The 72,089-nt window shown below is 34.0% G+C and overlaps 2 protein-coding genes across 2 annotated transcripts in view; one reads left to right on the top strand and one right to left on the bottom strand.

Annotated features, from left to right (window-relative positions):
• Positions 1-1,627, top strand: part of LOC110724058 (zinc finger MYM-type protein 1-like) — a 2,476-nt gene extending 849 nt beyond the window's left edge. Inside the window, exon 2 of the mRNA XM_021903455.1 lies at positions 1-1,627. This exon is cut by the window's left edge and continues 88 nt beyond it. Within this exon, the coding sequence (XP_021759147.1) occupies positions 32-1,627 (1,596 nt within the window). The 5' untranslated portion in view covers positions 1-31.
• A 10,108-nt stretch (positions 1,628-11,735) lies between these two features.
• Positions 11,736-36,339, bottom strand: LOC110724188 (twinkle homolog protein, chloroplastic/mitochondrial-like). Its single transcript, XM_021903588.1, has 22 exons — positions 36,234-36,339; positions 35,714-35,957; positions 35,144-35,268; positions 33,716-33,771; positions 33,561-33,618; positions 33,225-33,332; positions 32,044-32,127; positions 31,238-31,318; positions 30,859-30,924; positions 30,675-30,791; positions 27,749-27,796; positions 27,570-27,655; positions 27,428-27,488; positions 25,118-25,300; positions 22,802-22,933; positions 19,662-19,723; positions 16,637-16,720; positions 15,661-15,792; positions 14,182-14,278; positions 13,980-14,114; positions 13,818-13,885; positions 11,736-12,286 (listed from the first exon to the last, which is right to left on the bottom strand). Exons 2-22 carry the CDS (start codon positions 35,946-35,948, stop codon positions 12,244-12,246), a joined length of 2,061 nt encoding a protein of 686 aa, XP_021759280.1. The 5' UTR covers positions 35,949-35,957; positions 36,234-36,339; the 3' UTR covers positions 11,736-12,243.
• Between the last annotated feature and the right edge of the window lie 35,750 nt (positions 36,340-72,089).

Genomic DNA, 72,089 nt, shown 5'->3' with positions numbered 1-72,089 from the left:
CCTAGTTCAAGGGATCCTCCAATAGAAGAACATGTGTCTCCTAATGATGATGAGGTTCTTATTGCTGCAACAATTCCACCACCTGAGAACACAGGTCCAAGTGTTCCAAATACTACTGTTGACTCCGATGATACTCGCATTTATGATGTTGATCTTCTTCCACATGACCCTGGAAAAAAGAATTCCAATTATGGAGTATCCTCCTAATGATCGAGATGCCGTAAGGAGAGGCTATATTACAAAGAAACGTTGTGATCCACGCACACATAATTTTCCTCAAAGAAAAGTTGGAGGTATGCGCCGTTTTAATGTTACTTGGTTTGATAAATATGAGTGGCTTGAATATAGTGTTGAGAAAGATGCGGCTTTTTGTTTTGTGTGCTATTTGTTCACTGATAAAGTTGATTATTCTTTGGCTGTTAATGATTCCTTTATTAAAGGGGGATTTAGAGGATGGAATAAGACTGGTAGATTTGATGTTCATGTGGGTGGTATTGGTAGTTTCCATAATCAGGCTAATGAGAAATATAGTATGTTTATCAACCCAAAGACATCAGTTGCTGAATCTCTTTGCACTTATTCTAAGGAAGCTAAACTACAATACAAATCTCGCTTGACTTATTCATTGAAATGTATTAGATTTCTTTTAAATCAAGGTTTAGCTTGTCGTGGGCATAATGAAAGTGAAGAATCTTGGAATAGGGGTAATTTTCTTGCACTCTTAACATGGTTTTCAGAAAATAATAGTGAGGTAGCAAAGGTTGTTCTAGGTAATGCCCCGGGAAATAATCGAATGACTAGTCCTTCAATTCAAAAAGAACTTATTAATTGTTGTGCCAAAGAAACCACTAGACTTCTTATTGATGATATTGGGGATGACTATTTTAGAATAATGGCTGATGAATCAAGTGATGTATCTCAAAAGGAACAAATGGCCCTTTGCTTGCGTTATGTCAATAATAAAGGGAAGATAAATGAGAGGTTTCTTGGAATTGTACATGTTAAGGATACTACTGCTTTGTCACTAAAGAGTGCAATTGAGTCTTTGCTTATGGAATATTCATTGAGTTTGTCTAGAGTTCGTGGACAAGGTTATGACGGTGCTAGTAATATGAGGGGGAAGATAAATGGTCTCAAGACTTTGATCATGAATGAAACAAAACAAGCCTATTATATTCATTGTTTTGCTCACCAACTTCAATTAACCCTTGTTGATGTTGCTAAGGATAATGATGATTGTATTTGGTTGTTTGATCAACTTGCTATTTTGTTGAATATTATTGGTGTTTCTTGTAAGCGAAGGGAAATGATAAGAGAAATACAATCTCAACATATTCTACAAGCATTAGAACTAGGAGAAATTGAAAGTGGGCAAGGTTTAAACCAAGAACATGGCTTAGGTAGGCCTGGTGATACTAGGTGGGGATCACATTACAAAACTGTTTCAAATGTTACCGCATCGTATGCTACTATTGTTAAAGTTCTTGAGAAGATTGGATCAAATAAGATTTATAAGGATGATCGCGTGAAGGCTATCACTGTCATGTCTACATTTGAATCATTTGAATTTGTATTTATGATACATTTGATGTCCGAAATATTTGGGATTACTGATAAATTGTGTTAAGCTCTGCAAAAGGGGGACCAAGATATTGTTAATGCCATGACATATGTTAAATTGACTAAGGAGGGATTACAACAAATGAGGGACCATGGGTGGGAAGACTTTTTACATCTTGTGGTTTGTTTTTGTGTTAAACATGATGTAGAAGTTCCTACTATGGATGATATGTATGTTCCTCGTGGAAGGTCAAGACGCTTCTTTGCCAAAGTTTCAAATCTTCATCGATTTCGGGTAGAAATATTTATAAGTGTCATTGATTTACAACTCCAAGAGCTCAATAGTAGATTTGATGAAGAAAATATGGAGTTACTTATTTGTGTGTCATGCTTAAACCCGATCAATTCATTTGCGGCATTTGATATGCAAAAGTTGTTGAGACTTGCTGAGTTATATCCCAAAGAGTTTCCAACTAATGATATGACGATGACTGCACTTCGTCATGAGCTTCAATTTTATATTAATGATGTGCGCCAAGATGCAAGGTTTGGAGACTTGAAGGGTATTCATGAGATTTCTATGATGCTTGTTGAAACAAATAAGCATACTACTTACAACTTAGTTTACTTGCTTATAAGACTAGCATTGATCCTTCCGGTTGCAACTGCAAGCGTGGAACGAGTGTTTTCCACAATGACATACGTAAAAAATAAGTTGCGAAATAGTATGGGTGATCAACTATTGAATGATAATTTAGTCACTTTTCTTGAAAGAGATTTATTTTCAAGAGTTAGTGATGATGATGTATTGGAACGCTTCCAAAGTATGAAGACTCGAAGAATGCTTATGTAGTCTTTTTTTTTTTTTCATTTTTCTATGTGTAATCTATTTGTAATCCATAGTTTGAACTTATTTATGTACTGAATATTTAATTATTGTATTTTTATTCCTTTGTTAATTATGATTTCAAATTTCGGAAGTTTCGAACCCACACTTCGAAAATTCTGGTGACGCTACTGCGTTGACTCCATCACGACTTCACTTTCTAAATTAGGCACACAGTCCAGGCAATTTATGAAAAGAGATTTGGAGTCTTAGGGAACCATTTTAAAAGGTTTGATTAACGCGTCAAAACTTCTAATATGAGTAGAGGGGTCGTTTCGGGTGTGTGTCGGGGGTTTAATTAGGTCGAATCGAATCGGGTCGATTTAAAATTTGAGTGATATTGAGTACTAAATTATTATGTCTGTATAGGTTGTAATTTAAATTGGGTATTTATGGATCAGTCGATAAGATTAATTTTTGAAACCTCTTAATGTGAGTGCTCAATTTGGGTTGACAATTTGATTTTACGTCAACTTAAATGGTTTATTTGGACAACAAGTTAGTGTGGGTCAATTTTTAAACTAGAGAGTCGAATTGGCTCAATCGTATTTTGAATTGTTTCAAATTAGGTCGAGTTCTAACCAAGGAAGGCCATATTATATTTTGGTTGAAATTAAGGTGAAACTAATGTGGTTTAAAACCGAACCAAACTGCGAACCAAACCAAATTAGAAATGTGGTGCGGGTTTTTTTTTTCTAATATGGTTCGATGCGGTTTGAGAAATACCAAAACCAAATTAATATGGTTTGGTTTTGGTTGTTTGAAAAACCAAAACCGAAATCCAAACCGAATTATGGTCCATATCCAAATTATAGCCTAATCCAAAACTAATTTCTACCCTACATATATAAAACCAAGAAATAGTAAAACTTGTGTTTTTTTATGTCTTATAAAGTCAACTAATGTGGGCGGTGTTGGAGTGAATGAAAATTTAGATGGAGCAAAAAGGATTTCGGCGTGGTTCGGTATTCTATTGAAAAATCGAATTTAAAATGGTGTGGTTTGGTTCGGTTTCAATAGTAATATGGTGTGGTGTAGTTTGAAAAATACCAAAATCGAATTAATGTGGTTTGGTTTCGGTTTGGGCTATAAATCACACCGCAAATCGAACTTTCACCCTAGTTGAAATGGCGGGTTGTAAAAGAGTTTAACTAGGTTAACACATGTTTTGATTCATATTAGACCAGAGTTCTTAAATTGCCTCATAATATTTAATTGAGAACCACTAATATTAAGATCAATATGTTTATATGTTGCTATTTTAAAACAAGGTTGTTATATTAATAATAAAAAATAGGAAAAATTGACATTTACTACCAGCGAAAGCACCCCGTGTCATATTTACTACCGGTTTTAAAAAATATTTTAAATTACTACCACACAAATTCCCTAACTGTATATATTGCTACCACTTAACAGAATCCGTTAAGGTTCCGTTAAGTGGGTCCCATATTTCATTTAAATAATAAATTAAATTATTAAAAAAAAAACTTTTTTAAAAAAAAAATTCCCAAACACCTCCCTCCCTCCTTGTCACGGCGTCATCCGCCCTTCCCCCTCCCCTTGCTGGCACCCAAACGCTTCCCCAAAGCCGACGAACCCCAACCCTGCATTTCCCCGAAGCCGACGAACCTCACCCCTTCATTTCCCCTCCTGCCAACCACCCCTAACCCCGTGCCCAATGCACCACCTGAATCCCTTCGCGAGGCACTGCCCTTCTCCCCTAGCCCCTAAACGGCTAAACCACGATCCTCTTTCCCTCACACGAAACCTTAGAAAAACCTCCCAATCGCTCCTCTCCAGCCCTGAAACCTAGCGGCAGTGGATCCGGAGGAGGAACAATTTGGGGGATTTAATTTCAATTTCAAGGGTTGAGAACGATTTGGGGGTTTAGGGTTGAAGATGGGTTTTTCTAGGGTTTCGTGGAAGGAAAGGGGTTTCGGGTAGGGGATTGTAGTTTAGGGGCGAGGAGAGTTGGTCGCCGGCGAGGGGAGTGTGCTGGCCGGTAAGGGGAATGGGGTGGCAGCGCGATTTCGGCCATTGGGGGGCAGCGATGATGGGGAAAGGGAGGTGGCAGTGAGGTGGTTGGGGATGAAGGGGTTGCTGGACGGAGGTTGGGCCCACTGACGGAAACATTAACGGCAAAAGTCATTCGGTAGTGAAATATAAAGTTAGGGAATTTGTGTGGTAGTAATTTGTTTATTTATTTTTTAAACAGGCAGTAAATGTGACACGGGGTGCTTTCGCTGGTAGCAAATGTCAATTTTTCCTAAAAAATAATTAAAAAAAAAAGTCAATATACTTTTTTTTTTAATATTTTTTTTACAACAATAAAAGGAATTTCATTAATAAGATATAGTTAAACACCCAAACAACACTTAAATAATTCCTAAAAAAATCAAGAAAATTCTAACATGAGTATATAACACCTTTAAACTAAATATATTACATAATTGATCAACAATCGTTAATAAAAAACTTCATGTGAAGCAATATATTTGTGAGTTAATAGTAATTCACCTTAAAATTCACTCATGTGTAGTCGTGTGAGTGAAAATACTCATGTGGCCAGTCATTTGGATTCTTTTAAAGATTTTATATGAAACCCTATATCTTCAATTATTCTTATAGATCTTCAATTATTCTAGCCATGCAAATAGAAAATGAAAGTAAATAAATACAAAAGAAAAATCATTATCTGAAGGATAAGATCCATTTAAAATCTTCATTGTTACCGCGTTGAATTATTTTTTGCAACCATTGACTTTCTTCTCCAACAGCTTAACAATAGGTTTCATGTGACGACTACTGACATTCTTTTGTGTTTGGCTTCTTTGAGTCCCACTAACTCATTTCAGGCTTTTGACAAGCAAAAATTGCTCAAACTTGCGCTGTTCTACTATATCCAAATGATTTTTTTAATAGTGATATTGGGACACTTGATTATCAACTTGGGTCTTACATTGTTGATAAGTACTTTAAGAAAGAATTTTGTCAATTGAAGGGAATTGGTGACCATCCTAGTAAGGTAGTGGAAGTTGGGAAACATGTTGTATATCCATTATTGAAACTAGCACTAACCTACCAATTGCATCAGCAAGTGTTGAAGAGCTTTTTCTTCTATGAATTATGTCAACAAACTTCGAAATAATATGGGTGATCAATAGTTAAAGGATTGTTTGGTGACATTTATAGAAGATGAAATATTTGGTATTGTTGATACTGAAGATATTTTGCAATATTTTCAGAAAATAAAACTTTGTCAAGGACACATGTCAAAAAAGAAAAAAAAAAGTATTTTTTAAAAGGAAAAAAATATAAATTACCACACTTAAATCACCTAAAATTAAGTTTACCACACTTATTTTTTTCTTTATTTAAAATAACCAGCCCTAAAAATTAAAAATTAAAAAAAAAAAAATTTGAAATCACTACCCTACACCTAAATCCGACCAATTTTCTGGAAAAAAAATTAAAAATTGACCCAACTCTGGAACAAAGTGATATTATTTTTTTGGGGTTTTCTAAGCTCTACGCCTATACCCCCAAATTTCTTCGTTTTCTAAGTTGTGTCCATGCTTTTTCAAACGTCTAAGATGTGCCCTCAACCTCACTAATTTTTATTAACATAATTTTGTTTTTTAATTTTTTTTCTTATTTTTATTTTTTTTAAAGTGTTATACCAATTAGAACGGGACATGTGTCAAATTAATAACACCACGACCTCATTGTTGATAAAATAACTTAACTTTTGTTAACGGGTATGGTTGTCAAAGAGACAAAGAGCATAGTTGATAAAATATCGTGAGGTGGAAGACACAACTTATAACTTTGAAAAAGCATGGATACAACTTAAAAATTTAATAACTTGGGGGGCATAGCTTAGAAAAACCCTCTTTTTTTCCTTTAAATTTTAGGGTTGGTTATTTAAAATAAAGAAATTAAAAGGTGGTGCTTCTGAAATCAAGGATGGAGACCGTAATACGAAATATTTTCACTATAAAGCCTCGCAACGAAGGAAAAGAAATGAAATTCACGGTCTCTTGGATGAGAATGGAGAGTGGTGCACGGAGGAGGAAAAAGTTGAAAAAATTGTGGAAAATTTCTATTCTAACCTCTTCTCTTCTACAGGTCCTTCCTTAGATGAATGTGAGCAGGTTCTTGAAGCCGTTTCCCCTTCAATAAGCACGGCTGACAATGAGGCCCTCTTGCGGCTGTACAGTAAAGACAAAGTTTTTGCCTCTTTTTGTACTATGCACCCTTGCAAGGCTCCAGAGGACCTGATGGTTTACACGCCATATTTTTCCAAAAATTTTGGCATGTGGTTGGCAATGCTGTTTTCGAAAAAGTTTCTCAAATTCTTGCTGGGAACTCTTCTCAGAGTCGGGTGAATCACACGAACATAACTCTCATTCCCAAGGTTAACTCTCCCACTTCCATGTCGGAATTCCGACCGATTGCTCTCTGCAATGTACTCTGTAAAATTGCTTCGAAGGTGATTGTGATGAGATTAAAAGAAATTTTGCCAAATGTGATCTCGGAGAACCAAAGCGCTTTTGTTCCGGGAAGACTGATTACAGATAATGCCATGATTGCTATGGAGCTTTTCCATACTATGAAGAAGAGAAGTACGAGCAGAAAGGGGGTTATTTCCCTAAAACTTGACATGAGCAAGGCGTATGATAGAGTTGAGTGGTTTTTTCTGGAAAAATTACTTCTGAAAATGGGGTTTGCAGAGGAGTGGGTTCGGGTCGTGATGAGTTGTGTTAATTCTGTGTCTTACTCATTTATTATTAACAGGAATGTGTGTGGCAAGGTCATTCCTTCCCGTGGTCTTCGACAGGGTGATCCGCTTTCTCCTTATCTCTTTATAATTATTGCGGATGCTTTTTCGGCTCTTATCAAGAAGGCCACGGATCATAGGCTTGTTCATGGTGCGAGTGCTAGTAGAATTGGGCCGAAGATCTCACACCTCTTCTTTGCAGATGATATTCTTCTCTTTGCTAGGGCAAACTGAGTGGAATTCTCACAGATAGTTGATATTCTCAACATATATGAAGCAGCTTCCGGTCAGAAAATTAACTATGAGAAGTCGGAGGTCTCTTTTAGCAAAGGTGTTTGTGCGTCGAAACAAGAAGAGTTGAGACAATTTCTGGGAATGAGATTAGTGTCTGAGCATAAGAAGTACCTAGGAATTCCTACCATTTTGGGGAGATTGAAGAGAATGATTTTTGCCGCTTTGAAGGACAGGATTTGGAAGAAGCTAAATGGGTGGAAGGAGAAATTGATGTCACGTGCCGCCAAAGAAGTCCTAGTAAAATTGGTCATACAAGCCATCCCCACTTACCTTATGGGAGTATACAAAATTCCTATAAGTGTAATCGATGAAATCAAGTCTATGGTTGCAAAATTTTGGTGGGGTCACACTGAAAATCGACGCAAAATTCATTGGCTCAGTTGGGACCGATTATGCACACCAAAGTGTCTCGGAGGCCTTGGTTTCCGGGACATGGCAATGTTCAATGATGCGTCACTCGGCAAACAAGCATGGCGCCTCATATCAGCCCCGAACTCGCTTCTAAGCCGTGTCATGAAAGGTAAATATTACCCCAACTGTGATTTCTTGGAGGCTTCTCTTGGTTTAAAGGGTAGCTATGCATGGCGAAGCATATGGAGTGCCAAAGCGCTAGTAAAAGAGGGACTTATATGGAGGGTGGGTAATGGAAAGTCAATTGACATCTATTCGGCTCCCTGGGTGGCAGATGAATATGGGAAATTTATTGTATCTCCTAGAGTTGGCAACCTTTCTCTTGTGAGTGATCTCATTGATGAGGAGAATGAAAACTGGAATTATGAAGTTCTGGCAGCCAATTTTGAGGAACGAGATAGAGAGTGCATCATGCGCATTCCCATCAGCCTCCAAGGGAAACTAGATCAGCTAACCTGGGCCTTTTCTAATGATGGGGTATACTCTGTCAGAACGGCTTATCGATCTCCTTGGTAAGTCCTGCAATCTGAATGATTTCCATGAGGCTTGGGGTTTGATTTGGGGTCTTGAAACCATCCCCAAAATAAAGCAGTTTCTCTGGAGAGCGTGCACCAGATCCCTTCCCACGAGAGAGCTACTTCACTATAGACATATGGCTGAACAAAACTCGTGCCCGTGGTGCCCTTCGATGTGCGAATCAATGAATCATGCTTTTTTCTCTTGCTACGCTGTAAAGGATTTGTGGAGGGAATTGGACTGCGATATGCTTGTTCCTTCTGACCCGAATGAACACTTCGTTCAAAGTGATGCTCGTGCGTTGGCAGAAAATCGATCCAAAAAAATGCCTGAGAGGTGCTGTATTGTTGTGGTTTATATGGAGTAGGCGTAACGATAAAATTTTCAATAATAAGGAAGTGCCTCACTTGATAATCAAAGACCGTGTGCAAAAAATTATAGATGATTGCCTCAAGTACATCACAAAGATTTATGGTGGAGTCGGGGTTAGAAGAAGAAGCAGCCCGAAAACTTGGAGCCCCCCCCCCCCCCTGCTGGCTTTATCAAAGTCAACTGTGATGCAAGTTTGCGTGAAGAAGGGTGGGTTGGCTTAGGTGCAGTGGCAAGAAATGAAAATGGTGAAGTCTTGTTTGCGGGTGTTCGCAGAGCTAGGAGCAGCTGGTCCCCTGTGGTGGCAGAAGGAAGAGCCATTCTGTTTGGCCTCAAATTAGCTCGAAGGTATGGAATAAGGAATTTGGTGGTGGAATCGGATTGCCAAATAGTCACTAATCAACTCTCAAAGGCTGTCACTTTTCTCTCGGATTTGGACACGGTTTTGGATGACATTATATTCTCTTGTAAGCACTTTGAATTTATTTCTTGGTTACATGTTCGTAGAGATGGGAATGTCGTTGCTCATCATTTAGCTAGGTTAGTTCCGTTTGGTTTTGAGCAAGTTTGGGAGAATCACTGTCCCCCCGAAATTGCACCTTATGTACTCATGGACAATTTGTCCAAATCTTGATTAATGGAACTTCTAACTTTCTCTTAAAAAAAAAAGAAATTAAAAGGTGGTAAATCAATTTTAGGTGATTTGAGGAGTGATAAGTTACAATTTTCCTTTTAAAAATTTGGTTAGATTAATTGATAATCAAACTTTTATCTATAAAATTTAAATTATATATATATGAGTACATGAGTAAAACTAGACCTGGCAAATGGGTCATTCGGGTCGGGTATGGGTTGGGTCAATTCGGGTCGGGTCAAGTTCGGGTCAAAAGATTATCGGGTCAAGTTCGGGTTGGGTCGGGTCATTTCGGGTTTCGGGTTGATTTCGGGACGACTGATAAACGGGTCGGGTTGGGTCGGGTATCGGGTCAACAGTTCGGGTCGAGTTCGGGTCGGGTCAAGTTTGGGTCAGGTCAGTTTGGGTCGGGTCAATTTTCGGTTCGGGTCAGGTCAATTTTCGTCCGGGTCAACTTCGGGTCAGGTCAACTTCTAGTCTAGTCATATTCGGGTGATTCATTGGGTTAAATTCAACTCTGTATATATATTTATTTATTTATTGACGAAAAACTCACTATATTTATTAAGGCTATTTTTTTCATGGATTATAGTAATTGTTTGACTTTTATTAACCTTTTTTTTTGTGTGTTTAGAACTTTAGGCTGAGAATCACTTTCATGATCTCCTGAAACTAAGAAGGATGCTCTAACTAATTGAGTTATACCTCACTCTCTTATTGATCTTAGTTTTAATACGTACTCTTATTATCATTGTCATTGTTGTAATAATTTCTTTGAATTATTCTTATACTCCCTTCGTCCCAAATTACTCTTAACGATTTGACATTTTCCACTATTCACACATCTCACTTTGACCATCTTTTTTAACTATTATATGAAAGACAATGTAGTCATGTAAGATGTTATGAGTCTATTTTAATGTATAATTTCCTAATATAAACTTTTTATACTACCTCCGTTAACTTTTATTTGCAACTTTGGGGTATTATTTGTGAGATATAAAATATTCCAAAATTGCAAATAAAAGTTAACGGATGTAGTAACTTATATAATTATTTACTAAAAGAAGTTAAAGGTCGGGTCATTTTCGGGTCGGGTCAACTTCGAGTCTCGGGTCAACTTCGGGTCGGGTCGTTTCGGGTCTCGGGTCAACTTTGGGTTGGGTCATCTCGGGTCAGGTCGTTTCGGGTTGGGTCATTTCGGGTTTCGGGTCAAGGTCGGTTCAGTTCCACTTCGAGTCGGGTATGGGTCGGGTCGGGTTAATTCGGGTTTTGGGTCAATTTCGGGTCACTAGTTTCGGGTCGATTTCGGGTCATGGGTCGGGTCGGGTCGGGTCATCGGGTCTGGGTCAGGATTGCCAGGTCTAAGTAAAACTGAGCATGGTAATTGGGCATTCATGAGATGTAGGAAAAAGATTTTGATTAAAAAAATATTTTAGACCACCTATTGGCTTGGGCAACCAATGGCTTTGTTCTAGATGTATATAATTAATAATTAGAAATAAATGTTATGAAACTCATATAAACACCTATAACACACTTCACGATAAGAATTGGTTTTAACACATTACTAAAACATGCAATTTCTATTAAACTCCCGGAGTACAATGAGCATGGTCAAAATGACGCCGATTCTACCTGGGACAATAGGTAGTCAGCCTCTTCCTCTATTATTTCCTCTTCCTCCCTGATTTTCTCCCTCTTCTTCCTGATATACTTTGCTTCCTCTATGTTATATCAATTTTTATGAATTTAATCCTCTTTATTCCAATTTCAATTTTTCATTCTAATTTTTCTCTCAATTCAATCAATCACTCTTTTTGTCAATTACTTTACTAAATTGAAGATAATTCTGCGCAATTTGCTGGGTATCGAGGTCGATGATGTTCAATTTGTATCAGCTTGGCTTCGTCCCGAACCAAGGCAAGTAGTACGGTCCTTGTTGAGTAAGGCTTCGACAAGCATAACTCTAGCCAAGAGCTCCGCCATAACGACAGAGGAACCACCCAGCCTGCTGGGACGGGCGGCTCAATTTTACACTATTGCAAAATTTATGATTCTTTTTGACAAGTAACATATAGTTTAATCTAAAATAATATGTCCATTAAAAATAACATGTGTTCTAACAGTTAAATTATAAATAGCATGAGTTAAGGTTGAAGTAGATAAGTAAATAACAAATTGTTGTAACATAATAACACAACATTTAATCAAAATAACAGAAAGTGTACGCAAAATAACTCTCATATTGTGCAAGGAGTACCATGATCCATAGTACTCTAGGAGTATATAATATTAATTGACTAAACGGAAATTTCACCATATACCACTAATTAAAGCTTAATTCACCATATACCATAGAAAACAATTATGGTCAAAGTTAGTATATATACAATTAACCTTACAAATAACAATAGAGTTTTACTTAATCATACAATACAATTAACAATAGAATTTTACTACAAAATTACGGTTGAAATTAGAATACAAACAATGTAATACTGTAGCAATTGAAGCTTTATAGCCTTCATAAAAACAAATACTTCTTTTCCTGCTGCTATTTCTAGACCATATGAATGAACTACGTTTCTTCCTCCATACCAATGCAAACTTCCAGTCAAATTAGAAAGAAACATTTATCAAAAAACACGTCTATCTTGAGTATATACCTCCAATATTTTCCCCCAACTTGGAAATTGCAGAAGGGCCTTGAAGAATCAATAAACTCCACTAGGCGATTGGTTCATCTGATCATAAGTCATTGCCATCGTCATGTTGGAGCGTGTGAAATTAGAATGTTGGCTCAGACGGCTCCACAAATTCACCAGTTATCCTGCACAAAGAACTTTTGTTAGCTTTGAATATCTTGCAAATTTTAAATCTAATTTGGAGGGGCGATCAGAATGATTTTAATTTTCAAAAGCTCTTCTCTGTCCTCACCGCTGCCATAAGATGGTGGATCACACTTCTGCCTATTACTTGTGAGCTAGACTAGAAATCTAGAGACTCCTTGTCAAATTTATTGTAGAATTAAAAGCTGGAACCTTTGACAGATTACATATCAAAGATAAACTTAGAAGCACAATGCTTCATCCCTTTAACATTCACTTGAGCCCTTTGAGACTGTCCGATTTTTTTTCTACCAAAATCTCAATACAAGGAATCCGATTAAGTTGACAAGGCTTGCATGCAGCTATCCTCATTACTCGAACTAATCCATTTCAACAATTTCATATTACAACTAGCACCTCTTATCACTTTAATGTTTAAACGCCATTAATTTAATTTCAACCGTTTACTATGTTACAGTATCACGCCTACAACTATATTCCTCACACTAACAGTAATACCATATCCCAAAATTTGTATGTTATCCTATGCCTCAATGAGCTTTATCTTTATTATATTAGCCAAGGGGTGGGAAGGGGGGGGGGGGTGAGAAATGTTGGTGTCCAATTTTGAAGTACCTAAATTGCCCCTAAAAGCTTAACCAAAACTTTTTAAAAAATACTCAACATAATAACTTGAGTTTCCAAACAAAACTATGAAATTGACTCATTTTACCTAAACTAAGAATCTTCTAACAATAAATAAAACCTTTGACTAGAATAATAATCATCCAACAATAAATAAAACCTTTGACTAGAATAATTGCGATACAATTTAGAGGAGAGATGCATAGTGGAAATGATTATGAAAATGCCAAAAAAATGCACAACATAATGACCATGAGAAAGAACGTTGCACATTGAGGAATAAAATGAGTGGAAATGCCCATGTTAGCTTTTATGTTCAAAATTTGTTTATATTCTAGAACTTTTAGTTACCTAAACTAAGAATCTTCTAACAATAAATAAAACCTTTGACTAGAATAAAAATCTTCCAATAATAAATAAAACCTTTGACTAGAATAATTGCAATACAATTTAGAGAAGAGAGAGATGCATAGTGGAAATGATTATGAAAATGCCAAAAAATGCACAACATAATGGCTATGAGAAAGAACGTTGCACATTGAGGAAGAAAATGAGTGGAAATGCCCATGTTAGCTTTTATGTTCAAAATTTGATTATATTATAGAACTTTTAGTTACTATATAATCTTTATGTCACAGGTTTAAATTTACAAATTTGATTATAATTTTAGACTATGTAATTTAAATTTTCATGTTTTAACAACTCCATAGTTTAATGTACGTAAGAAATGTATTTAAATTTGACTAACTTTACATTAAATTTTCAGAAAACATACAAAGGCCCTTCTTATTTTCTGGGTTGTTTTCACACCATCAGATTGATAATCTGATGAATATACGCCTAAGATTGCTTATTTTTAGGTTACATATAAACGGCAACAGTAAGTACCTTTTATAGGTCAAGTAGGTATCACCTATTGTGCCAGCAACCTTATTCCGCACCTTCCTTACACAGATCTGAGAAAAATGAAACAGAAGTCAGTACTTTAGTGGAAAATGGGTTCAAAGAGAGAGTGTATATAGATTTAAAACTGTGGACAGAATTCATAACCTGTACTCTATCAATAGGGCCAGCCTCTGGATCCCTGTTCCGATGTACTACAATTCCATTATCACATTTGTTGATGAAATGTGCACTACCACTGATGTCATAAAGATTAGGAGCATTCCCAATCCAGTTGTGCAGCTGTTTGAGTGAAAGTAATCAGAATGGAATCTGGAAGGGAAAAGGACAATGACTTCACTCAGCTCACCTGTCTAGGATGAGCAACAAACCAAACATGGCAAGAGTGATGTTGAGCAAATCGCTTGACCATTGTGAGCATCTGGCTAACGTACTCTGTTTCTGTCCTGTTGCATATATCGTTCAGAGCCATAAACTTCAAGAATGGGATTGAGTCCAACAGAAATATATAAAGATCAATCATGTATAATAAAGATCCACTTTCACATGGAAAATTTGGAATATAATAAGAATAATACAATCCTAGTGGCAACAAGAAGTCAACAATAACCACCTAGACCTCAACCATCACTTTGAGATGAAAATAAAGCAGCCTAGAAAAAAACAAGGTCAGTGCGATAATCTACTAATATACATGGTCCAATAAGGATCAAACTATAACAATGAACCCAGCCCCTACTCCCATGTTTGAATTTGTGAGCCACATATCTCTCCTTAGATTACATAGGGGGTTAGAGATGTGTTGTTCAGAACCATTGGGCCTACGCCTACATGAACATCAACCAAAAAGCTCAATTATTCTTCTGTGGTACAACCAATGTTTTTCTCCTTGATTATCCATTTGAGGCATCAATTGATACTATTATTTATTTTTAACTCATTTTAATTTCTATGATTCATCTCCAGACTATGAGGAAATTCTCCAAAGATTCCAATATTTTGTGGTAAGAATAAGAATTGGAGCAAACTTAAAAGGTTTCCATAATGACATTGCTAGGTTTGCAATTATACTTATAATTCAAGATTGCTAGGCTTGCAATTATGCTAATGGTCCAAGCAAAAGACTTGTTGCTGGATTTTTCTAATATGTGCTGTCCTTGAGAAAGTGTCAGCTTAAATAGGGCATTCATACCCTGTAATTTAATTTTGCTGGGATCTTATTACTTTCCTAATGGGAGTAGGACTGCTTGTAGTAAACTGTAAACCTAGATTTAGCCCAAATGGCTTGCCTCCCACTAACTACTCAACAAGCAAACATTGGCCAATGGCCAACAATTGTATTTTGTATGCGACGTAGTCCCATAAATACCCTCTAAAATTTCCAGGAAGCCAAAGCTCAATATATTCATGTATAAATAAGGTGAGCAACAAAATATTTGGTTATCCGTTAGAGAAAAGTTCTAGAACCCCAACCAGATCGTACCTCTTTCTCTTCTTGGTCAGATTGTACCTCTTTCTCTGGACAAAGGTTTGCTCCTACTGAACTCATTTTTTCAAGCGATATTCTAGCTGCCTTCCAAACTAAAAAAAAGACATGGTTTTGGACATCCAGGTACCCATGCTTAAATTATTGTAGACAAGGAGCTGCACAGCTTCCCACAAGTACACTTCTTTACCCGACCCATAAAAAAAACTCATTCCTATGCTATATCTCCATCTTCTAAGCAAGCTTAAAGCAGTTCCACATTAAGAGATGCAGGGAAAAACACACACACACACACACTCTGCAAGATAAAATTATTTATATGCAAAATTATAAGCACCGCACATGCTGCTAAGACGTTGATGGTCAAGCTCGTTATACGGATCAATGACAAGGCCACGCACACCATGCCTCAAAACTGCAGCTTTTGCTAGATCAAGAACCCATTTGATGTTGGGAAGGCTATCATTCTCACACCTGAATTACAATCAATCGGTTAGCAAGATATCAACTGGAAGCTGCAATTCTGCAAATATCTCCATAACATTACCACATAAGGAATTATCTAAACAGATAAGAAAGAAATTAATCTAATGCCTCTGACATCCTGAAATTTTATAAAGTTCTAAACCGTAAAAAAAATTATTGGTGTGTGGGAAAAAAATCCCTTAAAAGATTCCCTCTCCTTTATGATAAAGAACAAAATTCAAGGTGAACTTCAGAACACTTCTCCAAATTCAAAACTACTGGATGCCAAACCAAATTTATATATACATATAAAAAAAAATAAAAAAAAAATTAAAAAAAAAAACCACCCTTAATGTAAAACTCATATTATAATATCTTATGTTCCACAAGTTTATTTCATGAAACCACACCACAGCGGCACAAATCACTCAAGACTTTGCCAGTTTTTAGCAAAGAAGAGGAGAAGAAAAGGAAAGATAGCAACTAACCCAAACTAAACCGCACCAAGAAACCTACATGGTCTGCAGGATCCTCTCACGTCCAAATGTATAATTTAAAAAGTTTTGACAGTCCATCTGGGTACTCAAAGCATCATATTCAAGGCATCCTAACAGCTAACACCTAAATACTGATAGACTATTGAACTCTTTTCAATTCTAATATAATAAACAGTAGTTTAGAATTAGGTAAAAGAAACGAAACAGGCAAACAGTTTACAATGGATTGCATAGGTTTAAGAATGTAGTATGAAATAACAAAACTAATTGAAAGAACATGAAATATGGAAAGCAAAGGAAGTTGAAACATTACCAAGTCAAACCTGATTTTATGGAGAAAAATATTGAAACCATACCGTATAAGTTGGAATGTATTATCTAGCCATTTCTTTCCTTGCTCTAAGTCCTCTCTACTCATGCGCTCAAAAGATTCAGCATACCTGCACTTAATAGAAGAGTGCATTACTTTTTCCTGACTTGATTAAACATAATATTCTCATTAGACACACTAAGAGCCTAAGAGGCTTGAGTGATCTAGCAATATAAAGAACAATATTTAGTACTCCTACCGACTAAAAATATGCCAAATTAGCAATCCTTTTGACCCAAAAATCCAAAATTTAAGTACTTAAAAGAATTACTAATGATTCCATATATACATCGTTTTCTCTAACTTCTTTCATCCAAAATATATGTAGCTTAACAACAGCAATGCAATATCAAATGTGAATTACAAATATCAATACACCACTAAAGGTAATTCTATAGTATAGTTACTCCCTCCATTTCCTTTTAATGTACCCATTTATAGTGGAACTTGTTTCCAGAAGAATTTAGTGGAAGTAAAAAAAAAAAAAAAAAGTGGATTAAGAAAGAGACAATAAAAAGGTGGGTGAGTATAAGAAAAAGGAGAAAAATTAAGACAAAGTATCTAGAAAGGTGTACATATTGAAGGGTAAGGGGGTTAGGATAGTAGAGTAAACTTGCCTTAATTCAAGAAAGGAAAAACGCAAATATCAAATAGAAACGCTTTAACACGGAATATGTTTATAATAGTCAAATTCACTTTAGTGTTGTCTAATTTTATATGTGAAAATCGCAAAGGAGATTGAAATGCTGGTCAAAGGTTATATCTTCAATAAAATTTGGCATAAAATATTATCACACCATAAGCATAAACACCTTAAACATATTATCTAAGGATTAAGTCATGGATTTGAGGATTGGACACGAAAATTCTTGTTTCAAAATTTAAAGACATGGACACGGTAAACCAATCAAAATATACTCTCCCAATTCCAAAATAAATGCATCACTTTCAATTAAACGCAATTTTTATGAGTATTTACTTGTATTAGTATTAGGTGGAGCAAGAGAAGATTTAATCTAGTAAAAGGACATGGGGACCATGGCAAACCGAGAATATGAGAGTTTTTCTCCGTAAAATATAATGGGAAATTCAAAATGGCAACAAAATATTTGGCAAATTCTCCCAACTAGCATTACTCTTTATAAATTTTCCTAATATGACAATATTTTTACAATTAGCAACTAATAATCTTAATTACACAATAATTAAAAAGTACAGAGCGTCAAAGCACTCCCGGCAGCTACCACTGAACCCACCTCTTCACCCCCCCCCCAAATTACAACACCCAACTCGCCTAAACCCCGCAAACACACCCCACCCCTCGCCGGAACCCCACGCAGCACCGGAACCCTAAAAAGCCTTTCCCCTCTCCTTAAACCCTACTCCGTATCAAAGGCAGCGAAGACAAACAACACACAACAATAAAATAAAAAATCAAAACACCGAAACCCGAGCTACAAAACTCAAATCATGGTAATATAGAATAGATTCTTTCTCCAATACTTGCAAACCAGAGTGTCTCAATTGCATGATGTTAGGGTGATTTAGCATCACCAACAATGGCAGAACCTGACCCAAACAAATTGGTATGCAGCAATTACGATTACCTTGGTTCATAAAGGGGAAGAGTTTTTAGGGTTCCGGTGCCGCGTGGGGTTTCAGCAAGGGATGGGGTGCGTTCCGATGGCTAGCCTACGGCATGGGGGTGAGTGAGTGCTCTGACACCCTATACTTTTTTTTAAAAAAAATCATTTTAAAATTATTGTTTAAAAAAGATAATTATTTGCCAATTGTATAAAATTGTTATGTTAGGGAAATTTATAAAAAGTAATGCTATTTGGGAGAATTTGCCAAATATTTTGATACCATTGAGAATGAGCAAAAGTACATGGCTAACATTGATAATTTCCCAAAAATAATTAAAGTAGGGACCATGAGAGAGAGAAATGTTACTCCCTCCATCCCTTTAAGTTCTTCACATTTAAATCTAGCATAACATAAATAAAAAAAAACTTCTATATTCTTTCCCGTAATAAAATAAAAAATAAAAATAATCAAGCGGGTTTTTTTGTTTTTTTTTTGTTTTTTTTTTTTGAAGCAAGTGGGGGGGGGGGGTTGTGTTTGATTTGTCTCAATAAGCACTTTTATAAACTTTTCTAAAAAGTAACTAGAGATATTAATAATTGTATATGCTCATAAGCAAACGTGCCAAAAGGTGAGAACTTAAAGGAACAAAGGGAATAAAATAATTTGGGTGGGGATTGTGGAATGAAAAATAATAAAATATGGTAAAAAGTTACCAACAAAAGAAAAAATAAAATATGGTAAAAAGTTACCAACAAAAGAAAAAATAAAATATGGTAAAAAGTTACCAACAAAAGAAAAAATAAAATATGGTGAAATGTTGCCATAAAAGAAATAATAAAATAATGGAGGTAAGGCATGTGATAAGGGATATATTGTTTTTATTTAGGAAAAAAAAAAAAAAAAAGATTTATTATTAGTTATAAAAACTCAATATTTATATAAGATAACTTTTAAAGGAGTGATGTTGATTTTAAGGTTAGTAAAGTTATGTGATGTAAAACATTATGCATGCAAGAGAATCAAGATCCAGCAAATATATGATGGGTTCGCATCACTTAGACTTCCACAGCCCCCATGTTTTCATTCTCCTTATCTAAAATTTGATGCCTCAATATTCATATCACACCAACACATATTTTTTATTTGGTAGTATCCCCTAGTGAGTCCAACCCATATCTCCAATCAGGAAGTTGGTTAGTTCATGCTGACAGGGTATGACTTAGGTTAAGTTTTATGTCCAACTGTCCAAGCATCAAACATCTTATCAACTCCACTAGTCCAGTCACCTAACAATAGCATCTATACAAATTAGACTTTTAACAACATGCATCCATATATTATATCCTCCATAAACCTTGAAACTAAATTGAAGGACTAGCCAAAAAGGTACTAAAAGATTAAGAACAAAATTAGTTGAAAATTACCGAACATCAAAAAATGGTTTCTTTATGTGCTTCTCCAAAAGTTTTCTTGCGTGTTCCCGGACCTGAATCAAAACCAATCAAACATTAGTACATAATATACATACAAAGATTACGATCATATAAATCAATTTCTAAACAAAGCAAACCTTGTCAATAAAAAGTTTCAATCAAAGCTAAAAGGTCAAACAACAAAATTAGAAATTGATTAGTAAATGTCGCTTGATAACCAAACTTAACATTATCGAAAATTAACCATATAAAAAGCCCTAAATGAGTACAAAAAGGACACTCCTATATCCTAAAAGAAAATTCCCTATGAATGTAAGATGATCATAGAGTTTAACTGTTTAAGTATTTTAAAATTTATAGATCAATATTAGCATAGCATTCAACTTGTAGCCAATGCGTAAGAATGTAGCCAATACGTAAAAATGTAGCATCAACAATCCATGAAAAGGAGCACATGAAGAAAAAGCGGTGGTTTCATGGTGTTGGCTAGCTAGTATTATGAGTATTTGCACAAGGTTAAACCTTACATTCACAGCACGGGAATTCATCTTGTACATTTGTATCTTTTCCCTAAAGCTGTCACCGAAACTAATTAATGAGATTTCAATTCACTTCCACAAAATTTGATGCTACTAACAAAATACTATTATACTATCCATAATGCCCCTTACCAGCGCTAAATTAAGCTCATCACTGGTGAATCTTTCCACCTCTTCAGACAGCGTAGCTAAGAAGGGATAATCCTTAAAGTTACCAAAAGGTAGATATATGGTTTAAGAGGAGTTGGTCTTCTTGGGGATTGGGTCTAACTTTTCGATGTTGCAATGGAAGGATGTGTTGGGCAGGCATGCAAGAAGTGAGTTAGCTGTAAAATATTGGGTCGGAAAAGTGGGTTTCCATATTGGTGGAGTTGTGGGCTCAACGGTAGAAAATTGGAGTTGAAAACTTGAAAATATGGGTGGAGAGATAAGGCTTAAATTTAGTAAAATAAGATTCAAGGCCTTTTTCCCTTCTCTTTAGAAGGTTAGAGATTTGGAGGGTGGAGGAAGAAGAAAAATTCTGCTTCATTAAAAAAGGATATAATTAGATCTGCAAGGGCAGCCAATGGCACATTACCCATTTCTTTATAGTTGATGGTTGCCTCTCTTGTTATGTCATCAATCTATGCAAGAATATTTTTTTTAGAGAGAATCTTTTTGTACAATTTAAGTATTAAATATGTTTAGCTACGAATAATCATTTATAAAGTTCATAATCAGCGAGTAAAGATAAAGTGACTTATCATGTCTCATTATTTATCTCAATCATGTAACGTTTGGGCAGTCAATGCATTTATGCACATGCTAGTAGTCAAGGAAAGGATCATTTTTTGCTACTATGCACCAAGTTTTAGGCTATTTATTGATCTATAATTATTCAAAATTAATATGAAAGTGATTGTGAATGTGAACTAAAATGTTGGATGGTGTATGTCAGTCATTATCACCTACTTAAATTAGTAAATCGCGTAAAATATAAGAGGATATGTGTTAAAAATCTTGGAAAATACACGCTTAAGAGTATAGCATAAAGGGATGTTCATGGATTTTTTTTTATAACCATGCCTTTTCTATAAGCACTGTGATATCATTTGTATATGCTAAAATTTCACCACATTGTGCCATAGGTTTATTTTATTACTAATTTGGATAGCTCTCAAACTAGGTCTCTTCAAGAACATTAGGAGAGGACACTCGTTCCATGCGTAGTCCAAAGCAAGTAAGGTTGTTATAGTGAGTCACGTAATAGAATATTGTAGTGATGTCAAGTGGCTTTTTCATATGATGGTTTTTTTATAAACAAAAAATAGTGAAACATGTTTATTTGTAAGTGTACATAAATAGTCAAGAAAGATTGATTAAAAAAAGTTTTTTTCGTTGATTCCTGCATCAATTTTTATATTCTATGTATCTCTTCATAAACTATTTATATTGGAGTTCATTCATACGGATTATGGATTGTAACTATATTTGGGTGTGGGGAATTATGATTGTTACTTGGTTCGATTTACGACATAGAGGCTCCAACTTGAAATAAAGTTGATTGAATTGATTTTGGATTTTTATTTAGATTAAGTTAGTTATTCCACTACGTAACTTTGGTAAATACCTTAGGCATTATAAGGTAGCAGTAATAACCCAGTAGTTCTCTTAAGTATTTTTGGTGGAAAGGGTTTTTTTAACTAATTGAATTATTAGGGTGCTACACATTCAATTAAAAAATAGCCCACCACTTCCCATTACATCTAACTTTTTAATAAAATAATATACCACAATCTATTTTCACAATAATTTTTCAGTAAAATAACAATTAATACCAAAATAACAATGATGTGTTATGATAATTATTATAACTAGTCTAGGATAAAGGGTGCATAAAATTTTTAACAAAAAAAAAAAAGGACAGCTTAAAATAGCTTATGGCCTTTCTTGCTGATTTGGTAGTAATTCTACCATTTCATTTATATGCATATAACATAAGTAACACCATTGAATGAAGCCATTTTTTTTGAAATCAAATGCCAAAAAAAAGCAATTAGATATGAAATTCTTATGATTTTGAATTACTACTTATATGATTGTAAAATATAGTAAAAAAAAAAAAAAAAAAAAAAAAAAGGAATTTCCAAAGTCATTGATCACACTTATATTAAAGATATCTAGTGACAAACTATTCAATTCACCACACAATATTTTAAAGTACAAGGTCAAATGGGTGCTTAAATTTTAAAGCAAACTTCAGCAGCCTTGCTAGGAAGCCCAAAAGTATAGTGTCATATGTTGCTTTAATGTTCAGAAGCATATGCACTAAGAAAGAATGTTATGGGCTACAATATTACTGGCTACTCTTCGTCCATTTAACTTCTGCATCATACTGTACTATATTAATCTTCAGTGAAATAAAGAAGTCTTTACATGGATTAAAACATGCAATCAAGGAACAATGTTTGAATGAAATAATTTCTTGAGGGCAAAGATAGCCAATTATACAGTTTAATTCATCAACTCATCCTCCTAACATTTATTACTGTTACCGGAATTGTTCTCGGTTACTGAGATTCAAGCATGATATTAATTTAAGTATGGCCATACCTTGTTCTCCATTGAGCAAAGAGCAAATTTCCAGCCAACACTTTCATTAAGGTTGCATAACAAAGCATCAATCCATTCACTTTTTCCCGAATTAGGAACGCCAGTAACTATAGTCAATTCACCAGGTACAACCTGTCAAAATCAGATCACCATGACAGTCAACAAAACAATCTATAGATATGAAAGCCAAAACACTATCAAAAAAATTGTAATCAAATAACCGACTGCAATTTGGAATGCTTGAAGAAGAAGCAAGTGTGCCTAGAAATAAGAATTACGAAGCAAGACAGCAAACTTCAACCTGCAGACGATTAAGATTCCCCTTTTCTGTTTAACAAAGTAAAATACTCCATACAACAAATTTTACTTGCTAAATGATTATAAACAACTCACTTGCCAAGTTTCATGTTAAAAATCCTTAAATTGAAGAAGACTTCTAAATTCACTATACCCTCTGCAAAAGATATATGTATCTTAAGCTCTATCTAGAACCACTGTATAAGTTTCCCCAGAGAAATTGTAGTCAAACTTGAAGAAAAAATATTAGTATCCATTATGCTTTCTAGTTTCATCTTCGCCACATTCATCTTATGCACATGGCAATGAATGTGAAGGAGATGAAACTAGAAAGTAGAGGTTACATCGATTGAGTACAAGATAAGGGAGAATCGCTTAAGATGGTTTGGCCATGTAAGAAGGAGACAAAGTGAGGCTCCAGTGAGGAGGCCTGAAGAGTTACATAGTCTTGGGAACACAAAAGGAAGGGTAAGACCTAAGAAAACTTGGAAGAGGGTGATTAAGAGTGATATGAGTGCTTTGGGATTGAGAAAAATACGGGGTATTGGATAGGGCGGTGTGGAAGGAGAAAATTCGTGTCAACGACGTGTTATGATTATATATGTACTTTCTCAAACTGTTTCAATTGATTATCTTGTTATGTCCTTTTCTTTATGTCGTACGATTCCTTATGACAATCCATATTAGCCGACCCCGAATTATTTTGGGACTAAGGCTTTGGTTTTGTTGTTGTTGTTGTTATGCTTTCTAGTTTATAACCAATATATAATTTACATAAAAAAAAGTCTCCATTTAGATTGCTTAATTAAAAAACAAACTAAATATGAATAAAATTAAGTAAACTAACAATCTTACTTCCAATAAGCTTTGAGAATGCTGTAAAAGCTAGAGTTTTGACACTATAAAGGACGGGGGATAATTCTAACAGCCCATGCAACCAGTTTTCAAGAGACTAGTGTAACTAAATGTTTAATACATCATTTTATTCAATAAAATCATTCTATTATATTTGGCTTGCAATACTGAATATAAAAAATTCCCTCTAATATTTTTGGGGAATAATCTAAGATAACCCTGATGCATAGAGTAGTCCACATAATCTTGAGAATAAGTAAATGACTAAAGATAAACATGAGGTATTAACAAAGTCATTGCTCTATATAATCCATGTCATTTTAGATAGCTCCAAAACAACATCATCATGGTTATTTCCAAATTTCAAAAAATCACAACATTACTTTGGATACTCCCTCCGTTTTTTAAGTGAAACATATTGACTTTTAGCACTATTCACACATAAGCTTTGACATAATTTTTTTACTCTAAATAATAACTTAATGTTGTCGTATATATATAGTTGGAATGGACACAATGTAAATTTTACAAATTTTTTTAACTAATACGCAATTAAAGTTATTAAGGGTCAAACATATGCCCCGACATGCGTGAAAAGTGTTAGTGCATCACTCACCGGAGGGGAAAAAAACAAAGGAAGTTTTACCTGGCATAAAAGACAAATCCTACACTAAGAACTACTTTCCCTTTTTAATCCCATATTGAAAATTGTAAAATCATGGCAACTCTTCTTGTTCAATCCTGACATCTGCTCTCAAGAACGACGAGAGAGTGACCCTTTTCTCAACTCCATCCTTTTTCTTACCCTTTTGAAACCCCACTAATTCTATCTTATTGAGCACAAATAGAAATAATGTGATGATTTGGTCTTTACAACTCAGCCAAAAAAGCTTCTAATGTAGATGAAAGCAGAGCCACAAGCTATAGTGCAAGGAACTGTATAATTTATGCATGTAAAATTAGTAAACAAAAAGAATGTATTATTTAGCCTAAAATAAGAAGGGGGTGAAAAAAAGGAACACATTGAAACATGAAAATAGGATGTTTCTGCCTCATTAAACCTTTATGAGAGGAAGGAGAGGCACAAGATATACGTTAATCCTTACGCATTAGTTCATTTTCTTTTCAATAGCTATGGCATAAATATTCATTTTAAATGCTTACATTGTAATACTCATCCAAACACCTCCAACCAGTAGAAACACCAAGTTCATCACCAAGAGCCATATCATAATATGCATCAATTTCATGAAAGTAGTCTCTGAAAGAGAACAATCCCTGAATCGGATATATCTCAGCATTGTTGATTGTTTCCTTGAGTTTTTCTGGCCCCAAATACATTAGTACCTATAAGCAACAAGTTATTAAAGGTCAGTAATTTCATTTAATGATATAAAGAAATGATAAGCGAAGGACTGTTGGTACATTTCAAATCTAGATAAATTACAAATATCCTTGGGATGTCAAAATTCGTGAGCTGGATCATTTTAGGGGAACAGATCCTCAATGCATGAAACTAGGTAGATAATTGAGTTCCCATATGACAACACCAAATATTAAGTAATAGTGCTCCCCTTATTTTTGTTTGTAAATTATTGTAATTGTAGCAATATAAAAAAGAGGAAAATAATTGGGTTTTGCGTAGGAAATTTAAGGAATGAGATTGCCATAAATAGGGATAAAGTAACAGAGCAAATATATTTAAATTTTTGAAATTGTTTTATTTGGACGTAAATTTCAGAAGAAAAGAAAATGATTTGTAATAGGCCAATTGACCACATTGGTATAAAGTTAGCACATTAGTGACACATTGGTACAAAAGTTATCTCTGGTGACAAATTCGTATAAAAGTTAGCAGGTTGCGTCAAATTGGTATAAAAGTTAACCATTTTCGACATTTCACCCTTTTTACCTTTCCGGAGCACTGGTCTATTATACTAATGCTTAATTTTTATTTTATTTTTTGAGTTATTAATCTTTCAATGTCCTTTCATTGTTGCCAATACTCATCTAATGTCCAATACTTTTCCCCTCCATGCCCACTTAACTTATTGACAAATAACAACAAAAAAATTGTATTAGCAAACAAAATTCTCACAAAATGAAAGGAAAGAAGTAGGATATAATGTCACAATTCACAAAAGTAGCTATATAATATACCAAAAAAAAAAAAAAAAGAAAGATGGATGTAATCTCAAACTGTATCAACAAAGTTTGATCTTACAATTTTATTTTTATTAATTCTTATTTATATATTAATATATTTTCTCTAATTTCCTATTTTATTTATCTCTTTTTTTATTTTAAAAGTGAAAAAAAGAAAGGAAAATGATAGATTAATGTCCAAACTAAAGAATAATCATGTATACAATAATATGCACTTATTCGGATAAGAAATAAGGATTAAACGTCGCCACTCGCTAACAATTATGCTAATATGTTGCCATTTGCTAATGTTTATACCAATATGTCGCTACTTGTTAACTTATATACCAATATGTCACCACTTGCTAATTTTAATACCAATATGTCACCCCCAACGATAACTTTAATACAAATAAAGTTTTTTTTTTTTTTACATCCAATATGGTTAATTGGCCATTTGTAACATATAGACTAATTGATTATATTTTTATTAATTGTAAGTCTTAGAAAGAAAAATAAAAAATGAAGAGAAAAGCAAAAAAAATCCACTAAATAACCCATTACCCTTATCATCGCAATTGCCCCCCCCCCCAAAAAAAAAAAAAAAAAAAAAAAAAAAAAAAAAAAAAAAAAAAAAATCTCAATTTATTGCCTAAGCATCTGAAATTCTGAATCGTCTTGATTCAACTCCACGATACTAAATCAATGATGCCTAGATATAAATACTTAAGTTTCTTTTGACTTGAAGCAATTCTAGAGAGAAAATTCAAGTCCACTGGCAATGAATCTAGAGGAATTTTACATTAACACTCATTCTTAATTTTCCATTGACATCAGTCAGGGGCTACCACACTTTTCACAAGTTCTTGAGATGTTCCTAAATGCACCTTTCATTAAGTTTTTAAAAGCATGAGCCTAGGAAATTGACAGCCAAGCATCTTTGGGCATTCTATATGCATTTTTTTTACACATTTCCTGTTTCTGAAAAGCCATGCTAGAAATCACAATCACCGCCATGAATTTGAATATGTGGCAAAATTAATGAAGTCTAATTTCTAATAATAAGCCTTTTATATACATTTTTTTACTGCCTTCTTTTTAAAGTGCGTCCATACTCCTCCCATACCTGCATTGTATTCTTTTTTTTTTCTTTTGCAGATAGGTCAGTTAGATGGTTCAAGCAGCAAATAATATACGCAAATTCAACAACCAGTAAGCATGTCTAATCAAGATTTCAGTCCGTGCAACAAGAACACTTCAATGTCTACAACTTGACATATGTGATCCACAGTTCCACACAACTTATCAGAAAGCAAAATAAACCATCACCTCATTTGCATCCTTGTAGTAATCAAAGTCATTTTTCTTTGGCCACTTAACTCGCCAACATCTGCAATGCATAAAGAAAATGTCAAATCATGTACAAATCTAAGCATGTGGCTGAAATAGATAGGATATCAGAGAATTATACCTCTCCCTCCCAAAGCGGCGAGCAAGCTCCTCTGACAGTGCTTGGCCAGGGGGGTCCCCATCAGTTGCTAATATTATCCTAGATGCCTACAGAATGCAATTGATACCTATTTATTATGTCCATCTCTTCCTAATTATCAATAAAAGTAATACAAGTATAAGATGAATAGCGATACCAACCTTCTCAAAGTACTCCTTGCAATTCCACAAATACTGATACTTTGTGTCCTAGCTTCAAAGAAACGCATGAGATAGTATTAGAAAAATCCCTCCAGAACTTCCCCTATATATGTAATATGATACTTGCTGTTGAAATCAGAATAACTGAGAGAACCAACAAAACAGAAAAAAAAAAAAATTTAAATGCAAGACACCCAAAAACAATGTATAGTGTTATAACATGTTCCAACACATGCGACATGCCTTCATTTGACATCAAACTTATAAGCATAAATATTGACCTATCTTTCAAACATACATGAATATACATGACGATGTTAATTAAAAATTGACTTGCTTTGGGTGGAACATGATAGAGACAAAGATATGGAGCTATGAACAAGTTATTAAAGGAACTTGCAAATGGTTGTTAGATACAACGAAAAAGACAACCGAAAGTACTAGCTTTAGGGACTTATTGACAAGGTCATGGCCCATTGTAGATCCAAATTAAATAAAACTCCATATGGTGCTGACAATTTGATTTAGGGATGAAGGTTTCAACTTGACGAACAGCCATAATTCATGACGAACAGCCATAATTCATCCATATTGACCTCTACTCAATTCATTTAGGGAGAACAGAAATTTGCAACACCACACACACATACATCCATAATTCATGACGAACAGCCATAATTCATTCATATTGACCTCTACTCAATTCATTTAGGGAGAACAGAAATTTGCAACGCCACACACACACACACACAAAATATATAACAAATTGAACTGGCAACCAAATTAAAAGTACCTAACTATTTACCCATGATTATTTTATCAGGCGTCATAGCATAAATGGTTGTCTTAATTAGTAACAATAAAGGTAATAACATGCATTAGTTTGAGCAACAAATACAATAAGCAATATAAAGTAAATATAAATTACAAAAGAATACATACATGGGATCTCAAACACACATATAAACAATAGACACAGTAGTCAGTAAATATATACAAATAAGAGATATTAGTTTTCGAAGAAGGCTACTAAATTAAAGAGGACCCTTGGAGGCTTCTAATGGACCTAGAAATTGTCAATGATGTGGTATGGTGAACTATCTTGTGAAAATGATTTGAGAGAAGATTGTGCCAAATGACCGTAGGTTTGACTGTTAGAAGAAATAGCGAGATTTAGTTACCAAAAAACATTTGATCGGGAAATGAGCGAGCACAATGCGCTAAGATTCCAAGTCACAACTAATATTATCCTTTTTGCTTAAGTTTTTGGGCTTAAGGTGAATTGAAGAATTAATTAAAGCCTAATTGGGCTTATTTGGGCTATGGACTAGTTTTCCTATGGTTATCTTTGATTCACCTTTCAGCCTTTACATCAATTAGACGATTTGTATGGTCCATTCATATAGGCTTATAGCTTATTCAGGTTATGGATTTCACATTTATGAATAAAAATTTCACAAAAAAAAAAAAAAAGGAAAACCCATACTTCCTTCTCACTCAAAAAAGAAACAATAGGCTAAAGGCTAAAGTGATATGTTTCTTGAGCTTAACTTGTTTGTTAACCCCTTAGGGCCCTAAATCAAATTTATGGCTTCACTCACCTTAGTTCACAATTTAGTGGGGGTTTTAGGTTGATTTTGTTTAGCTTCACTCACTAAACTAGTTAACCGAGCTTAGATTAAATTTCACTTGCCAAAACTAAGGATTCTGATTTAGGTTTACTCACCTAAAACAATGAGAAATCTGGAAAATACGTAAAAAACTTTGAACAAGCTTAAAAGAAAATTATAATCAACAAACAAAACTTCACTTAATTAGCAAACATTTATCCCTATAAATAGGCTACAAAACATACTTGAAGAGTCCTAAACACTTTAGGATTCCTAAACAAATCGGATATTGGCCTTGTTTGTTAAAGAGCCTTTTCAAAAGCTTTTAGCTTATTGAACACCATTAGAGATTTGACCATTTTAAAAAGCTAATTTTGGTGTTTGATAAATAGCTTATAAAAAGAGCAATTTGGCATCAAAAAGCACATTTAGAAAAAACCCTTTATAAGAGCTTTTTAAAATTAGCTTATTGAACACTTAGCTTTTTTAGTATTAAATACACTGAACAGCTAACAATAAACAACTATTTACCAAACACTTTTACACAATCAGCTATATACCACCAACTAGTCAAATCATCTAATAGAACCAGCTAGTCAAACAAGTTAATACAATCAGCTTTATCAACCAGCTACCAGGTTATACTTATAACAAAACAGGGCCATTAAAAACAAAAACAAACGTTTAACTAACATAGACCATTTCCTACTCTATTTCTATAAAAACTTCTAAACAGATAGAATTATAAACTAACATCGAAAAAAATAAAACTAAATCCAAACAATAAATATAGATCCTAATGCTTAAACAAGGAAGCCCCTTTCAGTAGAAACTTGCCAACAAAATACAGACTTTTAAACTTAAAAGAAACTTCCAAGAACCTTCGAGAACTTTCATGAAACTTTAAGAAAGTTATAAGAATGAATCAAGCAAGAAAATCTTGGATGCTTCCGCATCGTTAAGTTTTGGGTATTGTCATATACTTACCATTACTAGCCTATACATAGCTATAAGGGCAATATAGAGAATCTACCTATGCACGACACTTATAAACTGTCAATATAGTTTAGTTACCAACCCTAGTTTTGTACTCCGTAAAAACAATATTCAATACATCCTAGCAATAATTAATTAGATTCACAAGCCGCTATTTCCTAAACTTAATAATCTACTCCAACTTTGGAAGATATTTGTCTGAATTTCAGGAAGACAGAGAGAATGATATCCATAACCTTTTTTTCGTCTTGAAACCATTATGCCATCCAAAAAAGTAACATAGAAATGACAAAAGCAAGGAGGGCCAGTGAGGATCAAACCTTATCCGGAGATGGAACACCTTTATCTGAAACTTTAGGAGGTGCACCATCAGGCACACTCACACAATTGTGTAAGCCAGCTTCTTCCATTGCAAGCTTGTCAATCTCTCCTTCGACCTATGGACAAAGATTTAGAATAGAACAAATTTGCATAATATCATTGGAAGTTTAAAAGAGTACTCACAATGATGATATCACTTGCATTTTTTATATCATCTAACCCATAAAAAATCTTTTCAGTATCAGCTTCCTGCACATCAAAAGAAAATATACATACGACAACCTAAGTATCAAAAATGATGAATTCGACTCAATACATCAATAAAAAGAGTCGGAGGCTAAAAAATCTCCAATAGCCTCAACAATGCAAATCATCTTATCAATTCCCTCTACAAAGCAGTATAACAAATGTTAATGTAATGTGCACTTAAGAATGAAATAGAATTTTTAATTTTTTAAAAAGACTGAAGCACACACCAATCATCACAATAGTAATAATAATACGAAGTCAGTTTGAACATTGTAACACAAATTATAAGACAAAAGTATATAGACAATAAAACCTGCCAAAATTTCTTAGTGACATCACGATATTTGCAGCTTGTTAGAACTCCATTTCGCCTGTAAGTAAATGCAATAACAATCTGAAAAAGGAAGAACATAAGAGATGGGAGTATCAACTGTCACCAGAAATTAAAGATAAATTATACAATCAATTATGTCATGTGTATTTGTAAACAAGTTAAAGATTATGCTTCACATTAAATTGGATAGTTTATAAAAAGATTGGGCAAAAAAAATAAAAATAAATAAATAAACTATATATGTAAATAATAATAAATATAAAAAAAATATTTGGTGTGCTTTTTGATACTTCCTCTGATCCTATTAGGTGTGTTTTTCGATACTTCCTCTGATCCTTTTTTATTGCAAGGTTGAAATTTTTTTACCGGCATTTTGTGATTTATATGTTACGTAAATCATAGACATGGTGGGGTCTTGTAGAATTCATCTCAATTTATACTTTTGAAATATTACCTTTAACCTTTTTATAAACTTTATTAAAGTAAAACTAAAGATTTCAATAGTATAAAATGTACATTGGCAGCATGAAAACACCAACATTGCAATCAAATAAGAACCAATGAAGTACATATTTATTATTATTATTATTTTATTATTATTAGTCCAGCTTTTATGGACAAAGTAATCAATAAAAAAAATTTGCAATGGGAATCAGGAAAAAGTTTCTTAGCATCAAATTACACTAAATTTAAACTGGCATAACCATGATGAGATTATGGAAACCTAATTATTTGTCACTCGTCTCAAATATATATTAAGCAACTAATGAAGGATGAAACATTACCTGATTACCAAAGGTTTTCTGCATAACATAATTTCTCCTCAATGTTTCTGCAGTTATCATTCTCTCCGCAAAATAAGCAAGTAGCTGATACAGAAGCACCATATAATAATTAGCCAATCACATAAGTAACTGAGGGTTTAAAGAGCACTGATAAGGCAGATTACACCACGTCCCAAAGTGAGGACAAGCTCTCTTTCCCTGAATCAGTCATCAAAACAAAGCATTGTAATCTCTAACTAATTTAGCCTTGACAATTTCATTCATGTTCAGTATAGTATACGATAAAAAGCAGATTCAATATGTTTTAGTCCAATCAATGTAGTAACTAGATGAGCTTGGTTTTGGTCTTTTTGATTCAAATTATTGCACCATTTCTTGCTATCTTGATTGAGACAAACAAGACCATGAAAAATTCCTCAATGCTGGGTTAAAAATATACCCATAACTAGATTCACATAAAGCACCAAATATACTGTTGATTAGTTTATGATTTCACATTATTCTTACATTTTTTTCACTAATCAGTACTCTTAAATAATTATATGTCTGTATTTATTGTTCCCTAAAAAGTCAGTATGACCATAGAAGACAACGTGATTTTGTAGATATTAAATGCTATGTTCATTTGCCTCCTGGCTCCTGGCTCCTGCGCCTCATGCCATAATTCCTGAAGAAATCCTATGGCCCTTGTCTGTATGCCTCATGCCTTCAAGGACACGATATCAGATGATGCCAAAATGTTTGATTGATCTAAAACTACATGAGCTTCGGGAACGTGTGAAGTGTAGATCCCAACAGCAATAATCTTGGCAGTAGACACTAAAGCATCTTTAATTGATGTAATAAGATAAATTTAAGTAAACTATCACCTCTTATAATAGATGGAAGGTTTTTGTGGAAAGCTCTGAAGCCATGAGTAAGATTAGAGACCATTTTTAAATTATAAGAAATAAAAATAATCAAAAAATTCCACTTTTGAACTTTTAAGAAACATACAATGCAAATTTAAAAACAATCAAACAACTAGATAGATGCCAAATCACAAAAGTTACACTGCCCTAAGATACTCAAGGGAGTGTAACTTACTGCAGTCAATCAAATAGATTGATTTTTTTTCACTTTTTTTATACATATATTATGCAGATATGTAAAGCATATTAATAAGGGGAAAAAAAAACTACCTCATTACAAAGTGGCTCTAGCCCAAGACTCTTCTCGGTTAATTCTCTTTTTCCAGATGTCATAATTTTATTCAACTTCCCAAAGGATGACTGAGCATTGGCAGCAGCCTATGTAAAACATGCAAAATAGATTACTCCCTTGAGATCAAATAATGAGCGATTAAGACAAAATAGATCAGAAATCATTTACACGCAATCAAGGTTTAGGATATCGAATAAAAAAGAATAATAGATGCAACAGTAACAAACCAATAATGAAATAAACATTTAACCTCAAAAGAAATAGAGTGTTACAAGAAGAGAACCAAAACCAACTACAATGAACAGAAGCTCTACCATTGTGTTGCCCTGCCACCCACATTTTCCACGGAAACAAAGCCACACTGCAGAATTCCTGCAGAAATGAGAAAAATAAATAAATAAAATAATTGAATACGTCTAAAATTCTGAAGAACATTGAGACACAACTATTAGACGAAAATGATGCATACCCATCTTCACTTATGTGTAATGACAAGGAATGCTCACCCGAATCACCACCTTTGCACTGCAAGAGGAAAGTACTAATGATTAAAAATTAATTACAATATAATATTTGATAACCACACAATGCTACACAAAACGAGGTAGAGGTGCAACAATTTAATTGCCTTAAAAAGAATCAGCATTTGATAGTCCCAACCATTTGCATCTAGTGATACAAAGAGAAAGAAATTTTTTTTGCAATTCCTGCTTAAATACTAAGATACAACTACATACAATACCTTCTTTCTTTCAACATTCTACAAAGAAAACCAAAGTCTTTATCCACATTAGACCATCAAAACAGCAGAAAATGGCCATACATACATCATTTTGCTCTTTCATTGAGTCAGAGATACTGTGCTGTTAAGGTTAAATAATTAGCTTCCTATATGCTTTCTTGTAGCTCTTTAACTCTTACAATAAAAAAGAAAGCACATATACTCTCCCTTTCTGTGGGAAAGATTGTCAACAAAAAACTGAACTCAGAAACATTCCCTTAACTAGATACCCAGATTAAAATAGAGTGTTCCAAACACACGGGAATAGGGGCACCATGGAATTGATGCTTAATGCCCACTATGTAACTATGTAACTGCAGCCCTAACTGTGTAACTGCAGCCCTCACTCACCACTCACCCTCATCACATAGAGTTTAGATTTTGATACCATCTTGAAGACGTAAGTTCATAAATGTTCGAGTAATTGGTTGTACACAATAAGAATCAAAACCATGTCTTTCTAGTACCAACCCATTATTAGACCTTTCAAGTAAAAGAAAAAAATAGAGAAATAAAATAAAGTAGAAAAATCATGGCAATGTTGGATGTCTACTCTAGGGGCATGATTTAGAAGTTCACATGATGGCCCAAAAATCCATTACTGTAATTGTTATTATTATTAAGCATAAATACATACTGACTCCTCGGAATATTATTCATTTTAATTCATCTCTTCCACGCACTAAGGTGAACAACACGGATATAAAAAAAATATTAGTACAACAAACTGGCTTGCAATCTTAATGTTATGGCCTAAAAGCCTCATTCATATAACTAGATATTTTAGCATACCATTCTCAAATACATATTCAATCTCTTCTATTAATCCCTTAATAGATGACATTCCTTAACGACAATCCTATTAAATCATATCCATCTATTTCTCTTTGCCATAATCAATGTTACTCCGACCCATCATTCCTTTATGTGTGTCAGATACTCCATAGTTAGACATCGCTATAACTTTTTATAATCTAGCAATTTTTTACCCTTGGACATGTGCTCATGTCTAACACTTCATCCATGTCTAAGTAACATAGGTCAAAAATAACTTTTCTGGGAAAAATAATTCAATATTAGAATCAAATAACTAATACTCAATAGTTACCAACTTACCATAGGGCACAACAACCTGTTATATTGGCCTCCCTTAGCCTCGTGACCTTCAATGCCAAGCTCGTCTAATTTCTTCATCAGTTTACTCAGTCTAGCAGATTTAGGGGTCGAACCTTCCACAGGTGCTGCACGGAAAGAATCAGGCCAGTCAGCTAATGCCATGAATGAAAAATCATACTACAGAATGGCTTTAAAGTCACAGATTCAAGAAACTGGCAACCAAATTACCAAAATATATAATATTTGCATCCACAATAACTATGCACCTATATTTGAACTACATTCTCATGAATATTAAACTATATGTTGCTCCAAAGACCACGATGCACAACCTAATCCCGGTAACACAATACGGTTTTCACTTTTAGTCATGATAATAATGAACCAAGCAACCAAAAACAGTCATTTATCACGCACATATATCTTGGTAAACTTTGAACTAAATGTACTTCCAGGGACTAAAATGTGCAACCAAACTTCATCAACTAATAATTTACTAAATAAGGGCACAAAAACAACAATAATAAAAATTAAAAACATGATTTTATTGAGCAATATAAGTACAAGTACCTGATATAGTGGGATGAGAAGCATAACAAAACCCAGCAATTCTAAGCGAAGTACAGGCCCGTCCCTGAGCCAGGGCAGGAGGGGCAGCCGCCCTTGGCACCGGAACAAAAAATCCATTTTTAAAGTTTCGCCGTAATAATGAAGGGTTTAAAACAATTGCCTGCAACAAACTGCCTCTGAGCCAGGGTAGGAGGGGCAGTCGCCCTGAACCCACAGAGAAAAGCCCCAGTTTCATCAAAGGCTTCTGCAACACATTATCAACCAAATTTCATTCAATTATTAAAATAAGGCTAATATATTTATAGAGAAAACATCCAATTTCATAGTTACATCCTAATAGATTCAAATATCAAATTAAGCTCATAATTTTCTTGTTTAGTAACTATAAACAGTAGTTCAAAAGTCTAAGTTTAGAAGAACCCTAAATTGAATAAACTGAGAATTAAATGAACGATAAACGCTAGTTTGTGAAATTGATATACGATAATTACAAAAGGAAACCAACACATTACATTCTTACCTCAGAAGTTGCTTCAATGGAAGATACAAATATCACAAGTCGCGCGTCAGTAGAGTGCACTTCAATATGAAACTGAGAGAAAGAAAACTGAGTTCACTATTCCGAATTACTCTTTATTAAAAGCTGGGAAATTCTACATTGTGACCTCCGAGTTTTTATTTTTCTACGTAGAAGACACACTTTTTTCCAACTCTCTCAGTTGACACTATGATTTTGCAAAATTATATATAGTGTCCTTTTTTTGGGTTTATGGCTAACTTTTATAATTAAAATAATTAACCATAGATTTTTTGGTTTAAAAATTAATTAAATTATCTTTTAAAATTAAAAAAAAATATAAAAAAAAAAAAGAATTTTTTTTTAAGAAAAAAACACCCCAAACCCACGACCACCCTCCCACCACCCCAACCCCCAAACACCACCGGCGCCCATAATCCCTTTTTACCGCGCCGGCGCCGGCGGCCCCGTCCCCCATCTCCACTGGCGCCCAAACTCCCCCTCCCCCAGCGCGGCGTCCCCTACCCCCTCCTTACCCCACGAATCGGACCACCAACCCCTTTCCATCCCCCACGAAAACCCAGAAAAACCATCCCTCCACCCTCGAAACTCCTTCTCCGTCTCAATCCCGGCGCCCTTACCCTTCTTCCTCCCAATTCCGACCCCCCTTACCTTCAACTACTCCATTTCTTGGGATCTGGGTTGGTGGAGGTTTAGTGGAAACACGGGAGGGGGTTGAGGGTGATTTAATTGCGCTGGGGGAGGGGGAGTTTGGGCGCCAGTGGAGATGGGGGACGGGGCCGCCGGCGCCGGCGCGGTAAAAAGGGATTATGGGCGCCGGTGGTGTATGGGGGTTGGGGTGGTGGGAGGGTGGACGTGGTGGTGGGAGGGTGGTCGTGGGTTTGGGGTGTTTTTTTAAAAAAAAAATCTTTTTTTTTTAATTTTAAAATATAATTTAATTAATTTTTAAACCAAAAAACCTAAGGTTAACCATTTTAATTATAAAAGTTAGCCATAAACCCAAAAAAAGGACACTATATATAATTTTGCAAAACCATAGTGTCACTTGAGAGAGTTGGAAAAAAGTGTGTATTCCACGTAGAAAAATAAAAACTTGGAGGATACCATGTAGAATTTCCCTTAAAAGTTTGAAAGTTTATGACCCGGTTTTGCGCTAAAAAAGGTTTATACCCTATTAATTATATTCCGTCCATGTTTAAATCCCTACTGCCTTATAAAAACTATAAAACTACTCTTATGAAATATAAATAGTGTGATGCCAAATTTATCCTCAAAAAATGTATTTACATATGTATCCTCATTAATATGTAGAAGTTTCTATTCATGAAAAGTATTTGGACAATTATATCCTCAAAAATATGTATTTACTTATTTTCTTTCATAAATAAACTAGAGTGTACCTGATGAGTGACATTTATGTTACCCTTAGGGGTAGTGTATTGGTCTCTTTTCTCCTGTTTTTCTTAGGTTTTCTACCTCTTTTCTCCTCTTATGGCTTCCTTTTCTTTTATGGATGAAAAGTATGCTTATTTGCGCTTGTTTTGATAATCTTTATGCATAATTTTATCATCCCCATGCTCTCGTGATCTTTGCTATCTTTTGCAGGTTCCATGACGGTCCTAAGCACGGTAGGAGGCCCCTTGGCCAAGTATGGAGGCATGGACAAAGACAAGAGGAGCAAAAGGGAAGAAGAGGAAGCAAGAAGAGGAAGTTCAAGAGGAGGTGTGGCCGAACCTCTAAGAGGTTCGGTCGAACCAAGGTGTGGTCAAACTTTTGAAAAGTTCGACCGAACCTCCAAGGCAGTTTCAACCAAGTTTTCAGCATGTTTACAGGAGGGGTCGAACCAGGAAAGTTCGACCAAACAAGGATCAGGGAGGTTCGACCGAACCTACCCTGAGTTCGGCCGAACCTACCCTGAGTCCGACCGAACCTACACAGAGTTCGGTCGGACCTTTTCCCGTTTCAGCTGACTTTTTGCGGAGCTTCCTAAGTAATTTTGTAAGGGGTATAAATAGATTTTTTTTGCTCATTAAAGAAAAAAAAGAAGATTTTTCAGTTTAGAATAGATTTTAGGTTAGTTTTAGATTTTTAGAGAGAGAAACTCTCAAATTTTGGAGAGAGAAAGTGAGGAGCACAATGGTTTTCATGGATTTTGGATAATCAAAGGAGGAATTTGATGATTTGAAGATCTCCATTTTATATCAATGAGCATTTCTTACTCTCTTCTCTCTTTATGCTTTATTAATTGCTTTGTTAATCATGTTTGAGTAGATTTCCTTCTACTAGGTGTTGAGTGAAGCCTTGTTATGGTTAATTGAGTTATTTGAGATAAATTTGATGATAATTGTGTGATTAAATTGATTGAATTGATGATGGCATGTTGTTTGTTTTAGATTGGATTGATCTCCCAAGATAGCAAACTTAATTGCATGTTAGTTCTAGTTTGACAAGGGATTGTGAATTAGAATTTATATATTTGATTGCATTTTGGGTAAATTTCTTCTATGCACCTAGTCAATGAGGGATCTAGGCTAGGAATTTGAGAGATTGCTCTTGATGGTAATTAATTCCCATTTTAATTCTTTCTTTGCATGATTGATTATCAAATCGATTCCCATTAACTTGTTAATTGTTCAAAGTGGATCTTTGCCCCTAGTAGACTTTGTAATATCTTGATCTTTATATGTGTGTTAGTGTAGTTGTAGTGTCCACTATCCATAAACCGACTTCGGCGTAGCTTAAGCATTAGATCGAGAACAATCCAACATTACCGTTCCTTGTGGTTCGACTCCGAACTTACCACTAGACTTGTTTAGGGGTTAGTTTTAGGATTTATAAATTTATTTGATTGAGTGTGGAATGTGCGACCGTTCTAACGCCCGTCAAAATGGCGCCGTTGCCGGGGAGCGGTGTCAATGCTTGATTGTTTTTGATTGCTTGAGTCTAGGTCTTTGTGTATACTTTTCTTTTTATTTTATTTTTTTTTAATTTTTGCTTGTTTTTGTAAAAAAAATGGCAAGTAACTCGTTTCCTCAATATGACAATGAGCCTTTTTGTGAATATTTCAATAGACTTGTGGGATATTTGGATTTTGATTGTTGTAGTCTTTGGGAGGCTTGTGAGATTTGTTATTTTGGTTTGAATGAGCAAACTAGGGATGAAGTTGAATGCATGCATAATGGTGAATTTAGAGCATTATCAATTGATGATGCTTGGGATTTTTATGTTTGGTTTGCTTGGGATGTCTATAATAAGGGTAATCATGATTCTATTATTGATATGCAATGTGTTGATACTTCTAATATTAGCATGAATTCCCATGATTTGTTACATGATCCATTAAGTGAACCTAAAACACATGATTTCAACTCTATTTCCTCTTTTGTTCATGATGATGAGGTACATGCTCAAGTTGATGCTAATGGTGTGTTTCAATATTCTTCATTATTTACCATGCCTTCTTGTGATGTGCTTCGTTCCCTTAATGATGAATCTCATGTGTTTGATTGTGCCCCCACTCCCCAATGTGATGTATATGCTCATGATCTTAATGTTGATTTTTCCAATCTTGGTTGTACTTCTTCTTCTCTTGTTGAGCCTCAACCTTCAACACCTTTTGAATCCCTTATTGCTACTTTTGAATCTCAAATTAGGTGCATTGAGCTTGATAATGAGCTTGGGCCTAGTAAGGAAATGATTCTTAATTCTATGAGAGGTCAATTAGAGATAATGAAAAAGAATGAGGAGCGTCTTGGGGAGGGAAGGAGAAGAAAAGAAGAGTTAGAAAGCCAATTGTCACCCTTGATGCTTGTTTGTGAAAAATCCCAATTTAATGTGTGTGTTGAGGATGATGATGATGATTTTGAGCAACCAAGAGAGTGTGAGGATCCCATTGGTGAGCATATGAGTGATGGTGAAGGAGTTGAGAATGAAGAGAGTGTTGATTTTGAAAATCCTAACCCTTTTTCCCATCTTGATGAGTCTCAAGTGCATGATTGTGATCCTTTTATCCATGAGTATTTGGATTCATTTAAGGTTATGTCTAATGTGTTTATTGAGTGTCAAATGAAAACCCATAGCCTTTTGAGTGAGTTCATTAAGAATGCTTCATGGGAGAGAGACCATTTTGAAATGAATTTGCATCCATTCATGCATGGCTTTGAGATTTTAGGCTTTAAGGAAGTTAAGGGAGTTGTTGTTCATGATTGTAGTGAAGGGGATTATGTAGTTCTTCTTGGAAGTTGGATGTTTGAGGGAGATCATGATCATGAGTGTTCTTCTTTTGAGGATTCTATGATTGATTTTCATGCTCAAATTGGTGATTTGAGGAATGGTGGTGAAGAAGAGACCATTTGTAAGACCATTGCTCCTATCCCCTTCTCTCATGTCCCTTTTTCAAGGAATTTTAACCATATCCCCTACACTCCTATATCCCTTCCTTCCTTTGTTAATGAGCCTATTGGGGACCCCCTTGCCTATGAAGATTTTTATGTCCCTCATTCGTCTTCAATTGAGGAAAAGGGTGATTTTGCCACCCAAAAAGATTTTTGTGAAGAGAGTTTGCCTTTCTATTCTTCTTCTTATTTTCTTGAATTTTCTTTTGATTCTTCTTCTTCTTGGAAACTCCCTCTTCACCTTCTTTTGCGTGCACTAATCTTGGTGCATGCCCTTCTTATATCATTTGCTTACTTGTTATCTTATGAGATGTGTAGTAGTGCATTTAACAAGCTCTTGCGATCGTTGCAATATTATTTACTAGAGCGGTCAAGCTTGGACCTTAAGCAAGCCTTTCTCGGGAAGTAACCCGTGTTTATTGCTTTCATTTTTTTTATTTTTAGAATAGTTTTTGGCCTCATGGAAATGTTTGTGTGCTTGGTGCTAGGTACATAACTTAATATACTCTTATGCATTGGTTTGGATCAAGAATCAAGGAAGTTTGACTCCACTTTTGCTAGCACATGGAAAACAAGATTCAATTTTAGAGGTAGTCGGCTTCAAGAAGGTTTAATTGGGTCATTTGCGGGTACTATACCCACCTAATATCCGGTAATATCCTTCCTTGCTCTTCCTCTAATGATTTGTGACTTGTTGGACATATGTTGGTTGGTTGGATGACTTTCTTTCTTTTCTCCTCCCATGGATTCTTTGGTTTAAAGTTTGAGCATGTTGCCTCATTCAAGCTTGGGGGAGGGTATTCTATCATGTTTGGTGGAATTTTGATTCATATATGCCATGCACATTTGTATATGCTTTTCCATTTTCTATGTCTTGAAAATCACAAAAAGATTTTTGTTTCTATCAAGGCAAATTTGCAATGTATTTTCTTTTGTTCTTGCTTTGGACATAATACGCTTGGACTTGTATTCTTGAATGTCTTTATTCCTAAATTATAAAGGTATGCACGGTTTGAGAATGTGTTAGGTTGACTCTAGGATATGATATGCTAAGGTAGTTGTTAAGAACTTTGGGACCATGAAGCTCTAGTTCACTTGCTTGTGGTAAGATGGAGTTGCTCTCTATAGTGGATATGAAATCAAGAGTTAGTTATTGCTATCCCTAGTGATGTATAATTGTTCTAGCCTTCATCATACTTTGTTGAGCGGCATATTTGGATCCTTGGCTATTGCATTCTCATATCTAGAACTTGACTTTTAGCTCCCAAGATCGCGACTGAGCCACTTTAGGGGATGACAAAGACATTTCTCTTTTTATAGGATTAATTTTCAATTTTGGATTTGGTTTGCAATTGCCCCTATTACTAGCCCATTTGAGCCATATACATTCTTTTCTCTAACCTTAATACAAGCCTTCCAGCCTTAGTTTCACTTTAAATCCTACCTTTAGTTTGTGAAGCAATTTTGTTTTGGAGCTTGTTTTATTGTTTATGGTGCAAGTTTAGAATTATAAGTTCATTTGCAAAGCAAGTATGTGTTGTATATAATTTTTTGCATAAAACCAAATACATTTTGAGAAAAAGCCGTCCAAAGTTAAAAGAGGCAAGGACATTTCTTAAAAAAAAAGAAAAAAAAAAAAAAAAGGGGGTATTATTATTGTTGTTCTCCCTGTTTTTGTTATTTTGTGTTAAATAAGCTTGGGGGAAAGTTATTTAATAAGCATACTTGGCACTTTTGTTTTGGAATCGTTTGGATCTTGTGGAAGAAGTTCCACCCGTGCTTCACATAGGTTTACCACCAATTTCAAGAGTTCTCCACACCTTTACTCTCCTAGCTTATATGTTAATACCTTGAAAGTCCTTTTGATCCTAGAGGGTTAAGTCATTCAATGATGGCGGGAAATAGGAATCAAGCCTATAGAGCGAGTTTGCATAGCCAAGATGTCGGGGAACCTTCTCAATGTTTTTAATTTCTTATTTATTTTCCGGTTTCTTCGTGGAATCATGAGAAGCTAACTTGAAAGTGGATTTGAAACTAGTAGAGAGAACGTGGTTTGATTGGTTGAAACAAAAGGTGGAATGTGTTTCCTTTAGTTCTCTATGCTTAGCATATGTTATGTTTCAATCAACCTTGGACATCTTAGAACGTGCATACCTTTATTATTTTAGAAAGATTGACATTCATTAGTGTTTGTTCCATCATAAAAGTCCACTCTAGAACGCTTGTAACTTTTCTCTTACTTCGATTTATTTTATTTTATTTATTTATTGCCTTGCCTTGATTTTTGTCAAGAGTTATGGGTTAAACTCTTAGGACACCCTTACGAGAGCTTACTCGTCCTCTAGAGCGATCTATGGGGTTTAAAGTGTTTGATGCATGCGCTAAATGCATTCGTGATTCCTACGAAAGTGAGTTAGTGTATATTCTTTCTCTTCTAGTTTTATTTTATTTTATTGTTTTTTTTTTTAAAAAAAAAATATATACATCGTTTTCCGTTGTGTTTGTTTTGTTTTGCTCGAGGATGAGAAAAAGTTAAGCTTGGGGGTGTTTGATGAGTGACATTTATGTTACCCTTAGGGGTAGTGTATTGGTCTCTTTTCTCCTGTTTTTCTTAGGTTTTCTACCTCTTTTCTCCTCTTATGGCTTCCTTTTCTTTTATGGATGAAAAGTATGCTTATTTGCGCTTGTTTTGATAATCTTTATGCATAATTTTATCATCCCCATGCTCTCGTGATCTTTGCTATCTTTTGCAGGTTCCATGACGGTCCTAAGCACGGTAGGAGGCCCCTTGGCCAAGTATGGAGGCATGGACAAAGACAAGAGGAGCAAAAGGGAAGAAGAGGAAGCAAGAAGAGGAAGTTCAAGAGGAGGTGTGGCCGAACCTCTAAGAGGTTCGGTCGAACCAAGGTGTGGTCAAACTTTTGAAAAGTTCGACCGAACCTCCAAGGCAGTTTCAACCAAGTTTTCAGCATGTTTACAGGAGGGGTCGAACCAGGAAAGTTCGACCAAACAAGGATCAGGGAGGTTCGACCGAACCTACCCTGAGTTCGGCCGAACCTACCCTGAGTTCGGCCGAACCTACCCTGAGTCCGACCGAACCTACACAGAGTTCGGTCGGACCTTTTCCCGTTTCAGCTGACTTTTTGCGGAGCTTCCTAAGTAATTTTGTAAGGGGTATAAATAGATTTTTTTTGCTCATTAAAGAAAAAAAAGAAGATTTTTCAGTTTAGAATAGATTTTAGGTTAGTTTTAGATTTTTAGAGAGAGAAACTCTCAAATTTTGGAGAGAGAAAGTGAGGAGCACAATGGTTTTCATGGATTTTGGATAATCAAAGGAGGAATTTGATGATTTGAAGATCTCCATTTTATATCAATGAGCATTTCTTACTCTCTTTATGCTTTATTAATTGCTTTGTTAATCATGTTTGAGTAGATTTCCTTCTACTAGGTGTTGAGTGAAGCCTTGTTATGGTTAATTGAGTTATTTGAGATAAATTTGATGATAATTGTGTGATTAAATTGATTGAATTGATGATGGCATGTTGTTTGTTTTAGATTGGATTGATCTCCCAAGATAGCAAACTTAATTGCATGTTAGTTCTAGTTTGACAAGGGATTGTGAATTAGAATTTATATATTTGATTGCATTTTGGGTAAATTTCTTCTATGCACCTAGTCAATGAGGGATCTAGGCTTGGAATTTGAGAGATTGCTCTTGATGGTAATCAATTCCCATTTTAATTCTTTCTTTGCATGATTGATTATCAAATCGATTCCCATTAACTTGTTAATTGTTCAAAGTGGATCTTTGCCCCTAGTAGACTTTGTAATATCTTGATCTTTATATGTGTGTTAGTGTAGTTGTAGTGTCCACTATCCATAAACCGACTTCGGCGTAGCTTAAGCATTAGATCGAGAACAATCCAACATTACCGTTCCTTGTGGTTCGACTCCGAACTTACCACTAGACTTGTTTAGGGGTTAGTTTTAGGATTTATAAATTTATTTGATTGAGTGTGGAATGTGCGACCGTTCTAACGCCCGTCAGTACCCATGCTCATGCACGGGATATATGTAGTATATATATTTAAGAGAAAAAAATGGTAGAAGTGATAGTTAGCAAAGGGTGGCTATTATGACTTTTTTCAATCCCTCTAGGTTTTATCCTTGGGAGGGTTTTTTTGGTTCCTTCTAGGGTTTTTCCTTGGGAAGGTTTTCCTAGCCTCCATTACTAGGTTTTTTCAATTTCTTTGAAGGTTTTCCTTCTCTCTTCTCCCTTTTCTCTCCATCTCTTTTCCTCTTGGTCTCAGTTGTGAATCTTTGTAGGGGCTTCCATTGGTAACCGGTGGTAAGCCCCAAAAACCTTTCAATTGCTTTCAATAAATAGATCTCATCCTTGTGATGATGATTTTTGTCTTGAGTTTTTTTTTTTGTATTTGTTTTGTGAAAATTGAAGATTTAGGGTTTCATAATCTCTACAAGAATCCGGAGGACCACATGAGTATTTTCACTCAGACGACTACGCATCAGTGGATTTCAAGCCGAATCAGTGCGAACTCACATATTGTATTGCTTCAGATGAAGTTTTTTATTAAGGCGATTGTTAACCAAATCTACGATGTATTTAGTTTTAAGGTGTGTACTTATGTTGGAATTTTTGATTTTTTAGGAATTATATTTGAGTGCCGTTTGGCTATATTTTATTAATGAAATCCCTTTTCTTCTTGTCAAAAAAAAAAAAAAAAATTAAAGGGTGACTATTGGTTATTTTTTTTTAAAAAAAAATGAGGGCTAGATTTTAATTGAGTGATATGGGTAGTTATGAGTAAAAATGGTGGTTATTGGTTATTTTTTTCAAAAAAAATTAAAAATTAAAAAATAGAAGGGTTAGAATTGCAAGGATGGGAATTTGGAGTGCTGTGAATGAAAGTTGGAAAAACAACTTTTAAATTATATATAAGATGTTAGTAGCAATGGTGTTTTTTAAAAAAATAAAGTTGCCTTGGACAATTAAATCCCTAAACATAGTTGTTACATATCAACAATTAAATTCATGATTTAAGGTCAAACCAAAAGAACTTCCGAACATGGCTAGCTATGGCGCGCGCGATGTTGCCCTAGTTTAAATAAGTGTTACAGATTGACTAAATACGTATGTCAAAACACGACTTTGATTATTAGTTTATCTAATAATATGCTAATAAAATCATAGGAAAATTGATATTATAAAAGTAGACATTAGAACAAAACCAACAGTATATTATACAATACCTCACAAATGTTTAATAAAGGCGGATAAACTAATTTAATGTAAATCAAGCTTCCAACTTATTTCAAACACACGTGCCAACTAACTTCCTAAATTTTGGCAATTCAAATTATTTTATCTCTCTTTGTTATTCTGAAATTTCTTTCTCTCTCCTCAACCGGCGATTTTCTCTCTCCTCAACCGGCAATTTTCGGGCTTTTTCTCTGTATTCTTTCAATTGCTAAGTTGTTATTTGCTAATTTCAAACTTGTTTACTTAAATGTTTGAGATCTTTGTTAGTTTTAGTTGTAATCATTCTTCGATTTTTAGGTTTTTTTATTTTGATTTTGTTTTCTGATTTTGTAGTGTATGATTCTGCAATGGTGAAGAAAAACAGTACAAAGAAGTCGTCAGATGCTAAAGAAGATGAGTTTTCTTAATTTTTCATCATTTTTTCAAAAAATTTCAACTCAATTGTCACTTATGAATGTGTTGTTATACAGTGGCGGATCCCAGATTTTTAGGGTGCTGGATCACTCTCACCTATCGATCATCACCCATCGACCGCATATCTATCAGTTCAGGAGGTGGATGGATTTTGTGATAGAGGATGATTTTGTGGAGGAGGAGGATGCATATCAATACTATATACTAAGGGCCTGTTCCGATTAACTCAACTCAGCTGAACTGAACTTATTAATTAGTGATTTTTAACTACGGATTAGTGATCTTTGATTATTTATTGATTATTTATTACTATACATATGTGTATATACAAATGTACATATTAAAATATTTACGAAAAATATACTATATAATTATAAAATTTATAGAAAATATATTAAAAATATACTATAGAACCATTTGAACAATGAATTGTATCAATATTATTATTATTAATATTATTATTATTATTAATTATTGATTATTATTATTATTATTATTATTATTATTTATTATTATTATTAGTATTATTATTATTATCTATTGATTATTATTATTAGTATTATTATTATTATTGTTATCATTATTATTATTATTATTATTATTTATTGATGATTATTATTATTATTATTATTATTATTATTTATTACTTATTGATTATTATTATTATTATTATTATTGTTAATATTATTATTATTATTGTTGTTGTTGTTGTTGTTGTTGTTGTTGTTGTTGTTGTTGTTGTTGTTGTTGTTGTTGTTGTTGTTGTCGTCGTCGTTGTAATAAAAGCTTAAAAGAATGAAATTTTGCTTTATATCATTAGCGATATCATTAGACATAAATTAAGAGCTGAACTGAACTGAACTGAACTAAGCTGAACTGAACTAAACTGAACTGAACTGAACTGAACTGAATTGAATTTCAACGGAAGAGAACAGGCCCTAAAGTAATCACCAAGAATATTCTAGAATTACACGTGTTATGTTTACATTAAAAAATTTCCCGCCAAAAACTTTTTATTTTTTTTAGTATTTTCCTTAGAAAATAAAAAGATAATTGATGAAATATATAGCCTTTTTAAATATATATATATATATATATATACAACCTAAATAATAGAACTTAACAACAAATTAAATAAATAAAATATTAAAAATATACACAATTTATAAACAAATACAAACTTATAATAATATATAAATATAATTTTTTTTCCTGTTAATATCTGAGCGTTGCTCGGGGAAAGAACTAGTTGGGACTAAAGAAACTTGTTATATCACACGTTTTTTTATGAAAATTAAGTCACAATCAATCATCAATCAATCAAAATCTATTAACTAATACTAAAACAGAACATGCTTACATCATTTTTGACACATGTCAAGCTACCATTAAAAAATTCCCCGCCAAAACAGTATATGACATCATTTTTAATTTAATTCAATTTAATTTAATTTTATTTTTGTTTTTGTTATTCTCCTTAACTTATTTATTGGAAGTATGTTGTATAGTTTTATTTGGAAAAACATGCATCATTAATGTAATATAATGTATACTACTTTTAAAAATTTTAAACACAACTAATAAAAAATAATTTTTTTTTTCAATTTTAATATTAATAATAATTTTGTCCTTAGTACTTCATTTTTCTTATGCACATTGTATTGTTTTTTCCGCATGAGTTGCCTTTTTTATTATTTTTTTTAATAATGAGTTGACTCATATTTATATTATATCACAAATTAATTATTAAAAAAAAAATTATTACTACCATGCATCGCACGGGCACTAATCTAGTCTAAACAGAACCTGCTTACATCATTTTTGACACATGTCAAACTATCATTAAAATTTTTCCCGCCAAAACAATATATGATGTCATTGTTATTTTTTCTTTTATTTTTTACTAGATTAATCCCATGCGTTGCACAATTTAAATAGATGTTATTTGTATAAAATTGTTGTTAATATTCTTTATTCGAAAAAGTGTAATCATAATCTTATTTATTAATTTTGAAAGAAATATTATAATTTTTTAATTTTAGAACTTAGGAAAATAATGAAGAAAAAAATAATGATGTCAAAAATAATTTTAGCGGGAAAAAATTTCATAAGAAATTGACAAGTGTCCTTAATGATGTCAGCATGTTTTTGTTTTAGTAATAGTTAACAGATTTTTGGTTGTTATTTTACTTATCATAATTTTTAAAAGTACATTGTATAATTATTTTTGGAAAAACATGCATTATTAATGCAATATAATGTATAATACTTTTAAATATTTTCAACACAACTAATCAATAATAATTTTTTTCTCAATTTAATTTTAATAATTCGGCCTTATTATTTCAATTTTCTTATACACATTGCATTTGTATATTTCACATGAATTGCCTCATTTTTTAATATTATATCACAAATTAATTATGGAAAAAAGTTGTTATTGTTGTGCGATGCACGGGCACTAATCTAGTATTGTAACACCCCTAAAATTCGAGTCTTTTTAAAACAATAAGAGTAACCTTTAACTTTCAAAAACCCAACCATCGAACTTTGGGAGTGTTACTGCTATACTTATTTTCCGTAGAAAATAAATGCAAAGCAAATTGAAATAATATTTGAATAAACTAAGTGGTCTAATTGGTGGCAAAATAAAATAGTCATTACATCAAACTGCAATTATTTTGAAACTAATAGTTGAAAGAAAATAATTATATTTGGAAATAAACTAAAATGTCTTAGCTACGTGATTATTCAAATGTCTCCTCACACGTAACCGAGTACCCTCTTACCAACCTACAAAATAAATCAGAAACAAGAAAAGAAGGAAAACTCCCAAAAATCAGATAAACTGAGTAATTCCAACTTCATCCCGTAAAATAAATAATTTTAGTTCAAATTATACATAATTTTATACATAATTTAATCTTATAGACAATATAATACTCATCCAAAATTAACTTGTCACATAACATATTATTACTTTATTTAAGAAAGGGAAAGAGAACGCTAGTAAGCCGAGACTAGTCCCTGTCACCACCTACTTTACAGAGGGTCGTGCGTAACCCCAAATGGCCATAAGATAAAACAGAATGTCCCTAGTGTGCACACCCCTCACTAATACCCAGTGATTAGGAGGAAGACTAACAGTAATATACAATAATTTAAACCAAATAGTAGCAACCATAACTACTAGTGGGCAACTTGTTCTTCACCTTTTCGGGTTTCATTTCCCTTCTTAAATTAAATTTCACTGTACATTTTATTATATTAAATCATCCGATTACACTGTACACAAGTATTGCACAAATCGATTTAATTCCAAGTAACAATACTTCAATTTCAATATTATTAAACCATAGTCATCCTACATGACATATAACATAATCAATCATCCAATTCCCAAGATCTATTTATTTAAAAAAAAACTCATACGATATCAAACAATCAGATTTTTTTTTTCAAAAATACATGTACTAGTACACAAAATAGAAAACTAGTCTATAATATGATTCCATAATATCATACGATTGCACACTCATCACATATAATTACATAAGCACATAGTTGGCGCACAATAATTCAAAATAATTTCCTAACGGGATTTTAAAGATGAAAGTAGCCTCCGAAAGTTCACCTAGTAGCCTCTGTCTACAATAAACCAATAACTAATTAGTCCTACACGTCACGAAGCTATATAATGCTCACGAGGGTTTGTAAGCTAGTGTACTATTTTTGTGTAAAGAAAACACTATTTTATAATAAAATTGGAGAAAAGACAATTTATAAAACAATGTTCTCATTATAAATTAGATGCTTAGGTAGACTTTTCTTATTAAAGTAATCTTAATACAGTGCTTTTCAAGCACATCCCACGTGACCACAATAGCTTGACTTCATCTTCCTTTCATTCAAAGATAGGATATTTTCATGGTTTTGTTCTGGTAAATTATTCGGATCGAGATTTTCAAGAGTTATCAAAGAGGATGTGCTCAATAATTTGAACAGGTAAGACATAAAAACATAGGGTGAAGTTCAATCTTTGCTTGAATTTTCCAAAATAAACAAAATTTATTTCATATGAGAATCATGGTGGTAAATTATAGCTTACGAGCCAAAGATCAAGGTTGAAGATAACAATGCAAATTGTTGATTACTTGAGAAATAATTGAAAAAGGTGGGTTTTCTTTTTGTACGGTGTACGACTTTGGTATCTAGGAGATGTATATATAATTTAGGGATTTTAGTGATTTATTTCTCTGGAAACTTCAAAAGATATAACCCAAATTAGATTGAGTTTGGTGGTACTAGCTCATCTCTATTCGGTAAAACTAATCACCCCTCTTTTCTCCTTTTTTTTTTTTAAAAAAAAATAAAAATTCCAAAACAGGTTTTGAAAATTATCCTCAGCCATTTTTTTTTTCGAAAATAAATATTTATTATAAAATCTATTAATATAATATATATAATTAAAGTTTAAAAGTTTATACTAGCTCAAAAATTTTGGGGTATTACATTTACTTAAACCTGGCAATCTTGACCCAGACCCGATGACCCGACCCATGACCCGAAATCAGTGACCCGAAATTGACCCAAAACCCGAATTAACCCGACCCGACCCATACCCGACCCGAAGTGGAACTGACCTGACCTTGACCCGAAACTCGAAATGACCCAACCCGAGATGACCCGACCCGAAGTTGACCCGAGACCCGAAACGACCCGACCCGAAGTTGGCCCGAGACCCTAAACGACCCGACCCGACCCGAAGTTGACCCGAGACCCGAAGTAAACTCGACCCGAAAATGACCCGACCTTTAACTTCTTTTAGTAAATAATTATATAAGTTATAAAAAGTTTATATTAGAAAATTATACATTAAAATAGACCCAACAACATCTTACATGACTACATTGAATTTCATATAATAGCTAAAAAAGATGGTCAAAGTGAGATGTGTAAATAGTGCAAAATGTCAAATCGTTAAGAGTAATTTGGGACGGAGGGAGTATAAGAATAATTCAAAGAAATTATTACAACAATGAAAATGATAATAAGAGTACGTATTAAAACTAAGATCAATAAGAGAGTGAGGTATAACTCAATTAGTTAGAGTGTAATACCCCGTGTTTTCATACATATTTTCTAATTAATTAATTAAGAATTATTTTATAAAAAGGGTATTTTAGTAAATTCATTATTTGGAGCCAAAATAATATTTGAATTTTGGCGCCAAATATAAGTATTTAATCATTTGAATAATTAATTATTTTTGGATTTCTAAATTAATAATATATGTTTAATTATCTTTTTTAAGGCCGGTCCATATTTTATTATACTAACTATTTCAAGAGAAATACTAACTATTTCAAGAGAAATATCTAATATACATTATGTATTTAACTAATTTTATATTATCTAAAATGTTTATTTATTCAATTATTTTATTATTATTTTCGTTTTTATTTTAAAAAAATAAATAAAATAAAATAAAATTGTGAAACGTGATTTGATCATGTTTTGAAGAGTGATTGTTATCACTTTAGTTTGTTAATTATTATATTTTAAATTAACCTCTAATTCTCTTTTTCATTATCTCATTTTGTTCCTATCTTTCTTCTCCCAACCATATGTATATCCATTTAAATTTTCTTATCTTTTAACCCAACTATTAATCTAGACTTAATTTGATTCAAGTACTTTAACAACCCTAAAAACTTATCACATTTTCTAGTAATCATATCACACCTTAAGCTCTATCCTTTCTATATCCTCAAAACTATAAATAGACCCTTAATTCTTCCCACTTATTCACACCAATTCTCTACTTTTCTTCTCCTCTTTTTACACAAATCATCCCGTTTATCTTTGAAGCCAATTTTTGGGGTATTGACGTTTCACAAAAGATTGTTCCTCTCGAAAACTTCTTGAAGTTAGGCTTAAGAATCACCCAATTCGGAGTTATATCAAAGAAGTTTTAGCCTCTGAAAGTTCTGCCTATTCTTTCCAACGCAAATCCAATTCTTCTCTTTTCCTTGGTTTCTTATCTTTTCTTTTTCTCTTCTCTAATTCAATTATTATCATCATCATCATTATTATTATTATTATTATTATTATTATTATTATTAGTACTATTATGGGGGAATTATAAATAATTATTATGAGCAGTTTTAATTATATAAAATCAGATTTTTTAATAATGTTTATGTTGAAAGGTTCATTACATATAGTTGGGAGGTTTTAATTTAATTATTTGTGATTATTTTTTAACCTCATATTGATTAAGTTTATAATTATTTGTAGGGTGTGTTCAATCAAGATTCTTGAGGTTCTTTTTGTGTGGTTTTTCTAGCAAGGATAAGGTACGATTAGGTGGCTAGATATATTTGAAAGTAATTGGTTTGAATAACATGTTTTACATGATTTGATTGGTGATTGAATTAAATTGATTTTGAAATAAATTATGTTTGAAGGTATTTATTTTAATAAAAGTATTTGAATGATTGATTTTTAAATCATGTTTTGAATGGTTTGGATTACTTATCGTGTTCAAATAATATTGGGAACTATTGGATATTAAAAGGATTTATTGAACCATTTAATTATAATTATTAATGATTTATAAGCATGTTAGTAATCTCACTATGCGGATTTAGTTTATTGATAAGGCCTTGGACTTTGTATGACCGGGTCTTTCCTCAAGAATAGCCTTGTAATATAAGGAGACTAGTTTGGGGGGTGTGCACACTTGGGTGAGGAAGTGAATTAAAAGGAATTGGTTATTAATAAAAGAATTGGTTTTATTAACTATTATTTTGAATATTGAATCATGGGAATCGGTTTTGGAATAATGAATTTTGAATTTATTGGATTAATTATTGGAATTGGTTTTAAAAGCATGTTTGCTAATAAATTGAGTTTACACTATCTTGCACTTATCGTACTTAGCATATTTTGCTAATCCGTATTTCTTATTTGTTTTGGTTCGCCCTGTTTACTGTAATGGTAAGCAGTGTTGATTATTTTCTGGTGGAGTCATGAATGAGCATATGGGAGTCCAGAGATTTGCTTCATCTAGTTTAGGAATGTTGGTCTTGTCTTTATTTTTTAGCACTCATAACAATGTTACTATTTTTATAAGTATTAATAAAACAAAATTGAGTTTCCGCTGCAAGTTTTGTTGTTGAGTTAAGTACTTTGAGTAGCCTTGCGTAATCATGCGGCGGTAATACGCCCAAGTCTATCTCTATGGTATAATTATACGTATTATACTAGTATTTCTGTAGAGGGAGATTTGGGGGTGTTACATAGAGCATCCCTCTTAGTTTCAGGAGATCCTGATAGTGATTCTTAATCTAAACAAAAAAAAAGGTTAATAAAAGTAAACAATTACTATATTCCATGAAAAAAATAGCCTTAATAAATATAGTGAGTTTTTCGTCAAAAAATAAATAAATATCTATACAGAGTTGAATTTAACCCAATGAATCACCCGAATATGACTCGACTCGAAGTTGACCCGACCCTAACTGACCTGACCCGAAAATTAACCCGATCCAAATTGACCCGACCGAAACTTGACCCGACCCGAACTCGACCCGAAGTGTTGACCCAATACCCGATTCGATTATCAATCGACCCGAAATCCACCCGAAACCCGAAATGACCCAACCCGACCTAAACTTGACCCGATAACCTTTTGACCCGAACTGACCCGACCTGAAATGACCCGACCCATATCTGACCCGAATGACCCATTTGTCAGGTCTACATTTACTCCCCCTTAAAACAAAAGTTCGTCCTCGAACTATAAAGTTATCTCTCAAATAAGGCTGACGCGATGACAAAGGCTAAGTTAGTATTACATTCTACCCCCCTTTAAGAGTTTCAACCTCGAAACTCAACGTACCTGCTCAAAAAGTTATGGGTAGCGCTTTTTCATATCATGTTCAGCTTCCCAAGTTGCTTCTTCAGAATTCTGATTAAACCATAGCACTTTAACTAACTTTACCGTCTTATTTCGAGTGCTTCTCGTTTTGGTGTCGAGAATTTTCACTGAGCGCTCTTTGAAGGTTAAGGTCTCATCTAGCTCAATAGTTTTTGGTTGGAAAGCATGGGTAGGATCATGAATATACTTTTCGAATTGGGAAATATGAAAAATATTGTGAATATTGGCTAACTCCATGGGTAAGGCTAGTTGGTATGCCACCTCTCCAACTCTCTTTAATACCTCATACAACCCAATGTATCTAGGACTCAACTTCCCTTTCTTACTAAACTGAATGACTCCCTTGGTAGGGGAAACCTTAAGTAAAGCCTTTTCTCCGACAACTATTCTCCTATTTTGGTTTGCATATGACTTTTGTCGATCCTAAGTTGTAACACCCCAATAATTCTCTCTTAAAACCTGTAAATACCCTGAACAAAATCCAAGAGAATTACTGGCGTGCTACCGCCACATGTTCAAACGTTAAGGCTATATCAAACATTAGCAGTGGAAAAACTAAATCAGTTATAAATAAGTTTCAAAACCAACAAATAAAATCAAATTAAGTGATACAAGCTGGAACAATTAAGGCCCTTATTCAAAACCCAACAAAAGTAGTAAATAAATAAAATCAGAGTTTAAATAACTTCAAACTTATAATAAGAAATATACTGCGAACAATAACTAACTCTCCACTCAAAATCCCACCACCTTGATGCAAGTCCAAACTATGTAAACACCTGTGATGAGTTTGCTCCCCAATATTACAAGTGTAAAGATTGGATCATTACATGGTCATTGAAAGGCGAGGCCATGACTAAAGAAAGACACACAAAGCACGCAATCAGCAAAGCTGAGTACATACAAGCTGCGAAACATAATAAGAAATCCGTGGAATGCTACTAATAATCAATCATCACACATCATTAATTTGTAGACTCAACACATGACTCAACTATCAATTTACTAAGACTTCCCTAGTTAAAAGTAATTAACTCATCATTTTTTTATTCATTGGATTAATTAATAGACAAGGTTGTCCAACCCATGCTCCATTTGGAACATCAAAGAAAAACCCCGTGTCTTCTTTCGGAAACATCAATAAAACATCCAACGATCATGGGCGCGACTCCGTGACCGTAACTATTATGAGATCTCATCTAACTCCTAGTTTTGAAAAGTATTTGAAATAAGAGACTCGTAGATATTAGACGGCCTCGAGAAAAGTGCACGGCTAATACCCCGTGTACCCCAACCCCTGATTGTCATTACTCTAGATGTGCACCAATCCAGAGTTTTATTGCTCATCCATCTTGCACTTTACGTGATTTACAAGTTTAGACTTGGTGATGACTCATATACAAATAATATAATCAATTAAATATCACATCATTCCAAGCAATCCAAATTTCCAATTCACTTCTTGATTTATTGGTGGCAAACAATATTTAGTATTGAATCCTTTAACTACCTCGGTGTATAAACACCTTAAGTGCATAGGGCACTTCAAACCCTGAACCTCGTGTTAAAAGACTTTAATAAACTCCCTCTACTCCAATCATAATTAATTCATGAAAGAGTATTAAAAATTAACCTCATGGAACCATTATCAGAATTAATTCCACTTATAGACAACCAAGAATCCATAACCTTTAATTAATCATAACATATCCAATTGATAAGACAATCTCTTATACATCACCCACAACCGTATTCATATACTTATATCTCAAACATGCCTCATACACAATATACGGAAATCACAATGTATAACCAAACAATTTAGCCCATTCTTCTCTATACATGATACTAAGTTCTCGATACATCCCTAAACATGCATCTAAAGGCAAGGTTTCGTAACTCGTACGTACCTTGAATAATTGAATTGGTATGCCACTTTACTATCTAGAAATCACCTTCAATAAACTCCTCTCCTAAACCAAACAATAACATCTCAATCAATACACAATCAATCAAATTTACAGCAATACTAACTTACTTTAAAACCTTCAAAATCCAAATCAAACAACACTTTAAAACCTTCCCTTTAGTTAAAATCAAAGGCTTATATATAGGTCTTTAAATTTTCTTCATAAAAACCTTAAAATACACTCTTATACATGAAATTACAGCAAGTTTAAAGTTTAATAAAAATCTGAAAATTATTTAAAAACCCCTAATAATCTCCCTTTTTAATGGGTGATTAAACCCTCTTTATAAAACATCAAAAGTAGTACTTAGAAACTATTTTCAGCATTTTAGATTAATTAAAAAACCCTTCAAAACTTTATCCACACATCACTTTAATACTCAATTAAAAGTCTCCTAGGAAATAATCACTTCCTAAAAAAACAACCAACAATTAATATTACTAACCCAAGTAATTTCCAACAATATAATATGATGAAATACCTCTTAAAACTTCAATAAAAATATATATTTACGCTTAATTAACTTTAAACATAATTAATTTATTAATCAAACTCAAGGATAAAATTTTAAGCATAAAAAAAAACTTCGTTAAAAATCAAAAAGTGCCGAAAATCATATTTAGAGGCTGAATTTGGCCACGAGAGGGTGGTACTCACTACCATAGGTAATGAGTTTTTCTTAAAACGTTGTTTTCACATGGATAACACTACATTTTTATCAAAATCGGATGAGTTCAGAACCTGATCGGGATTAAAACGAGATTGATAATAACGAAGGAAAATCTAAAAATTAAAACACGAATTTACGTGTTCAAAATAATCTGGAATTAAGTTAAACTAATCATTAGTTATAATCACCAAAATTTCAAAACACCATTACTATAAAAGCCCTAAATCAATTGTTCATAAAAACCCTCAAATCATGATTTTCAATAATTAAAAACCCTAGGTTATAAAATTTACAAAATCTGAAAATTATGACATTTATAAAATCTGATCAAATAAGTCCTCGATCCTAGGCAATGGATATTTGTTCTTTATAGTGACATTATTTAGCTCTCGATATTCAATACACAATCTTAAGGTTCCATCCTTCTTCCTCACAAACAAAACCGGTGTTCCCCAAGGTGAAACACTCGGCCTTATATAACCCTTCTCCAGCAACTCCTCCAACTATACTTTCAACTCTTTTCATCTCTTCTGGTGCCATTCTATATGGTGCCTTAGAAATAGCTCCAGTTCCAGGCAATCAGGCACTAAGTCTATTTTGAAATCCATCTCCCTAACCGGCGGCATCCCTGGAATTTCATCTAAAAACACATCTTGGAACTCTTTCACCTCTGGAATGTGATCTATAAGCTTCTCTTCTACACTCACATCTTTCACATGGCATAAATAAATAGGATAGCCCTTTCGGATATAAGAATGAAAAGTCATGGCTGACACAATACTGATCCCTGGTTTTGACACGACTCCCTGGTAAGAGATTCTATTCCCTCTTGGCCACCTAAGAGACACCTTTTGGATATGAAACTCAATTTTAGCCTTATATTTGCTAAGCCAATCCATCCCCAATATCACATCAAAGTTAGTTAAGTTAAACTGAATAAGGTTTGCAAGCAACTCAGTTCCATTGGTATATGGATCTACAAGGAACTACCTCCCCAGACGGAATTGTTATGTTTGTTTGATACAAAGATAAAGGTTTTAAGGAATGTTTACTCACAAAAAAAGTGGCTACAAAAGAATGAGATGCCCCAGAATCAAAAAGTATATAAGTAGGTTTTGAGCTCACGAGAAAAGTACCCATCACAACGTTGGCATTAAAGTCAATCTCGCTCTGGTTCATGACATAGGTTCTTCGATTACTGATCCTACCATTGCCATTGTTGTTACTTCCTCTGCCATTGTTGTTGTTTTGTCCATTCCCTCCTTGAGAATTGCCATTCTGGCCCTGAGAATTGTTGTTGTTTAAGCAGTTGTTGTAGTTGAGTTCCTCTCATAACCACCTCCATTATTGCCATTGTTGTTACCTTGCCCATTCTGAGCCTGATTATTGTCGTTCTGTTTCTTTGGGCACTCAAATTTCTTGTGACCAACCTCCCCACATTCAAAGCAAGTAAGAAAATCTCCATTGCAGTTGCGTCCTGGATGGCTATTGTCACATTTACGACATGGTCGATTGCGAGATCCTTGCAGATTCTGTTTTCCCTGGCCCCGGTGGTTATTGCTTTGATTTTTGTTGTTACGGCCTCCCTGCTGACCATTTCCACCATTCCCATTGCTATTATCCCCGAGGCGTGATTTCTTGTGATAACCTTGATGGTTCGATGAACTCTCACCATTCCCTTTCCTCTTATGCCTATCCTTGACCTCGTGCTCACGTTTCAAAATCCTTTCGATATTACAAGCTCTGTCATAGGCCTCCTTATAAGTAGCAGTAGTACCAGCCCAAATCATCTTCTTTTGGATCCTAAAAGTGAACCCATCTTCAAACTTCTGAGTTTTGGATCTCTCATTAGGCACTAAATTAGGACAAAACCTAGCATACTCATTAAATTTCTCAGCATACTCCTGCATACTCATACCAGCTGTTTGGTTAAACCTATTGAACTCACTTTACTTCTATCTCTTAATTTTTTCAGGAAAGAAACGATCCTTGATTGCTTTCTTAAAAGCCTCCCAGTTAAAATTCTGTTAAGCTCTTATAGAGGCTCCTTCATTTTCCCACCAAATATCAGCAGCCTCACGTAAATAGAAAGGGGCTTGATCCACCTTTTGAGCATCAGGGGTACCAGCAACAGTAAAAATCTTGTCAAAGTCACGTACCCAGTTCTCAACTAACACGGGATCTTCCTTCCCCATGAATTGTGGAGGTTTCAATGCAGCAAGTTTCTTAGCCATAACAGCTTGAGGGTCATTGTCATTATTGTTGTGGCTGTTGTTGTTGTTATTCAGCTAGTTTTGCAACAACATTCTAAGGTTCTGGTTCATTTACTCAAGAGCTCTTAACCTAGAAGCAAGTTATTAATGAGTCTCAGTCATTTGTGTAATTCTTCTCCAACGAGACCTACTGTAAACGTGGTAATTTTGCATACACAGTCTGCACAAGTTCAATACTGGTGTTACCACCATACACATTTTAACACGAATTATTTAGATCGTGTGAATTGCAATTAAATCATCAACCACATTCTTTCATGTAACACATCAACATATATAGACAAGAATTAAGCGATTTATTAAATCTCAATAGCATTCATAGAGTCGGACAAATTTCAAACCAAATAATAATGCAACAAATTAGCATTAGACTATAAATTCACGCAGTGCTTTTGTGATTTCATTATCATTCAACCAAGTCATTACTATACACTAAAGTAAGCACAAGAAAATAAGAGCTTTTTCTCCATAAATAAAATAGATAGAAAATTTGAAAATATTTTTTTCATTACGTTAAATAATAATCATAAAATAGCAAAGTATAATATGTTAATCAAAATTATTTTATTGGAAAACCAAAGGAGAATGAAAAACTATAGTTTCTAGTCATAAGAACTACGGAGTAGCTTTTATTTGTAAAATTTTAACCAAATAAACTAAACGCAACTTTTTTTTAAAAAAAATATTCAATCATTATTTTCCCCTTGACTATCACGAGCTTCACTTTCCTGGGGCTCATCCTCCTCCTCATCATCTAGGTTATAGTCAAAGTCTCGCTTGGCTTCCATTATCGCCTTCTCAAGGTATTCCACAGTAGGGATCCATCTTCCATCATAATAATATTTATCATTTGGTTCACCATTGATGTATAAGTCAGCATATTTCTTCTTAAGTTGAGAAAAAGGTCCCCTCAAATGTAGTTTGTGTAAAAGAATTTGAGATCGTCTCTCCGAAGTAAGGTAATCAGATTGGCCCTCAAGTACATTGTAATGGAAATGTTCAATGCAAAGATTTGAACAGTTCACGTAATGTCGAATGTTTTCGTTGTACTTCTTTATAAACCATGAAAGGAGAATCAGGTAACACATGTGTACTCTTCCTATCACTCGACTTTCTTGCAGTTTTACGTTCTCGTACCATCTAATAAAAGAAAATAAATAACCACATAATAAGTATAAAATAAAAGTATTATAAAACACATAAGTCCCTCACCGTGATTCCCACACTCACGGCTTTCCTAAGCTTAAATCAATTTACAAACTTATAAACAAGTTTTAAACCTAAATTTTTAATTTAATTCATTTTAGTTCCCTAAATTTTGAAAAAAACTTTGGCTCTGCATACCAATTTGTAACACCCCCAACATTTGAGTCTTTTTAAAACAATAAGATTAACCTTTAACTTTCAAAAACCCAACCATCGAACTCTGGGAATGTTACTGCTATACTTATTTTTCGTAGAAAATAAATGTAAAGCAAGTTGAAAAACTAAGTGGTCTAATTGGTGGCAAAATAAAATAGTCATTACATCAAAACTGCAATTATTTTGAAACCAATAGTTGAAAGAAAATAATTAAATTCGAAAATAAACTAAAATGTCTTAGCTACGTGATTATTCTAACGTCTCCTCACACGGAACCGAGTACCCTCTTACCAACCTACAAAATAAATCAGAAACAAGAAAATAGAGAAAACTCCCAAAAATCAGATAAATTGAGTAATTCCAACTCCATCCCGTAAAATAAATTATTTTAGTTCAAAACATTTCATACATAATTTAGTCTCATAGACATTATAATACTCATCCAAAATTAACTTGTCACATAACATATTATTACTTTATTTAAGAAAGGGAAAGAGAACGCCAGTAAGCCGAGACTAGTCCCTGTCACCACCTACTTTACAGAGGGTCGTGCGTAACCCCAAATGGCCATAAGATAAAATAGAATGTCCCTAGTGTGCACACCCCTCACTAATACCCAGTGATTAGGAGGAAGACTAACAGTAATATACAATAATTTAAACTAACTAGTAGCAACCAAAACTAATAGTGGGCAATATGTTCTTCACCCTTTCGGGTTTCATTTCCCTTCTTAAATTAAATTTCACTGTACATTTTATTAGATTAAATCATCCGATTACACTGTACACAAATATTGCACAAAGTAATTTAATTCCAAGTAACAACACTTCAATTTTAGTATTATTAGACCATTCTCATCCTACATGACATATAACATAATCAATCATCCGATTCTCAAGATCTATTTATTTTAAAAAAAACTCATACGATATCAAACAATCAGATTTTTTTTTTCAAAAATACATATACTAGTACACAAAATAGAAAACTAGTCTATAATATGATTCTATAATATCATACGATTGCACACTCATCACATATAGTTACATAAGCACGTAGTTGGCACACAATATTTCAAAATAATTTTCTAACGGGATTGAAAAGATGATGGTCATTGAAAATTACCTTGAGTTGCGTGTAAATCTCAAGGTAAGTAGCCTCCGAAAGTTCACCTAGTAGCCTCTGTCTACAATAAACTGATAATTAATTAGTCTTATACGTCACGGAGCTATATAATGCCCACGAGGGTTTGTAAGCTAGTGTACTACTTTTATGTAAAGAAAACACTATTTTATAATAAAATTAGAGAAAAGACAATTTATAAAACAATGTTCTCATTATGAATTAGATGCTAAGGTAGAATTTTCTTATTAAAGTAATCTTAATACAGTGCTTTTCAAGCACATCCCACGTGACCACAATAGCTTGACTTCATCTTCCTTTCATTCAAAGATAGGATATTTTCATGGTTTTGTTCTGGTAAATTATTCGGATCGAGATTTTCAAGAGTTATCAAAGAGGATGCGCTGAATAATTTGAACGGGTAAGACATAAAAACAGAGGGTGAGGTTCAATCGTTGCTTGAATTTTCCAAAATAAACAAAATTTATTTCATATGAGAATCATGGTGGTGAATTATAGCTTACCAGCCAAAGATCAAGGTTGAAGATAACAATGCAAATTGTTGATTACTTAAGAAATAATTGAAAAAGGTGGGTTTTCTTTTTGTACGGTATACGACTTTGGTATTTAGGAGGTGTATATATAATGTAGGGATTTTAGGGATTTATTTCTCTGGAAAGTTTAAAAGATAGAACCCAAATTAGATTGAGTTTGACAGTACTAGCTCATCTTTATCCGATAAAACTAATCACCCCTCTTTTCTCCTTTAAAAAAAAAAAAAAATCCAAAACAGGTTTTGAAAATTATCCTCATTCGTTTTTTTTGTTTTTATTTTTTATTTTTTTTATTTCGAAAATAAATAATAATTATAAAATCTATTAATATAACATATATAATTAAAGTTTAAAAGTTTATACTAGCTATAAAATTTTTGGTATTATAAGTATTATACTAAAAGACAAGCAAATCAATGTGAGGCTGACATATGTAACTGTATTATTTGCTTAAATATATTATAGTAAAAGACAAGCAAATCAATGTGAGGCTGACACATGTCACTCTATAATTTGCTTGTCTTATAATGGTAAAACAAATAATTTAAAGAAACCTTAGAACAAGAATTTTGGCTAAAATTTATTGTATGAATTTATGCTAATATGTTAATAATTTTTTGAAATGATTGATTCAAATATAACCTATATATATAATTATGTTATAACTATAATATGGAGCATCTTTTTTCATAGTATATATATAATTAATTTTGAAATAATAATATTTATCATCAACTTTGCCATTATATGTAATATTCAATATTTATACTAATTAAAAGACAAGCAAATCAATGTGAGGCTGACACATGTCACTCTATGATTTGCTCGTCTTATAATAGTAAAAAAAAGAAAAAATTAAAGAAACCTTAGAACAATAATTTTGGTTAAAATTTATTGTATGAATAATTTTGTTTCAGAATATTGTTAATAAAATTTGATAGAATCTAAACTATTTGGAAATAAGTTAGTTTATGGCAACTTATATTAACTGAATTTATGCTAATATGTTAACAATTTTTTGAAATGATTGATTCAAATACAACATATATATATAGTTTTATTATGACTATAACACGGAGTATCATTTTTCATAGTATATATAATTAATTTAGGAATAATAATATTTGTCATAAACTTTGCCATTATATATAATCTTTTTCTTAATTATACGACACTCATTCATGTCTACAATCTTTTACCTTTTTAATTAATAATTACTCTATTTCATTATTTTTGTCTTTTTAGTGTATTTTTGGGTTGTTCCCGGGCTAATGCATAACAGGTATTATTCGAAGCTAAAAATGATTTTTTTTTAAAGAAAAAAAGACATGATGAGTACCATGTACTAGAGTTGTACTTGAGTGAACCTATTCTAAAATTTATATGAACATACTAATGTTCAGCATATTTTTTAAAAAATACTATCCATTCTTCTTGACTTGCAACAAAGGGGTATTATTTATGGGATATAAAAATATTTCTTAGTTGCAACTAATAAAAAATGGAGTTAGACTAGTTAGTATTAGTTTTTAAAAGTCAAACTTAAAGTTTTGCATGTGTACAGTAAAATCTTTATTATAGGGAAAAAAAATAAATTATTAGGGTGTTTATAATTAATTTGACTCTTCCACTAAACTAAAACCTACAATTATGAAATATTGAAAGAAAATTAGAATGAAAATAACGTAAAATTTTATTTTATATATGAAGGGAATGTAAAATATTATTTAAATTGTCATTTCTTAATCCCTTGATCATTATGTGAGTCTATATTTGTGTATATATATATATATTTGTGTGTATGTTCATTGTCATTCCCAAGGTAATGCAAAAAGGGTATCATGCGGGGTTTGGAAATAGAAATTTTATTGGAAAAAAGACATGATGAGTAGCATGTGATAGGGTTGGCTAGGTACTTAAGGAGGAAGTAGTAGTGGAGGTTTTTAATGTATGTATTGTTACATAACATGACACTTTGGTAAATATTAAATAGTTGTCCTATTTTTGCTGTAACGGGGTGAAAAATGGAGGGAAAAATATAAGTGTACAGTAAAAATGCTAAGGGGTGGGTCCTATTTTTGAATTAAAAATTGAAGCTTTGTTTACCCTAGTCTATAGCTGCATTGTAGTTTTTGGAGCTTAGCACTCTTTTCAAATTCATGAACTTACCATTCTTCTAAAATTCGCCAACTTCCCTGCCATAATTCTGGCGATCTTGCAGTGCGTAAATGGTCCATTGGTCGTAAATGGAGTACTTAGAAAGTAGAAACCACAGAGGATCTTGCAAGATACCATGGTGGTCAGTGCGGCCTTAGCATTGTTGATGATGCCGTAGATGATGCTGAAGAGGATGCAAGTGGTGGCGACGAATATTGCGCTGCAGCGTTGGAGGCTTTGTTAGAGTAGGTGAGCCATTTGAATGAATTTTAATTGTTTGAATTTGTATGAATTTGGTTGTTAATATAAGTGTTTTAAGTGCTTGTGAAAGTTAGGGTTTTAAGACAATGGAATTTGCATGAGAAACTTGATTTTGCTATCGAATAATTCGAACGGTATGTAGACACCCAAATGTATCTCCCCAAAACCAAACCAGTGACGAATAACTTTCACGTCATTTGATTATCGAACGAGGTTAAAGTGTGAAAAGTCTAGTGATGTGGTTGTTTTTATTAAAATATCTCTCTTTCTGTTTTCGAAAATATTTCTTTTCGTACCCTATTTATGAAAAACATCTAATCCAGTTTAGTTTGGTCCATGATAAGGTAAAACAATGGTGTATTTTGATGGGGTTTGAAAAGACCTTTCCAATGATATATTATAAGCCCAATTCTGATTAATAATAAGAAAGTTATGACCAAAATACTAAACTGGGCCAAACCGGATTTTACCCACGACCCAATGATCAAGTGGAGGATCCAAAGGTTTAATCTCATTACTAAACTAAATAATATTAATTAGAAGCTTCTATGAGTTTCTAAAATATCTTAATTATCCTTTTTGAGAAGATAAAATTAAAGAATTTGAAATTGAATAAAAACTTTCCTTTTTTAAGTCCTAATTCTATTCGAATTTAAAGATGTTCAAAGATAGTAAGATATTATGTTCGTGCCTCATAATTTTTATCCAAATTTTATATGGTTGGATAGATCTTGAAATTATCTTTCCAATGATATATTACAATATTAATTCCGAGCTTTAACGAAAAAGATATGAAAGGAATACGAAACTTTATCCAAAAATGACACTCTTCCACTATTTCGGCAATACCTTTTTATCTACAAAAGATTTTAATCTGATTCTAATTGGGTTGGAAAGTACACTTCAAGAGCTTTCTAACGACATATTATATGACTAATTTGGACTTCTGGATTAAATGATGATAAAAACAAAATTCGCAAAAAACTATCCCAGCGCCAAATGGCAGGCTTGTCGCCTGGGGCTAATATCTGTCGCTTGGGGCTAATACCTGTCGTCTAGAGCTAACTCCTGTCGTTTGCAATAGGAGGTCTTTTATTCCAAATGGGACTAGAACTCTTTTCTATCATTTCCGAACTATTTTTCTATAAATAGGGGTCATATCTCCCCATTTTTAATCATTAACAACCCAAAATTCTCTAATTCTTTCTCTCTCTAAAAGCTAGAGGCTTTCTCTATCGCTATTATTTTCTAAACTTTCCCTCTTATAAAATTCCGCATACATTAGTTCTAGACACACCTAGCTAAGTTCGAAGTTGCCATCGCCCTATACGTGAAAGGTTGATAATTTCTGAGGGTTCGGTCCCAAATCCCTATTTCTATTATTTAATTTAATTGTTTGATTTAATATTTTTCTTGAAGTTACTAACGCGTGTATTTTGTTATTAGAAAGATAAACGAGGCATAGAAGTAAGTGAATTAATTACTCTATTATTCTTTTGATATAGAAATCATGCTTAGATTATTTTGTTAATTCATATTATTATGTTAGGATGTTTTATTGCTTCCTAGTATCATGTTTAGGGTTAACTAATATGTCTGATATTATTATGATGCTTCCTATTTCTTTCCTAATATCATGTTAGTGTCATGCTAGGGCTAGATCTTTGATTTTTAATGTTTACTGACATGCTAGGGTTCGTTATTAATCTTGTTAGTATCATGCCTAGGATCTTGCTATTATTATTAAGCTTTAATACGATTATGATGATGATTATTATTATTATACATTGTTGCTTGATATTTTATATATTATTGTTATTGCTTGATCACACCTTTTATGCATGCTTAAAGGGAATTTGCACTTGTAATCACGCTTAATAAGATAACTAATAATCTTGTTTAGGCTAATATGATTAGAATTCAAGTGATCGCCAATAATACATTTGTTTGCGCATTAATATTCAACCAGCGTAGATTAAACAGGTTTAGGGTTAATCTATTGATTGCATATTAGTCAGAAACCGCACATGAATACGAGAGGAATAAAGTAGAGGCCTATTATTAAGGCAGGTTTAATCTCTTTTAGGGTGGATTTGTACTTTCATCCCCAAATATCCAGTCATGGTTCTAGACTACTATGGAGTTAGCGATCTCATGGTTCGTAAAGGGGTGTAACCTTCACCCTGTGAACGGTTTACAAGGTCCTAAAACTTGTTGGCGACTCTTTTTCTCTAGCTTTCTTTCCTTTGGACGCCACCATGCTTAAGTGTATGATCATGGTGGGGCACAAGTGTGGGATGCTTGAATATTCCCTACAACTATCTTGAAATTTTAGGTTTGGGTGATGTAAAAAGTTGGAATTTTTTAAAATATTAGGTATGGGTGACTAATAAATTTTGTAAATTAGTTAAATGTTGGAAAAAGTAGAGCAATGTGGGCATATTGTTAATGCTAGTTTTAAAATTATCATAATATATGTTCTACCCTGTGTAGTTGTGCCCTGTGTTGCTGTGAGTAATTGTTTTGTTAAATTGTTAGAATGTTAATAAGGTAGTGATGTATGATATTGTGTTTTGTTAGATTCTGAAAAGAAATTTGTGTAGTGTGTGTGATATTGTGTTTAAAATTTTGGATCATGGTTAAATGTTTGAATGATGGTTGTTGTTGGGGAGAAGTCTTTTAGGACTCCTAGGAAAGGGAAGAGCAATGACTCAGTTCATGTTGAATTGAAGAGACGGTGGAGTTGGAGTTGGATGTACCTCTGTCGCCCCCTAGTGTTGGAATGGTGTTTGGCTCAATTTTAGAAGTCGATGAGTACTTTCGGAATTATGGGCAGCAGTAGGGGTTTGGTGTTGTGCGTGCTAGTGGTGCTAAATCAGGAAAAGGCATGAAGAGGAATTTTAAGTGGACTTGTGAATGCTTTAGGAGGCCTGTGAGGAAGAGGAAAAAGATTAAACCTGGGCTAATTTGTGATGCTCAGATTAGTGCAGATAAAGATATGTGCCCTAAACGGAAGTCGAAAAAAGTTAACTTCCCTGTGAATCTCTATGCTAATGTGAATAAGTTAGGGCAATGGGACATTCAGAGGGCTGATATGGAACATGATGGTCATAATCCTATTCCTGGGAAGTCTAAGAACATAAGTAGGTTTCGGAAGAAGTTTTTGGTGGAAAATCCTCATCTTATGCGGCAGCTCTCTAATGATCGAATGGCCGGTGTTCCTATAGCTAAGATATACCGGTGTATGGCTAGGCAGAGGAATGGTTTGGTGGACATGCCTTTTGAGCAGAAGGACCTACATGATGAAGTTGCAAAACACAAGAAAAGGGTGTTTGATGAGGGTGATGCAAAATCCGTGTTTGAGTACTTCAAGAAGATGGTAGCGGACAATTCTAATTTTTTTCATACATATCGAGTAGATGAAGAAGGTCGTTTGAAAGATGTGTTATAGGTTGATGCTAGGATTAGGGAAACCTATGAGGAGTTTGGTGATGTAGTTGTGTTTGACTCAACCTACCTGACAAACGAGTACAAACATCCATTTTGTAACTTTGTTGGCGTTAACCATCACGGGCAAACCATTCTTTTCGGGTGTGCTCTTGTTAGGCAGGAGACAGTTGAAACTTTTGAATGAGTATTTTCTAATTGGCTGAGATGTATGTAGGGATGGAAATGGATCGGGTTCGGATCGGATGGAGCTCCACCCGCATCCGTCTCTCGCATCCATCTGTTTCACCCGATTCATCCGTCACCCGCATAATACATCACCCGAAATCTATCCATCCACCATCCGCAGGTGAAACGAATGGGCCGGGTGGTAAAAATGTGGGTGAATAAAAATTAATTTTAGACAAAAAAACTTGAGAAAACTATTTTGACCCTTTAATATTAAAATAATTATTGTAAAATAATTGTGATATGACAAATATTAACATAAAAAATAAAATATAATCGTACCATACAACTTCTAATATGCAAATGTTATATGTATAAGATATTTATATTTATTTAAAAAAATAAGAATATTTATAATATTAAACGGATGGATGGATGAGTGACGGATGAGATTAACCACCACCCGAATCCGACCCGATCCATCACCCGATTCACCCGTCACCTGCCTCTCATCCATATAAACCGAGTTTTTCACCCGTTTAATAAAGCGGATGGACGGGTGGTCGGATTATTCGTTGGATATTTCCATCCTTAGATGTATGGGTGATAAAGATCCTATTGGGATTCTAAATGACTAAGACACAACAATGAGGAAGGCCTTGAAGGTGGTTATGAAAGGCACCACTCACAGATGGTGTATTTGGCACATTCTTAACAAGTTTTCAAAGAAGTTAGGTAAACGAGCTCACTATCCAGAGTTGAAGGAGGAGCTACGTCAGACTGTGTATGATAGTCTAGATTATGAGGAATTTGAAGAACGCTGGCACAAGGTTATTAAGAAATATGAAGCTGATGATGATGAATGGCTTGAAGGTACAATTAATATTTATATTTTTTGTTCATTATTTATTAGTTGGTTTGCCTATATTTTTTGAAATTAAATCTGTATTTTCTGGAACATAATGAAGTAGATTTTTCTGGAATTTGTTGCTTATTATTTAAAGTGATGTTGGTGTTAAAATTGTGGTGATAATAACACTCTTTATGTTACTGGTAATTAGTTATTACATGTTGCTCATGTATTATATTGAATGTTGGTGCTGGAATAGGTGTTTAAGTACTGTATTCTGCTATGTTTTTTGTGCTGGAATAGGGTTATTCGATGAACGGGGCATGTGGGTTCCTGCGTTTGTGTAACATTGGTATCGGGCCGGGATGAAAACCACTCAGAGAGTTAAGAGTATTCATAGTTTTTTTTGATGGGTATTTGAGCAAACACACTTTGCTTTATGAATTTGTGGAGAGTTATGAAGAAGCGCTTTCGGTTAGATGCACTACTGAAAAGAAGGCAGATGATAACAACACTAGATATGTTAGGAAGACAATTACTGATTTCCCGACTGAGGTTATATTTCAGAAGATCTACACATATGCCAAATTCAAAGAAGTCCAGCGAGAATGCAACCGTTTGATGTATTTAAGTGGAATTGAAAAAAAACTAAGGTTTCTGATCATGTAGTTGAGCATGTTATTCAAGATAGAGTTTGGTACAAGCCTAAGAACTCATCGAAGGAAAATCCTTCGAAGTGTAAGAGGAGATACAAGGTCACCTTTGACACCGTTAGTAAGGATGCTTGCTGTGAATGCAAGTACTTTGACTGTCATGGAATTATCTGTCGTCATATAATCAAGTTGTATGAGTTGAATGACCATACAGAGATTCCAGAGAAGTTTATTTTGAGGCGTTGGAGGAAAGATGTGATAAGACAACACACTCGTATAAGGGTATCATATCATGATCCAGATAAGACGGAGGAGGTGTGCAGGTTTGACAAGATGATGGTGAAGTTTAATTGCGTTTGTTCTAAGTCCTCTATTTTTAAAGAGACAAAAAACCTAGTTTTGCAAACGCTTCAATTACTTGATATTCAAGATGATGAGAAGTTGGCGATGTTGAAGAAAAATGCTCAGAACGACTCTGGCACAAAGTTAACCCAGACCCCTCCCTCAGTGTGCTTGGAAAAGGGAACCCCTATTACCCCATCCCCACAAAGGTAAGGGAGTTGTTTTGAGATACCCAAAGATCCACCTAGACCCAAGAATCCTCCTCTTAGAACTACAGATGTTAGATACCCGTCATGTATTGAGAGAGGAAAAAAAGGTGGTAACAAGAAGACCACTACTCAACCCAAACAAGTTGATCAACATTGTGTTGCACCGTCCTATCCTCAGGTCTTAAACCCCTATTCCTTCAGTGATGTAGATACCCAAAGATCCACCTAGACCCAAGAATCCTCCTCATAGAACTACAGATGTTAGATACCCGTCATGTATTGAGAGAAGAAAAAAAAGGTGGTAGCAAGAAGACCACTACTCATCCCAAACAAGTTGACCAACATGTCCTATCCTCAAGTCTTAAACCCCTATTCCTTCTGTGATGTAGATAATTGTTTAAGTAATTACTTTTTTTTTTTACATTTTGGCAATAGGTTACAATTGTATTTGGTAATCTTGTGATGTATTGTACTTCTTGATTTGTTGTTTTGTTTGGACAAGTACCACCAGGTTTTGTCTTCCCTTATAGCTCCCAATCTGTGAGAGGGATACAGATGGTTGATGGTGACGGTTCTATTGGGTACTTCACTGGTGTGTCAAGCGGGAATAATCAAAACACAATACCTAATGTTTTGGGGTTTTTTGTACGTATCCGAATGGAGGGTGTGTACGTCCCTCGGGAGACAGATCTGCAATGCAACACTCGAACGGCCCGATCACCTGCAAAACAACGGACCTCGGGGGGGAGGCCGGAGGTCCGCCTCCGACGATCAAGTCAGTGACCGAAATAATGTATTTTAGAGAGAGAAAGTAGAGAGAAGGGAGAGTAATGTGGGGGGCCTTGCCCTTGGAGAGAGAATTGGATCCTTTAAAGCTGATGTAATGATCAGTATTTATAGAGCATTGGGATATGTGCCTCTTAGGTTATTTAACCTAAGTAGATTGGCTTCCCACCGTTTTACGATTTCTAGGGTTGTGGACTTAGAGCCCATTTTCACCCTTCTATCATTGAGTGACACGTGTCATGCTCTAATTGGCTCATTGAACGCTGAGCTTGCGGACACGTGTCGAGGTGGCATTGGTCCACATATATAGGGGGTATTTTTACCCCCAAACATTAGCCCCTCGGAAGGGGTAATTTCTCTTTCAAGAGGAATTACTCCTTTCAAAATCAAGGCTTTATTTTCCGCTTGTTCAAAAGCTCTATGGGCGGCATATGTCTAGTTCAATAAAAGAGGGATTTGATTAACATGGAAAATCTGATACCTTAAATGGTATGATATTTTCTAAGTTAATCAATCATAATAATGATTGCCGCCTGAACTAGACAGATGACGACTTTTATTTCTTTTAGCCCCACTATGGTGGTCATATGACCTTTGAGAGACTTAGAATATTTTTGAGACGTTTGACATCCCATAAGGCAGGAGGCGAATGGCTGCCTAGGGGGCAGGACGCAAATGGCCGCCTGGGGGCAGGAGGCAAATGGCCGCCTGACTCTTCATAGGGAAGGAGGCAAATGGCCGCCTGACTAGGAGGCAAATGGCCGCCTGACTCTTCACAGGGCAGGAAGCAAATGCCGCCTGGGGGCAGGAGTCAAATGGCCGCCTGACTCTTCATAGGGCAGGAGGCAAATGGCCGCCTGACTATTCACAGGGCAGGAGGCAAATGGCCGCCTGGGGGCAGGAGGCAAATGGCCGCCTGACCATTCACAGGGCAGGAGGCAAATGGCCGCCTGGGGGCAGGAGGCAAATGGCCGCCTGAC

This window comes from Chenopodium quinoa, unplaced genomic scaffold (genome assembly GCF_001683475.1).
Source record: "Chenopodium quinoa cultivar QQ74 unplaced genomic scaffold, ASM168347v1, whole genome shotgun sequence".
In the NCBI taxonomy this organism is placed as follows: domain Eukaryota; kingdom Viridiplantae; phylum Streptophyta; class Magnoliopsida; order Caryophyllales; family Amaranthaceae; genus Chenopodium; species Chenopodium quinoa.
The sequence above is the reverse complement of the archived record's forward strand: the minus strand, read 5'-3'. Positions and strand labels throughout refer to the sequence as shown.

Bases quoted from the DNA above. Each gene is read 5' to 3' on its own strand.
- LOC110724188 (XM_021903588.1), bottom strand. From the start codon at position 35,948: ATGAAACTGGGGCTTTTCTCTGTGGGTTCAGGGCGACTGCCCCTCCTA. The intron at 31,319-32,043 runs GTAATGTTTCAT...TTCCTTTTTCAG, and splicing joins AGAAAACCTTTGGTAATCAG to ATTGTTATTGCATTTACTTA. The intron at 12,287-13,817 runs GTACTTACTGTT...TTCTTTGTGCAG, and splicing joins ACCTACTTGACCTATAAAAG to GATAACTGGTGAATTTGTGG.